This window comes from Coptis chinensis, chromosome 7, assembly GCF_015680905.1.
Source record: "Coptis chinensis isolate HL-2020 chromosome 7, ASM1568090v1, whole genome shotgun sequence".
Lineage (NCBI taxonomy): Eukaryota > Viridiplantae > Streptophyta > Magnoliopsida > Ranunculales > Ranunculaceae > Coptis > Coptis chinensis.
Genome location: NC_141462.1, coordinates 51,776,980 through 51,849,068, shown reverse-complemented (window position 1 = coordinate 51,849,068; position 72,089 = coordinate 51,776,980). Strand labels below are relative to the sequence as shown.

General features: G+C 40.2%; 4 protein-coding genes and 2 non-coding genes across 6 annotated transcripts; 5 read left to right on the top strand and 1 right to left on the bottom strand.

Moving 5' to 3' along the window:
* The first annotated feature begins 6,276 nt into the window (after positions 1-6,276).
* LOC147487870 (uncharacterized) lies at positions 6,277-13,771 on the top strand. Its single transcript, XM_086574166.1, has 10 exons — positions 6,277-6,511; positions 6,608-7,254; positions 7,326-7,745; positions 7,904-8,667; positions 8,807-9,543; positions 10,201-10,313; positions 11,190-11,864; positions 12,479-12,716; positions 13,332-13,456; positions 13,523-13,771. Exons 1-10 carry the CDS (start codon positions 6,277-6,279, stop codon positions 13,769-13,771), a joined length of 4,203 nt encoding a protein of 1,400 aa, XP_086430292.1.
* A 2,514-nt stretch (positions 13,772-16,285) lies between these two features.
* LOC147487869 (uncharacterized) lies at positions 16,286-17,877 on the bottom strand. The gene is made up of 3 exons (XM_086574165.1): positions 16,869-17,877; positions 16,636-16,769; positions 16,286-16,516 (listed from the first exon to the last, which is right to left on the bottom strand). The coding sequence occupies exons 1-3, from the start codon at positions 17,875-17,877 to the stop codon at positions 16,286-16,288; spliced, it is 1,374 nt and encodes a 457-aa protein (XP_086430291.1).
* Positions 17,878-32,137: 14,260 nt separating this feature from the next.
* Positions 32,138-32,241, top strand: LOC147487868 (small nucleolar RNA R71). The gene has a single exon (XR_015203415.1). It is a non-coding gene; the product is annotated as a small nucleolar RNA R71 (small nucleolar RNA).
* Positions 32,242-42,687: 10,446 nt separating this feature from the next.
* Positions 42,688-42,759, top strand: TRNAN-GUU (transfer RNA asparagine (anticodon GUU)). Its single transcript has one exon. It is a non-coding gene; the product is annotated as a tRNA-Asn (tRNA).
* A 14,854-nt stretch (positions 42,760-57,613) lies between these two features.
* On the top strand, positions 57,614-58,477 carry LOC147487866 (uncharacterized). The gene has a single exon (XM_086574164.1). The coding sequence runs from the start codon at positions 57,614-57,616 to the stop codon at positions 58,475-58,477; it is 864 nt and encodes a 287-aa protein (XP_086430290.1).
* A 396-nt stretch (positions 58,478-58,873) lies between these two features.
* Positions 58,874-59,776, top strand: LOC147487865 (uncharacterized). The gene has a single exon (XM_086574163.1). It carries the CDS (start codon positions 58,874-58,876, stop codon positions 59,774-59,776), a length of 903 nt encoding a protein of 300 aa, XP_086430289.1.
* Positions 59,777-72,089: the final 12,313 nt, after the last annotated feature.

The window sequence follows — 72,089 nt, the reverse complement described above, 5'->3', positions numbered from 1 at the left end:
GACCCGGTTATAACACATCTTTCATTTGCAGACGATCTAATTGCATTCATGAATGGGGATGCTAACACGGTTAGAAGCCTAGTAAATTCTCTGGGGAAGTTTAGAGCTTGTTCAGTACTGGAAGTGAATGTGGGTAAGAGTCAGATTTTTATGGCAAGAATGACTGAGGAGGTGAGTGAAGAAGTAAAGGGTGTATTACAGTATCCAGTTGGTACGTTACCAGTTAAGTATCTCGGGCTACCACTTATAACAACGAAGCTTTCATATTCTGATTGTATACCATTGGTGTCTAAAGTGGCAAAGCGAATACAGAGCTGGAAAGGGAAAAGTTTGTCGTATGCGGGAAGAGTACAGCTGATCAAGGTGGTGTTGAGTAACTTAAACATTTACTTGATATCATCGTTTAGGCTTCCTCAAGGAATTATGGACGAGGTTCAAAAACTTTTGCGAAACTTCCTGTGGAAAGGTTCGGATTGTACCACAGCCCATGCTCTTATTGGGTGGAAGGATGTCTGTTTTCCTTATGACGAGGGGGGCATGGGAATAAGGAATTTGGCCGTAATGAATAGAGCAGCTAATATGAAGCATGTCTGGAATATTGTTAGTAGCAAAGACACACTCTGGGTTAAGTGGGTGTGGAAGAACCTAATAAAGGATAAGTTCTTTTGGGACATGAGCATTCCTAATGACTGCTCCTGGAGCTGGAGGAGTATTTTGCAGGGGAGAGATGATGCAAAAGAACTAGTGTACCAAGTTGGGTCTGGCAGTGATATCAACTTATGGATGGACCCCTAGCACCCAGTTGGTATCCTGAAGCCTTATTTTTCCTCTAGGCTCACCTATGTATCAAATGTGAGTCTAAATGCAAAAGTTAAGAGTCTGATACATAATGGGGTTTGGCAAGTGCCGCAGTACTCGCAGAGACACATGCCCGAGGTTATGAAACAAGCGAGAAGATGAAGTCGAGGTGATTGGGGGCTCGAGACAAAGTGGTTTGGACTGCTACATTGCATGGTGAATTCCAGCTCAAAGAAACCTATCACTCGATCGGGGAGAAAGAGGCGGCCCGGTATCTTGGAGAAATCAGGTATGGTTTCAAAACAAAATACCTCGTCATTTTTTATTGGTTGGATCTTGTTCCAGGAAGGAATTAAAACTCTTGTGAAATTGAAGAGGCAGAAAGTGGTTGATTCGGTGTTGTGTAGAATTTGTGGACGAAGGATGAAACGAGGCGTCATCCGTTCTCTGAATGTAGTTTCGCGACGCTATGTGTGGAACGAAATGCTCTGAGGGGAGGATATCGGAGAACGGTGGCTGTCGAATGGGAGGATGAGTTGGAATGGATTATTGGATTGAGTAAAGGAAGGGATGTAAAAAGATCACGATTCGGTTGTGTACAAATGCATTTTTTTGGGTTTGGCGAGGCGAAATGAGCGAATATTCGAGAACAAGTATCGCATTGCCCGCCGAGGTTATGGAACTGATTATTCAAGATGTCAAGATCAAATTGCATAGCCTGGAACTGAAAATGAAGGATGAGCCCGATAGAGTGAGGTTTATCGCGACGATGGAATGTTCATGTCCAAGTCGGCAACAACGATCAATGGAGGGGGAAGCAGCTCACGCCTACGCTACCATCAAGGGCAAGTAAAGGCAGCAACAAAAGGAAACTCAAAGTTCAACACTATTGCCCTTATTGAATAGGAGGGAGTTTACAAGGGTTTAAAGCTAGCTAAGCAGCATCAATGCAGCAAGGTGGAAGCTAGGACAGACTCGACTAATGTCATCTCGTTTATACAAAAACGAAGTAAAGTGCCTTGGCCAGGACGGAAGTTGCCAGCAGATGTGTTTGAAATTATAGACCACTTGGAAATGTTTGATATTAAGCATGTTTATAAGGAATGTAATAAGTTAGCAGATGCTTTGGCTTGTAATATCCCATATGTTAGTTTCATAAAAGTTATCCCCTAGCTCGTTTTCTGAGGATATAAAGAAAATTGTATACGACAACGCTATGCGAAAAACGTATATCCGATTGTAACTCACTATATTTTTTATTATTAATGAGAAGGGGTAGGGAACCCCGTTAACAAAAAAAAAAAAAAAAAAAAAAAAAAAACTTGCAATAAAATGAATGCAAAACACCAGATTGATTGATTGATTGTAGAAAACTCATGTTCTTACCATTTTTTCCTGATACAGCCCTATTCTAGAACTAATACATCAAAAAGAGTGTTATAGAGCCAAAAGGAGACAAAAGGACCCTACAAGGGACATCATGGAATGGGAAAAAGTGCCAAAAAGTAAACCTGTCAAAAGTCAATTGTCAACGATCAAAGCCATAGTCAACGATAAAAGTGAACTCAAGGGCCCAAAAACTCAAAAGCACAGGAAACACTCCATGGCTTCAAGGATCAATAACTAAACCCTTCGTAACCCTACTTTATATACCGACAGAATGCCAAACACTTGACTAAATGCATCTACGTGGGAGTTTGCTTTAGAATGAATGCAAAGCACTTGATTGATTGAATGTATGCGAAACACTTGATGGAATACACTTACGTGTGAGCTTGCATTAGAATGAATGAAAAACACTTGAATTATTGAATGAACGTACCTTCAAGCGAGCATGCGTTAGAAAGAATGCAAAACACAAGATTGAATGCACCTACGTGTGAGCTTGCACTATAATGAATGCAAAACACTGGATAGATTTATTGATTGTAGAAAACTCATGTTCTTATCGCTTTTTTCGGATACAGCCCTATTCTGGAACTAATACATCAAAAGGCGTGTTATAGATCCAAAAGGTCCCTAAAAGGGACATCACGGAATAACAGGGGAAAAGTGCTAAAAAGTCAACAGTCAACGATCAAAGCCATAGTCAACGATAAAAGTGAACTCAAGGGCCTAAAAACTCAAAAGCACTTGAAACACTCAAAGGCTTCAAGGATCAATGAATAACCATTTGTAAGACAAGGACTAAGCCATTCAACCCTAAACATAGCCTAGATCAAATAAGTTATATCTAAGATGAACAACTTCCGAACCCTATCACCCCACTTTATACACTGACAGAATGCAAAACACTTGACTAAATGCATCTACGTGGGAGTTTGCATTAAAATGAATGCAAAACACTTGATTGATTGAACGTATGCGAAACACTTGATGTAATAAACTTACGTGTGAGCTTGCAATAGAATGAATGAAAAACACTTGAATGATTGAATGAACGTACCTACAAGCGAGCTTGCTTTAGAAAGAATGCAAAACACAAGATTAAATCATCCTACATGTGAGCCTGCACTATAATGAATGCAAACCATCGGATTGATTGATTGATTGTAGAAAACTCATGTTCTTATCACTTGTTCCGGATACAGCCCTATTATGAAACTAATACCTCAAAAGGCGTATTATATAGCCAAAAAGAGACAAAAGGTAAAAGGGACATCATGGAATAACTGGGAAAAAATGCCAAAAAGTCAAACTGTCAAAACTCAACGGTCTGTATCCGATAAAAGCCATAGTCAATGCCATAGTCAACGATAAATGTGAACTCCAGGGCAAAAAACTAAAAAGCACTTGAAACACTCCAAGGCTTCAAGGATCATTGACTAAACCATTTGTAAGACAAGGACTAAGCCTCTAAACCATAAACCCTAAACCCTAGCCAAGATCATATAAGTTATATCTAAGATGAACAACTTCCGAACCCTATAACCCCACTTTATACACCGACAAAATCTAGAAACACTTTATTAAATGCATCTACATGGGAGTTTGCATTAGAATTAATGCAAAACACTTGATTGACTGAATGTATATGAAACACTTGATGGAATACACTTACGTGTAAACTGGCATTAGAATGAATGAAAAACACTTGAATGATTGAATGAATGTACCTACAAGCGAGCTTGCGCTAGAAAGAATGCAAAACACAAGATTGAATGCACTTACGTGTGAGCTTGCAATATGGTGAATGCAAAACACCGGATTGATTGATTGACTAATACATCAAAATGCGAGTTATAGAGCCAAAAGGACCTAAATGGGACATCATGGAATAACTGGGAAAAAGTGCCAAAAAGTAAAACAGTAAAAAGTCAATGGTCAACGATGAAAGTGAACTTGAGGGCCTAAAAACTCAAAAGCACTTGAAACACTCCAAGGATTCAACGATCAATGACTAAACCCTTTGTAAGACAAGGACTAAGCCTCTAAACCCTAGCCTAGATCATATAAGTTAGATCTACGATGAACAACTTCCAAACCATATAACCTACTTTATACACCGACAGAATACAAAATACTTGACTAAATGTATCTACATGGGAGTTTGCATTAGGATGAATGCAAAGTACTTGATTGATTGAATCTATGCGAAACACTTGATGGAATACACTTACGTGTTTGCTTGCATTAGAATGAATGAAAAACACTCGATTGATTGAATGAACTTACTTACAAGCGAGCTTGCGTTAGAAAGAATGCAAAACACAAGATTGAATTCACCTACGTGTGAGCTTGCAATATAATGAATGCAAAACACCGGATTGATTGATTGATTGTAGAAAACTTATGTTCTTATCGCTTTTTCCTGATACAGCCCTATTCTGGAACTAACACATCAAAAGGGGTGTTAAAAAGCCAAAAGAAGACAAAAGGACCCTAAAAGGGACATCATGGAACAACTGGGAAAAAGTGCCAAAAAGTAAAACTATCAAAAGTCAATTGTCAACGATCAAAGCCATAGTCAACGATAAAAGTGAACTCAAGGGCACAAAAACTCAAAAGCAAAGGAAACACTCCAACGCTTTAAGGATCAATGACTAAACCTTTTGTAAGCCAAGGTTAAAGCCTCTAAACCCTAAACCCTAGCCTAAATCATATAAGTTAGATCTAAGATGAACAACTTTGAAACCCTATAACCCCACTTTATACACCGCTAGAATACAAAACACTTGACTAAATGCGTCTACGTGGGAGTTTGTATTAAAATGAATGCAAAACACTTGATTGATTGAATGTATACGAAACACATGATGGAATACACTTACGTGTGAGCTTTCATTAGAATGAAAGAAAAACACTCGATTGATTGAATGAACGTACCTACAAGCGAGCTTACGTTAGAAAGAATGCAAAACACAAGATTAAATGCACTTACGTGTGAGCTTGCACATCAAAAGGCGTGTTATAGAGCCAAAATGAGGCAAAAGGACCCTAAAAGGGACTTCACGAAAAGATTTGCTTTCATGTTGCTTTAATGGTGGCAAATATAGGGTGACTGTTACCCTTAGGGGTATTTCAGTCTTTTAGCAATTAAAACAGAAAATATGCGAAATTCAAATGAAATTGGGGATCCAGCAGTCGCAAGCTTTAGCACACCAGGTAGGGCACACGATGAGGGAGACGAGTTTGAGGGCACTACATCCACAAGTGAGGATGAGACAGTGGAGTTTTACAGGTCTTTCCTCATCAAGAAGTATGGGATTGGTTCGCTTGAGAGATTTAGGCAAAGAATCGAGCTTGGAATCAAATCTGAAGAGAATGGGGCATCCAACCATGAAGGCCGAAAGATGAAAGTGGAGGCGTTGAATATTGTGTTAAATCATGATGAAGGTAGTGATGGAGAAGCTTCATCTGAAAAGGAAGAAGAATTTACTGTTGGAAAAGGTTGGTTGAATGCGGGAAAAAGAATGAACCAGGCGAACACAAGTGGGGATGCTGTCTTAGAAGTGAACGAAGAGTTGATGGCAGTTGATCCATCAGAAGTGGATGAAGACTCAACGTTGCAACAAGGTTGTCCGAGTGCTGAGAATCAGATGATCAAAATTGGAGACGACCAGAACTTGAAAGCATCTTTTGAACCTTCCTCTGAAGGACGAAGGATGCAAAGCAGAGGGGATGGAATGCAGGAGAGGCTTTCACAGACCAGCGAAACATCCCTTGATGTTGTGCAAAGTCGAGGTATTGAAACCGACACTATGAACACACCAGCAGGTACGGTACCAAGGAAAGATATAGATTTTGAATATCGCGTGCTGCAGACTCGAGTGGGAAATGAAACTGAGATTGGTGGAAACGTAGCTGTGAATGACATTCAAACAACACACAAAGTCGACGGACTGGAATGCAGATGAGGCAAGCGCAGACCAGTGAAAAAGGAATGGCTCATGCATCCCTTGATGCAGTGCAATGTCGAGGTATTGAAATCGACAAGACGAAACCACAGAACCACCTGCATCCATGAACAGAAAAGGTATGAAAGTTACAGGAGTGGGTGGCAGCGATATTGTTACACAACAAGGAGTAGAGAAACATGTAATGGCAGCCTGTGGAAATAGAGCAGAAGGGACTGCTGAAAAAACTGTAGAGAAACAACCAAGTTTGGGTGAAAAGAATCATGACCAGCATGAAGGAGGTGCAGAACATCAAGTTGGGGATGGGGATGCTAAACTAGGATTGGGTGGAGAAGATACAGGCCCAAATACTACGAGTAACAATGGAATGTGGGCTGAAATGCTAGGGAGGAAGTCTGTAGGGTAGGAAACTTTGTATTATGTTCCTCCTGCTATTATTAATGGCAAACCAGTAATTCATGTTAAGAATTCTCGATTTGCAAGCTTGAACAAGAAGTATGAGAATACGGTGGTTGGGCATTTTGTGGGGAGAAGGTTAGGGTATAGTTATGTCAAAGATGTGGTGAGAAGAACTTGGAATATCAAGAACTTCACCATGAACACATATGGTGATAATATGTTCACTTTTCAATTTGAAAAGGAGGAAGAGAGACAAGCAGTTCTGGATATGGGGTGTTTTCATATTGCTAGTCAACTTTTTGTGATTAGACCATGGAAATTGTTTGTTGAGGCAGAATCACATGATTTGAAAACGATCCCTATATGGGTGATTATCAAAAAACTACCTATGGAAATGTGGAACAAGGAGGGATTTAGTGATATAACTAGTGTGATTGGAAATCCATTGTTTGTTGATAGACTAACTGAGCAAAAATCAAGAACTGCATATGCTAGGGTGTGCGTGGAGATAGACACAAAATGCACGTATCCAGATGGTGTCCCTCTGGTGATTGCTGAGAGGAGAAGATTGGGAGTAGAATTCGAATACAATTGGAAGCCAGCAAGATGTACATGCTGTGATGTGTTTGGGCACAATGATATAAAGTGGCGTTTGAATATAATTGGAAACCCCCGAGATGCATGGGCTGCAAGATATTTGGTCATTCGGATCTGCGCTGCCCTAAGAAGGTGAGCGAGGAAGCATAACACAATTATAAAGTATGGATACAGAAAGCAAGTACTGATAAGAAGGAAGGGGAGAAAAGGGTGCAACAGCAGCAACCTCAACAAAAAGAAAAAGAGACACAACAAGAAGCAAACTCAGAACAACAAGAGGTCTATGAAGTACACAATATTGAGGCAGAGGCAGAATGGGAGTCCCCAAGTAAGCGGCATAGATGCAAAGCTCGAAATTTGATAGAGGAACAGAGAGTGCGAACTGATGAGCAGCAGCCAAAAGGGAGTCCAACAGAAAAAGGGCAAGACATAGAGACACAGAGAGATGCTATGAGGCAACAGACTATAGTCCAAGACAAGGGTATCGAGATAAAGGGGAAGAAGCAAATAGAGCAGGTGAAGGAAAAGGAAGCAGGAGAGCAGAAAGGGAAAGGAGTGACCTCTGATGGAGATACTAACAATATAGGCAATAAGGTGAGTGGAAGCAAAACAACAAAGAAACCAACAGCACTAGGAGGACGACATCAGATAGTGACTGCCAAGTACGGTCACTCTAAGCCTATCAATGTGTCCAAATGAATGCACATCTAGGATGTTGGAATATGAGGGGGTTTAACATGGGTTTCAAACAGGTGGAAGTGAAAGATATGGTTCGAAAGTTTAACTTGAGCATTATGGGATTAGTGGAAACGAGGGTAAAATCAGCAAAGAGAGATAGAATTTTTAACAAAACTTTTACTCAGTGGGCAATGGAGGACAACTATACACAGAGTGAATTGGGGAGAATATGGTTTTGTTGGGATCCAAGGGTATGCTTAGCTGTGCTACTAAGGAAGGATGACCAACATATAACTATGGAGGTGAATACAATAGCAGGAGAAGAGTTCATAGTCACGATTGTATATGCGAGTGTGGATATGATGGAAAGAAGGCAGCTATGGAGGGAGTTAGTGGATTTGTCATGTACTATACTAAAACCTTGGATAATTCTTGGAGATTTCAACACTATTTTGAACTCTCAAGAAAAGGTAGGAGGACTCGAAGTGAGGCCTCAACAGTTCTCAGACCTATTGCATTGTGTCACATCTGCCGGGCTAGTGGATATCAAGTACAAAGTTAATTTCCTAACATGGAGCAACAAGCAAGAGGCGAGAATCAGTTGCGAACTTGATAGAGTGATGGTTAATTCGGAGTGGATAGATGAGTATGCAGACCATGAGGTTGAGTTCTTGAACCCAGGGGCTATCTCAGACTACTCATCGATGGTAGTTACATCGATTGTGCAGAGGAACCAAAAGAAAAAGTCGTTCAAATTCTTTAACTTCTGGCACAAAGAGGAGGGGTTCATGAAAACAGTGGAAGAAGCTTGGCAGAGTTCTGTAGTGGGCAACCCAATGTTCGTTTTCATGAAGAAGTTGAAGGTAACTAAGGGAGCACTCATAGCATGGAATCTTAATTGCCTTTATGTATGGAGATATTGGAACTGCAACATGTCTGAAAAAGAATTTATTAATATTCAAGAAGTGTTATTACAGAAGCCAGTTTTTCTGTACTGGAATGGAAACTAGTGTTATTACAGAAGTACAAGCAAGACTGCAGTTCCAAGAAGGTACACTGCCTGTAAAATATCTAGGACTACCACTCATTACAACAAGACTAACTTCTAGGGACTGTGCTCCGTTGATTAGTAGATTGACAGATAGGGTGGAAAGCTGGAAAGGATGCTTTCTCTCGTATGCCGGAAGAGTTCAACTCATTAAATCAGTCTTGAACAGCTTGAGTGTGTATTGGTTCTCGTCGTTTATCATTCCGCAGAAAACAATTGAGGAGTTAAACAGAATATGCCGGAACTTCCTCTGGAATGGCACTGATTGCTCATTGTCGCATGCCCTTATTGGGTGGGAGGAGATATGTTACCCTTATGATGAAGGAGGGTTGGCGATACGAGACTTGGCCAAAGCAAATCAAGCTGCGAACATGAAGCATATATGGAATATTGTTAGCAGTAAAGACAACTTGTGGGTGAAATGGGTGCAGAGGAATCTTATAAGGGGTAGGAATTTCTTGCAAATCAAGACACCACAGGACTGTTCTTGGAGCTGGAGGAACATTCTGAAGCTTCGAAAAGATGTGGGGGACTTGGCATTGCACCTGATAGGCAATGGAGCAGAAACAAAGTTAAAATTTGGACCCCGGCACCCGGTTGGAATCCTTACTGAATACTTCCCACAAGCACCGAGGTATAGCTCGGATTGCAACATGGAGTCAGCAAGTAGCACCAATCGATCGAAAATGGCGGTGGAGAGTCCAAGAACTACATAGGTATCCATCTCTCGGGCATTGTATCGAGCGAGGTTGGGGAGGTACAGATATCAGGGGAGAGAGACAAATTGGTTTGGGCATCTTCACATACAGGGGAATACACACAGAAAGAGAAATATGAGAGTATTCGAAACATCAAAATCCCAGTTCATTGGCACAATATAATTTGGTTCACTAACCGTGTTCCGAGACATTCGTTCATAGCGTGGATGGCTCTGAAGGAAGGGATGAAGACAACGATGAAAATGAAAGAGAGGAAGGTGGTAAACGAGATGATCCGTAAATTATATCTTTGGAGGGAGTCCAAACCGAGAGCCATCTATTCTATGAGTGCTTGTATGGTCAATATGTTTGGGCTGAGCTGTTGAAGCATGGTGGGTACGCACGACCAATAGCAGCAAGCTAGCAACAGGAAGTGCAATGGGTAGTAGCAGAGAGCAAAGGTAATGGAGGATACCAAGATGCAATCAGACTCATGTTTACAGGACACTGTTACTGGCTCTGGAAGGAGAGGAATAACCGAATTTTTAACAGAAAATATCGGATAGCAGCTACATTGGTTCAGCTGATTGTCAAAGATGTGAAAGTTAAACTGATTTTGCTGCAGCTGAAAATGGACAGAGGGCCAGAGACACACAGGTTCATGGAATTGTGGAATATGAGAGTGGAAGAAAAGAGAAAAAAAAGGGATCATATGCAAATGGGATAGGGCGCCAACAGGTATTCAAAACTTGAATACAGATGGGACGATGCAAAATACGGAGGGGGGATGGGCTGCTGCCATAAGAGATGAAGCTGGGTCAGTGTTAGCTGCTGCGCATGGGAAGTCCGACTACAGCAGCATTGATTTAATTGAGTTGCATGGTTTAGAACAAGGGCCCAGACTTGCAAAGGCCCATAATATCGAAAGAATAAAGGCCCAGACAGACTCACAAAGCGTGGTAGCCTTTATGAAAAAGGCCTACCCATGGGAAGTGCATTTTTTGATGGCAAGCCTCCGAAGATTGGTAGCTGGGTTTGAGTATTTCGATATTGTACATGTGTTTAGAGAGTCCAATAGACTAACAGATGCGCTAGCTAAAAATATACCTGCAGTTAGTTGTATTGAGTTAATTCCTAGTTCCTTTGCAGAGGATGTAAAAAAAATTATATTTGAGGATGCTGCAGGAAAGGAATATGTGAGAGAATGTAACTGGAACTAGATTACAAGTTTATTTTAATTTAATAATATAGGGGTTAGGGACCTCTCAAAAACCCTGCTTCCCAATAAAAAAAAAAAAAAAATAGCATGGAATCGTGAAAGGGTTGGAAATGTTATTAACAGGGTACAAGAAAAAAAAAAGGCAATTAGATAAGGTACAAACAGAGTTACAGCAACAGCCCATGGAGCGAGGCCTCATTAGAAGGGAAAAAGAAGCCATAAAACATTATGTACAAGCAGCAGTTTCTGAAGAAGGGTTTTACAAATAGAAGTCGCACGACCAAGTTATCAGTATGGGAGATAGCAATACAAGTTATTTTTTCAAATCGGTACAAGCTCGCAGAGTTGTAAATAAAATAACATGTCTAGTTGATAGAGACGGGAATATGATGTAGGACTTTAACGAAATTGGTGCTGAATGTGAACGATACTATAAGGATTTATATAGTCCAGAGCAGATGCAAGGGATGAATTTCGATGTGTTCCAGGAGATAGGACCCCGACAAAGTATACAAAATGCAGAATTGGAAGAGCTGGAAAAACCAATCTCAAGAGATGAAATAATAGAGGCGTTAGGAGACATAGGAAGTGATAAAGCGCTGGGCAGTGATGGATTCTCTGCCTACTTCTTCAAGTGCACCTGGAGAATCATCGGGGATGAGTTTATAAAGGCAGTAAGGAACTTCTTCAGTTCAGGTCAGATGCTACAAGTTAACGCCACTTGTATCACACTTGTGCCAAAGATACTAAGCCCTTCAAATCTGGGGGACTACAGACCTATAGCGTGTTGTGGAGTGATGTATAAGAGTATTACCAAGGTGATGACACGGAGAATGAAACAGATTATGCCAAAAGTGATCAACAGGAATCTGTCAGCTTTTATTACAGGGAGGAGTATCCAAGATAATATATTACTAACCCATGAACTGCTGCATAATTATCATAGGAATGAAACTCCTCCAAGATGCGCAGCTAAAGTGGATCTCAGAAAGGCTTATGACACGATAAGATGGGAAGCGATTAATTTTGCTATGAAGAGAGTTGGAATACCCCAGAAATTTATTGAATGGGTGAGAGTATGTGTTGAAACAGCTACTTATTCTATCATGATCAACGGAGCGCCATATGGGTATTTTAAAGGCCGAAGAGGAATTAGACAAGGAGACCCCATGTCTCCTTACCTGTTTGTACTAGTGATGGACTTGTTCTCGGAAATTATGCACCACAGTGTCACACAAAACCAATACAAATTACATCATAAATGTATAAATCCGATTATCACTCACTTATCTTTTGCAGATGACCTGGTGGCTTTCATGCATGGAGATACACTAACAGCCATAAAGCTGAGAGAGAATCTGAACAAGTTTAGGGGATGCACTGGCTTAGAAGTAAATGTTCAAAAAGTCAAGTTTTCTTTGCCGGAGTAGATGAGCTGATTTGTACAGAGATTGAAGGGGTACTACAGTTCCCAAAAGGTGAGCTACTAGTGAAATACTTGGGGCTGCCTTTGATAACTACAAGACTGAGAACCACAGACTGCAGTCCGCTAGTCTCCAAAGTTACCAGAAGAATACAGAACTGGAAGGGGAAGTCTCTATCATATGCAGGGAGATTGCAGTTGATTAAAGCAGTACTAAATAATCTGAGTGTGTACTGGTTTGCTTCGTTTATTATACCTCAGAAGACTATTGATGATATAAACAGATTGTGTAGGAACTTTCTATGGACAGGGCCTGATTTTACTCAGTCACATGCATTGATAGGATGGGAGAGTTTGTGTTATCCGTATGAGGAAGGGGGCCTTGGCATAAGGGATCTTTCGAAGGTGAATCAAGCATCTAACATGAAGCATATTTGGAAGTTAGTGACAAAGGCAGAAAACTTATGGGTGGACTGGGTTCACAAGAACTTAATCAAAGGTAGGAATTTTTGGCAGCTAGAAATACCTAGTGATTGCTCATGGAGTTGGAGAAATCTGCTCAAAGGGAGAAAGGAAGCAGCGCAAGTGGCCACATATCAGATCGGAGATGGCAGAAATACGAGATTTTGGCTTGACCCATGGCACCCAAGAGGAATTCTAAAAGATAAGTTTCCGCAAGCTCTCACTCATAGCTCAAGTGGACATCTCAATGCCCAAGTTTCTGATTTTATATAACAAGGGGAATGGAGGTTTCCAGAATACATAGAAAATCAGATAAGAAAGGTAGCTAAAGAAGCAAAAGACGAAGTAGAAATAATGGGTGGAGATGATAAAATTGTATGGACTGCCACGATTCAGGGAGAGTATAGTTTGAAAGATACTTATGATGGTTTGCGAGGGATGAGACCATCAGTAGCATGGTATCGACTGGTTTGGTATACTAATCGAATACCGAGACACTCCTTTATAAGCTGGATGGTGTTGCATAAAGGGCTCAAAACACTCGACAAGCTGAAGGAATGGAAGAAAGTGGACACCGACAGCTGCATCATGTGATGGACAGAGATCGAAACTGAAGAGCATTTGTTTCATGAGTGCTCTTATTCGATGGCAGTATGGCAAAGTCTGTTAGCTACAATGGGGATCAGCAGAGTTCAAGCTGGAACATGGCGCGAGGAAATTGAGTGGGTTCAGAAAACGACAGCAGGGCAAGGGCTGAAACAGGATTCGCTAAGGCTGGTCTGGAATGGCTACATCTATTAGATTTGGAGGAATCGTAATGAGAGAATATTTGAAAACAAACAGCGACACACACAGCATGTAGTGCAACTCATATTATGCGATGTGAAAACGAAACTTCAAGCAATGGCAATCATGATGGATGAGGGGCCAGAAAAACAATACTTTCAAGACACATGGAATGTGGAAGTACACACAAGGCAGAGGCAGCAGAGGCATTGCAAATGGGAACGAGCAGCTCAAGGAATCCTTAACTTGAGTGCGATGGCGCTTTCAAGGGCTGATAGGTGGATGGGCAGCGGTAATCAGAGATGAGCATGGGCAGGTGAAAGCGGCAAGAAAGGGAAGGTCGAGCAAGCAATCTATAGCACTAATAGAGTTGCAAGGTGTTGAGCAAGGACTGAGAATGGCTATTGATCATGGCTTCAGGTACATTCATGCACAAACTGATTCAACAAATGTGATATCCTTTCTACAGAATGAGGGCCAACATCCTTGGCAAGCAGAAAAGATGATGAGAAGCATCAGTCAAATGAGAGAGCAGCTAGAAGAGTTTGACATCAGACATGTTTATAGAGAAGCCAACAAGTTAGCAGACGCACTTGCTAGGGGACCCACAGAGAACTATATAGAAATAGATTTTAATTCATTCCCTGAGGATGTAATGAAAATCATCCACGATGATTCAGTGGGGAAACAATATGTAAGAATGTAACAATCTGTAATAGATCTTTTATTTATAATAAAAAGGGGTAGGGGACCTCGATAACAACCTCGCTTTCCAATAAAAAAAAAATCAATCAATCCGGTGTTTTGCATTCATTATATTGCAAGCTCACACGTAGGTGCATTCAATCTTATGTTTTGCATTCTTTCTAACGCAAGCTCGCTTCTAGGTACATTCATTCAATCAATCGAGTGTTTTTCATTCATTCTAATGCAAGCTCACACGTATGTGTATTCCATCAAGTATTTCGCATACATTCAATCAATCAAGTGTTTTGTATTCATTCTAATGCAAACTCCAATGTAGATGCATTTAGTCATTGTTTTGGATTCTGTCGGTGTATAAATTGGGGTTATAGGGTTCGAAAGTTGTTCATCTTAGATCTAAACTTATATGATCTAGGCTAGGGTTTACGGTTTAGAGGCTTAGTCCTTGTCTTACAAATGGTTTAGTCATTGATCCTTGAAGCTTTGTAGAGTTTCAAGTGCTTTTGAGTTTTTAGGCCCTTGTGTTCACTTTTATCGTTGACTATGGCTTTGATCGTTGACCGTTGACTTTTGACAGTTTGACTTTTTGGCACTTTTTCAAAGTTGTTCCATGATGTCCCTTTTAGGGTCCCTTTGTCTCCTTTTGGCTCTATAACACACCTTTTGAGGTATTAGTTCCATAATAGGGCTGTATCCGGTAAAAGTGATAAGAACATGAGTTTTCTACAATCAATCAATCAATCCGGTGGTTTGCAATCATTATAGTGTAAGCTCACACGTAAGTATATTCAATCTTGTGTTTTGCATTCTTTCTATCACAGGCTTGCTTGTAGGTACGTTCATTCAATCATTCAAGTGTTTTTCATTCATTCTAATGCAAGTTTCACATGTAAGTTTATTCCATCAAGTGTTCCACATACATTCAATCAACCAAGTGTTTTGCTTTCATTCTAATGCAAACTCCCACGTAGATTCATTTAGTCAAGTGTTTTGCATTCTGTCGGTGTATAAAGTGGGGTTATAGGGTTTGAAAATTGTTCATCTTATATCTAACTTATATGATCTAGGCTAGGGTTTAGGGTTTAGTGGCTTAGTCTTTGTCTTACAAAGGGTTTAGTCATTGATCCTTGAAGCCTTAGAGTGTTTCCTGTACCTTTGAGTTGTTGGGCACTTGAGTTCACTTTTATCTTTGACTTTTGACAGTTTTACTTTTTGGCACTTTTTTTCTAGTTATTCCATGATGTCCCTTTTTGGGTCTTTTTGGCTCTATAACACGCTTTTTGATGTATTAGTTCCTGAATAGGCCTATATCCGGAGAAAACGATAAGAACATGAGTTTTCTACAATCAATCAATCAATCCGGTGTTTTGCATTTATTATAGTGCAAGCTCACACGTAGATGCATTCAATCTTTTGTTTTGCATTCTTTCTAACGCAAGCTCGCTTGTAGGTATGTTCAATCAATCATTCAAGTGTTTTTGATTCATTCTAATGCGAGCTCACATGTAATGAATTGGATGTGTTGGTCTCCCTCCAATTCTATCCTCTGAGCTCAGAACTGAATTGAAATCTCCTAATATCACCCATGGCCCATGATATGCACACGAGAAGTTTACTATTCTGTTCCACAGCTCTCTCCTTATAACCAAGTCAGTACTCGCATATACAATCGTTACCATGAACACCTTTCCACTAGTAATAGTTACCTCCACCGTTATATACTGCAGCTCCCTCTCCATAACTTTCACCTTGTACATGTTTGCATCCTAGCATACCCAGATCTTTCCTGTATCACTATACATGTAGCTATGCTCGACCTTCCACCCCTCACAACACTTTCTAACAGTTTTATCCATATTTTTTTGCTGGACTTTTGTCTCTACCAATCCCATAAGACTGAGTTTATGCTTCTTAATCAGCTCTCTAACTTCTATCTGTTTAAACCCCACATTTAGCCCCCTCATGTTCCAACATCCGATTTGTATCATTTAAATAAATGGGGGTGTATAAATTGGCCAGTCTTAGCCAAATATTTACTAACACTCACTTTTCTGACCTGGGTATCCTGTTCATCCACTTTCTGACTTCTGTTCTTGCTCCCCGAATCACTATCACCTAGATTCGTTCTAGCAGGAATAGTTCTGTATTTATTCGCCTTGCGATCTCTTTTATCATCCTGGTTTCACTACACCTTACAGTATCATAAGCCTTCCTTAGATCAATCTTAGCTGCACATCTAGGTGGCCCATGATTCCGGTGGTAATTGTGTAGCAGCTCGTGTGAAAGCAGTATATTATCAAGAATACTTCTGCCCGAAATGAATGCTGACTGATTCAGAGATATTACCTGAGTCATGAAAACTTTTATCCTGCGTGTCATGATCTTTGTAATGCTATGGGCTTGTAATCCCCCAATGAACTAGGCTTTGGTATCTTCGGAATCAAGGTTATACATGTTGTATTCACCTCCTGTAGCATCATACCCGACCTGAAAAAGTTCTTCACAGCTTTAACAAACTCATTTCCTATAATCCTCCACGTAGCCTTGAAGAATAAGGAAGAGAACCCATCACTCCCTGGTGCTTTGTCATTGTCTATACCTGATAAACATTCAATAATTTCATCTCTAGTGACCTCCTTTATCAGCTCCTCTTGAGTATTTTGATCCAACTACTCTACCTCAATTTCCTCTAACTTACTGAAATCCATTTCCTCCATCTGGTCCGGACTGTATAGGTCAGTATAAAACATCACGCATTCTTCCCCTATACTCTCTATTTCTTCCAGAACCTTTCCATTCCCATCTCTCAGGCAAGTAATTTTGTTTGTCCTTCTCACTTTTACTGAGTTAAAAAAATACTTTGTATTGCTGTCTCCAAGTGTCACTACCTGGTCCCTTGATTTTTGTTTACATTCATTCTCCTCCTCTATTACAGCTTTGACATACTTTCTTGTTATCACTCTTTCATGTGTAATGAGTTCCTGGTTCAATGGCTGACTTTGTAGCTGAGTTTGTATTCCTTCTAGTTCTCTTTCCGCTTCTACTTTCCTTGTGCACGCCTTTCCTTTCTCTCTGTTCCAGCTTATTAGAGCATTCTTTACATTCTTCAGCTTCTTTGTGAACGTGTACATTGGGTTTCCTACCACTGAAAACCCCCATGCCTCTTTAACCACCTCAAAAAACCCCTCCTCATCAATCCAATAATTAAAAAATCGAAATGACTTTTTACACTGACCTTTGGTTCTTATCGTTTCCACTACCATTGATGAATGATCAGATGTTGCTCCTGGATTTTTCAAGGTCGCTTCTGTATCTCCAAACTCATTTATCCACTCCATATTGACCATGACTATGTCTAGTTTCCTCCATAGCCTCACTGTTTGCTTATTACTCCATGTTAAGAAATTGTCGGAATATTTCAAATCGACTAGGCCAGCCATTGTGACATAATGCATCAAATCTTGGAAGTGGTGCGGTCTTGTGTTCGTTCCTCCTACTATTTCTTGCCCATTCATAACTGAGTTAAAATCCCCAATTACAATCCATGGCTTCTGTACATTACCCGATATCTGAATCAAACTCCTCCAGAGCTCTCTCCTTTTGTTCCTATCAATTGATCCATAAACCATTGTTATTACAAATGTTTTCCCATTCATCAGTTCAGCGTCCATGGTTATACTCTGTTCATCTTTCTCTATAGTGGTCATGTTACAATTATGTGGGTTCCAGTAGCACCATATCCTTCCCAGTTCACTATGTTGCGAATCCTCTTGAAAGAGAGGGGTGCCTTCGAGAACGCGGATACAGGTGGTGCATGGTTGTCGTCAGCTCGTGCAGTAAGGTGTTGGGTTAAGTCCTGCAACAAGCGCAACCCTCGTGTTTAGTTGCCACCGTTGAGTTTGGAACCCTGAACAGACTGCCGATGATAAGCCGGAGGAAGGTGAGGATGACGTCAAGTCATCATGCCCCTTATGCCCTGGGCGACACACGTGCTACAATAAATTTGGGACAAAGGGTCGCGATCCCGCAAGGGTGAGCTAACCCCAAAACCGATCCTCGGCCGGATTGCGGGCGCAACTTCGCTTGCATGAAGTTAGAATCGCTAGTAATCACCGGTCGGCTATATGGAAGTGAATTTGTTCCGGGCCTTGTACACACCGCCCGTCACACTATATGGGAGCTGGCCATGCCCGAAGTCATTACCTTAACCACAAGGGGGATGCGAAGGCAGGGCTAGTGGACCGGAGTGAAGTCGTAACAAGGTAGACGTCTTTGGAAGGTGCGGCTGGATCACCTCCTTTTCGGGGAGAGCTAATGCTTGTTGGGTATTTTGGTTTGACATTGCTTCACACCCAAAAAGAAGCGAAGCCACGTCGAGCTAAGCTTGGAGATGGAAGTCTTCTTTTTCGTTTCTCAATGGTGAAGTAAGACCAAGCCCACGAGCTTATTATCCTAGGTCGGAGCAAGTTGATAGGATCCTTTTTACGTCCCCATTTCCCTCCCGTGTGGCGACATGGGGACGAAAAAGGAAAGAGAGGAATGGGGTTTCTCTCGCTTTTGGCATAGCGGGCCCCGATGGGAGTCTCGCCGACGACGGGCTATTAGCTCGATGGTAGAGGCGCCCCGATAATTGCGTCGTTGTGCTCGGGCTATGAGGGCTCTACCACATGGATAGTTCAATGTGTTCATCGGCCGACCGGAGATGTGGATCATCCAAGGCACATTAGCATGGCGCATTCTCCTCTGTTGAACCGGAGTTTGAAACCAAACTTCTCTTTAGGAGGATAGATGGGGCGATTCAGGTGAGATCCAATGTAGATCCAAATTTCTATTCACTCGTGGGATCCGGCGGTCCGGGGGACCACCAAGGCTCCTCTCTACTCGAGAATCCATACATCCCCTTATCGGTGTATGTACAACTATCTCTCGAAAGCACAGGTTTAGGTTCGGCCTCAATGGGAAAATCAAATGGAGCACCTAACAACGATCTTCACGGACCAAGAACTACGAGATCACCCGAGAATGAAAGGGGTGACGGAGGGATCGTACCATTCGAGCCTTTTTTTTCATGCTTTTCCCGGAGGTCTGGAGAAAGCTGCAATCAATAGGATTTCCCTAATCCTCCCTTCCCAAAAGGAAGAACGTGAAATTCTTTTTCCTTTTTGCAGGGACCAGGAGATTGGATCTAGCCACTCAGTCACTATGAACACCCCCGATCAGTGCAATTGGATGTGTCTATTTATCTATCTCTTGACTCGAAATGTGAGCAGGTTTGAAAAAGGATCCTAGAGTGTCTAGGGTTGGGCCAAGAGGGTTTCTTAACGCCTTCTTTTTTCTTCTCATCGGGGTTATTTCACAAAGACTTGCCATGGCAAGAAAGAAGGGGGGAACTAGCACACTTGGAGAGCATAGTACAACGGAGAGTTGTATGCTGCGTTTGGGAAGGATGAATCACTCCTGAAAAAGAATCTATTGATTCTCTCCCAATTGGTTGGATCGTAAGTGCAATGATTTACTTCACGGGCGAGGTCTCTGGTTCAAGTCCAGGATGGCCCCCAAGGCCGGGGAATAAAAGAAGCATCTAACTCCTTCATGCATGCTCCACTTGGCTCGGGGATATAGCTCAGTTGGTAGAGCTCCGCTCTTGCAATTGGGTCGATTCGCGATACGGATTGGATGTCTAATTGTCCGGTGGTAATGATAGTATCTTGTACCGAACCGGTGGCTCACTTTTTCCAAGTAATGGGAAAGAGGACTGAAACATGCCACCGAAAAGACTCTACCGAGGCAAAGATGGGTTGTCAAGAATGTAGAGGAGGTAGGATGGGCAGTTGGTCGATCTAGTATGGATCATACATGGACAGATGGTTGAGTCGGCGGCTCTCCTAGGGTTCCCTCATCGGGATCCCGGGGAAGAGGATCAAGTTGGCCCTGCTTAACAGCTTTGATGCACTATCTCCCTTCAACCCTTTCGGGCGAAATGCGCAAAAGGAAGGAAAATCCATGGGCCGACCCCATCGTCTCCACCCCGTAGGAACTACGAGATCACCCAAGGACGCCTTCGGCATCCAGTCCGCGGACCGACCATAAAACCCTGTTCAATAAGTGGAACGCATTAGTCATCCGCTCTTAGGTTGGGCAGTGGTCGGAGAAGCGGCAATCACTCATTCTTAAAACCAAAGATTCTTAAGACCAAAGCCGCCGGCGGAAAAGGGGTAAAGCTCTCCGTTCTGGTTCTCTGTTGTTGGATTCTCCGAACCGCAAGAATCCTTAGAATGGGATTCCAACTCGGCACCCTTTGAGATTTTAAGAAGAGTTGATCTTTGGAGAGCACAAAGACGATGAAAGTTGTAAAGTCGTGTCGGGGAGTTATTGTCTATCGTTGGCCTCTATGGTAGAATTAGTCGGTCGGGAGGCCCGAGAGGCAGTGGTTTACCCTGTGGCGGATGTCACGGTTCGAGTCCGCTTATCTCCATTTCGTGAACTTAACCGATACAAAGGTATATGATAGCACCCAATTTTTCCGATTCGCGATTCGATCTATGATTTATCATTCATGGACGTTGATAAGATCCTTCCATTTAGCAAAGACCTTAGGATGGCATAGCCTTAAAGTTAATGGCGAGGTTCAAACGAGGAAAGGCTTATGGTGGATACCTAAGCACCCCATAGACGAGGAAGGGTAGCAAGTGACAAAATGCTTCGGGAGTTGAAAATAAGCATAGATCCGGAGATTCCCGAATACAGTCAACCTTCGAACTACTACGCTGAATCCATGGGAAGGCAAGAGACAACCCTGGCGAATCTGAAACATCTTAGTAGCCGAGAGGAAAAGAAAGCAAAAGTGATTCCCATAGTAGCGGCGTTTAAATGGTAGCATTTTTTAAACCGCGGAAAACGTGGTTGTGGGAGAGCAATACAAAAGCGTCGTCGTTTTGCTAGGCAAAGCGGTAGTCTTGCTGCACCCTAAATGGCGAGAGTCCAAGAGCGAAAGCATCACTAGCTTATGCTCGACCCGAAAGTAGCATGGGGTACGTGGAATCCCGTGTGAATCAACAAGGACCACCTTGCAAGGCTAAATACTCCGGGTGACCGATAAGCGAAGTACCGTGAGGGAAGGGTGAAAAGAACCCCATCGGGAGTGAAATAGAACATGAAACTGTAAGCTCCCAAGCGGTGGGAGGAGACCAAGGCTCGACCCGGCGTGCTGTTTGCAGAATGAGCCGGCGACTCATAGGCAGTGGCTTGGTTAAGGGAACCCACCGGAGCCGTGAGAATAAAGCGAAGTCTTCATAGGGCAATTGTCACCGCTACGGACCCGAACCGGGTGATCTATCCATGACCGACGGGATGAAGCTTGGGTGAAACTAAGTGGAGGTCCGAACCGATTGATGTTGAAGAATCAGCGGATGAGTTGTGGTTAGGGGTGAAATGCCACTCGAACCCCGAGCTAGCTGGTTCTCCCCGAAATGTGTTGGCGCAGCATTGACCGACATCTAGGGGTAAAGCACTGTTTGGCGGTGCGGGGCGAGAGCGTACCAAATCGAGGCAAACTCTGAATACAAGATATGGCCTCAAAATAATAGGGGTCAAGGTTCGCCCCTGAGAGGCGATGGGGATAAGCTTCATCGTCGAGAGGGAAACAGCCCGGATCACCAGCTAAGCCCCTAAATGACCGCTTAATGATAAAGGACTAAGCACTTTGTATGACAAGGACTAAGCCTCTAAACCCTAAACCCTAGCCTAGATCATATAAGTTAGATCTAAGATGAACAACTTCGAAACCCTATAACGCACTTTATATACCGACAGAGTACAAACCACTTGACTAAATGCATCTACGTGGGAGTTTTCATGAGAATGATAGCAAAACACTTGATTGATTGAATGTAAGCGAAACACTTGATGGAATACACTTACGTGTGAGCTTGAAATAGAATGAATGAAAAACACTTGAATGATTGAATGAATGTAGCTAAAAGCGAGCTTGCGTTAGAAATAATGCAAAACCCAAGATTGAATGCATCTACGGGCCCAAAAACTCAAAAGCACAGGAAACACACCAAGGCTTTAAGGATCAATGACTAAACACTTTGTAAGACAATGACTAAGCCACTAAACCCTAAACCCTAGCCAAGATCATATAAGTTAGATCTATGATGAACAACTTCAAAACCCTATAACTCCACTTTATACACCGACAGAATACAAAACACTTTACTAAATGCATCTACGTGGGAGTTTGCATTAGAATGAATGCAAAACACTTGATTGACTGAATGTATGCGAAACACTTGATAGAATACACTTACTTGTGAGCTTGCATTAGAATGAATGAAAAACACTCGATTGATTGAATGAACGTGGCTACAAGCGAGCTTGTGTTAGAAAGAATGCAAAACAGAAGATTGAATGCACCTACGTGTGAGCTTGCACTATAATTAATGCAAAACACCGGATTAATTGATTGACTGTAGAAAACTCATATTCTTATCACTTTTTCTGGATACAGCCTATTCTGGAACTAATACATCAAAAGGCGTGTTATAGAGCCAAAAGGTGACAAAAGGACCCTAAAAGGGACATCATGGAAGAATTGGGAAAAAGTGCCAAAAAGTAAAACTGTCAAAAGTCAACGATCAAAGCCATAGTCAACGACAAAAGTGAACTCAAGGGCCCAAAAACTAAAAAGCACAGGAAAAGGCATCAAAGATCAATGACTAAGCCCTTTGGAAGACAAGGACTAAGCCTCTAAACCCTAAACCCTAGCCTATATCATATAAGTTAGATCTACGAAGAACAACTTCAAAACCCTATAAGTCCACTTTATACACCGACAGAATACCAAACACTTGACTAAATGCATCTACGTGGGAGTTTGCATTAGAATGAATGCAAAACACTTGATTGACTGAATGTATGCGAAACACTTGTTGGAATACACTTACGTGTGAGCTTGCATTAGAATGAATGAAAAACACTCGATTGATTGAATGAACGTACCTACAAGCGAGCTTGCGTTGGAAATAATGCAAAACACAAGATTGAATGCACCTACGTTTGAGCTTGCACTATAATGAATGAAAACACACCAGATTAATTGATTGACTGTAGAAAACTGATGTTCTTATCACTTTTTCCGGATACAGCACTATTTTGGAACTAATACATCAAAAGGCGTGTTATAGAGCCAAAAGGAGACAAAAGGACCCTAAAAGGGAGATCATAAAACAACTGTGAAAAAGTGCCAAAAAGTAAAACTGTCAAAAGTCAATTGTCAACGATCAAAGCCATTGTCAACGATATAAGTGAACTAAAGGGCCCAAAAACTCAAAAACACGGGAAACACTCCAAGGCTTTAAGGATCAATGACTAAACCCTTTTTAAGGCAAGGACTAAGCTTCTAAACCCTAAAGCCAAAAAGTAAAACTGTCAAAAGTCAATTGTCAACGATCAAAGCCATTGTCAACGATATAAGTGAACTCAAGGGCCCAAAAACTCAAAAACACAGGAAACACTCCAAGGCTTTAAGGATCAATGACTAAACCCTTTGTAAGACAAGAACTAAGCCTCTAAACCCTAAACCCTAGCCAAGATCATATAAGTTAGATCTAAGATAAACAACTTCGAAACCATTAACCACTCTTTATACACCGACAGAATACAAAATACTTGACTAAATGCAACTACGTGGGAGTTTGCATTAGGATGAATGCAAAGGACTTGATTGACTGAATGTATGCGAAACAATTGATGGAATACACTTACGTGTGAGCTTGCATTAGAATGAATGAAAAACACTAGATTGATTGAATGAACGTACCTACAAGCGAGCTTGCGTTAGTAAGAGCGCAAAACACAATAATAAATGCACCTACGTCTGAGCTTGCAATATAATAAATACAAACACCGGATTGATTGATTGATTGTAGAAAACTCATGTTCTTATCGTTTTTCCTGATACAACCCTATTCTGGAACTAATACATCAAAAGGCGTGTTATAGAGCCAAAATGAGACAAAACGACCCTAAAAGGGACATCTTGGAACAACTGGGAAAAAGTACCAAAAAGTAAAACTGTCAAAAGTCGATCAAAGCCATAGTCAACGACAAAAGTGAACTCAAGGGCCCAACAACTAAAAAGCACAGGAAACACTCCATGGCATCAAGGATCATTGACTAAACTCTTTGTAAGACAAGGACGAAGTCTCTAAACCGTAAACCCTAGCCTATATGATATAAGTTAGATCTATGATGAATAACTTCAAAACCCTATAACTCCACTTTATACAATGACGAATACAAAACACTTGACTAAATGCATCCGTGGGAGTTTGCATTTGAATGAATGCAAAACACTTGATTGATTGAATGTATGCTAAACACTTGATGGAATACACTTATGTGGAAGATTTATATAAGACAATAATGTACTAACTCACTTTTTATTATTAATGAAAAGGGGTAGGGGACCTCTATAACAACCTAAACTGGCGATAAAAAATAATAATAGAATGAATGAAAACACTGATTTGATTGAATGAACGTTCCTACAAGCGAGCTTGCGTTAGAAAGAATGCAAAACAAAAGATTAAATGCACCTACGTGTGAGCTTGCACTATAATGAATGCAAAACACCGGATTGGTTGATTGACTGTAGAAAACTCATGTTCTTATCGCTTTTTCCTGATACATCTCTATTCTGGAACTAATACTTCAAAAGGCGTGTTATAGAGCCAAAAGGAAACATAAGGACCCTAAAAGGGACATCGAGGAATGGTAATAGAAAAATGACTAGTCTACCTACGAAATGAACTACGAATCCAAAACGTAAGTAAACTAGACTTTCTAACTTTTACGTGTTTGATTATCAAATCTTCTACTCTCAATGCGAATTGCACTAAATGGAGTACGAAGTTCGTTCCACTCCTAGTTCCCTAGCATGGATTGTTTTCTAAGTCTAACTAGTCGCTCTTAAGTCAATGAGAGTTTTACTTAAGGGTGTTATACTAACGATGAAACTAAAATGAGTCTACGTTGAATTTAACTACTTAATACTATGGAAATATGCTTGTTTTGAATCTAGATAAAGAGATTAGAGGGGAATTGAATCCACCTCGACTCCAACTTAACAACCTAGTATATGTTGTATCTCGATTCTCACGTTCTTACGGCAAGAAATTCGAAGTTCTAATCCCTAGTGTTCATGGCATTTCTACCGAAAGTACTAACTAGCATGTGAAGTCGCCCACCCATTCTCATGGCTTAAACACGACTTTCTAGAGTGGAATAGATTCTACAACCAATTCTATACTAACCACTAAGTTTTCATCAAGGCTTCATCAACCCCTCTAATGGAGGATTTAGCCTTGATTCATCAAACTAACAATTCCCATTAAATCTAAACTAAACATAATGAAAAGATTCTGACTTTATGCGATTTCACTAAACAATAATCGAAATCTAATTAATAACTATGAAATGATAACAAACAATAATGGAATTTAGATCTATAAATCGAAATTGACAAAATAACTATTTTTATTATCTAATCAATCAAGAACAATAATTTGAGAGTTTAATCTAAAACAAGAATTGAAATGAAATTAAACTTAATTAATCTAATGAAAACTAGATCTAGAATTAAGGTTTAATGGAGGCTAACTAATCTAATTTATTTTCTAACCTAACTATCTACCATTAACAAAGAGCTAAGCTTTTGTTTTTATACATCCAGATCCAAAATTCGTGCATGGGCTTGGAGCCATGGGTTGGGCCAGAGAATCAGGCCCAAAACCCAATTCTTTTAGTCCAAAAAGGCCTCTTCAGCTGCAGTTAGCTTCCACAGACTTTTCGTCCACTTCTGCTCCTCTGATTGGGTCAAGGCTTGGACCATTGCAAAGCTCTTTCCGAGCCGGTCGTTTTGACATAAGGTAGGCCTCAATCCGAGGTCTGAGTCCAAAGATATGGCATTCGGAAGTTCTGCTGACTTTTGCTCCTTTATCTCGCTAAAGTGGCACATTTCCGCACATAATGGACTTTGAAGCCTGAAATGCATAAAAACGCATAATCAGTGTTAACTCTTACTTATTATTCACATAATTGGTCTAACAGTATGATTATTAAGGGGTTAAAACTACAGTTTTGGGCTCTTATCAAACCACCCCCAAACAGCATTTTGCTTGTCCTCAAGCAAAGATGAGAAATTAGAATAAGTGACCAAAAATGGAGTTCTAACTATTCTCGTTTCGCTGAGTGCGATTGCATTGACCATATGCAACAAGGCCTTAAACCACTAGGAATTCCCTAGTGGACGAAGTTATAGCCTCGCGGAGAGTTTTCCAAATGAAGGTACTCACAAACTTTATCTATACTACAACGACTAAGAAAATAAAACTATTGTTTCCTTTATTCATGCTCAACTATCTATACATCTCTCTAGCAATTGAATAAGAATAACCAAGTCAAAACCTAAGTTAATATATGCATAATAATCTATCATCTACAATAAACATATATACAATGAGTAGTACTATAAAATGTTTAGCGGTGTTTGTTTTCGAGAACTCGTAATAGCCGCCCTTAAGTAGGTTCTCACAATAATAGTCAAGAAACAACACTGATTTTTCCACTCAAGTTTTCAGCATACTCCAGGTGTACATGGGCACACTTTACCTTACAATCTCAATGACAACAAGGAAGTCGGGTCGATCAAAACACATCCGCCACTTACTATCACACTAACCTATTCCTAATTGAGCTAGAGGTCTTTATTAGGTGTTACGGGATTAGGAGATGGTTTAAGAAGGAAGGAAATGGATATTCAAAAGGACAAGTCTGAGATAATAGAGTCTTCAGATTATGTAACTTAGAGAAAACCTTGTTATTCTTTTGTTTCTACACTTTGTTTCCATCCTTAGCCATATTTTTTTTTTTTCTTTTCCTTGGCTTTTGACCCTTTTTTTATTCTATTTTTTGGAGTTTTTATTTTATTTCTATTTTTCTTTTCTTTGGATGGAAACTTCTTTTCTTTATTTTCTCAAGCAACTAACAATTTTTGTTTACACGTGTTTTCTCTTCTTCTTCTTCACTCATTCTATTCTCGGACTTATTCTAAATTGGGTAGGTTGATTTATTTTTTTTTTTTTATTTTGTTTTTGTTTTGTAACAGTGGTAAAGGAATTGTGGTGTATGGAAGGCTAAAAGAAGAGGCTCAGAGTGGCTTAACTAGCGGAAAATAATTCATAGGTTTGAATTTCTGGCTATATCGATCCAAAGAGCGCCTAAATTCTCACTTAGGATATGGTTTAGTGATCAAGCAAGTGGACGCGGTGGATTTCTCTATCCGATTTTACTTCTCCCTTGTGTCATTTCTCAAATGTTTGGTTTCATATAAGGCTTTTAGGCTATATTCTCACAGGATTTGTAGAATAAGTACTCTAGCCTAGATTTTAAACTTATCGCTAACAATCATAGATACTCATGTAATATATTTATAGATAGATGCAAAGATTATTACCTACGATTAACCCCACGTTTCTAACAATTATTCCGATGCAACAAACTATGTGAGACTTCTAGATTGTTAAAAGCATGGAGAAATAAACAATACCAATATTCCTAAGTGTATAGCATAACTTATTTATTTATATTTTTAAATTTTTGAAAATTTTCACTAGAAAACAAATGCATATTATATATTTATATCCTAGCAGATGTCTTAATTACACGGTTTCTATGCCCCCAAACAAAAAGCATGCTTTGTCCTCAAAGCATTTAAATAAAGAGGGTAGGAAAATACCATGGAAACGCGCGAAATTGTGGAACATCTGCAAAACAAGGTTAGAACATACTAATATAGGAAATAAAAAACCGACGAACTCTATAAGAGTTCCACCCATTATGGGGTTAATGAATGAAATTGCTTGGGACATAAGCGCACACTCAACGTAAACTAAAACTTACCTCCACTCCCGGACATGCATATTATCTACCCAATAGCATCATGGGTCTTGTATTTTCAGTGGGCATGGCAAGTCCAAGAACAATTGCTAGCAAGACCCATAAGCGGTTCCTAGCCTAACGGTGTGATCACCTCACAAACCAAGCACCATAAGTAGTGCTTTGGAACAAATCTTTGAAAGACTGTTCTCGTATTATTATAGGAGATGTCATCTCAAAATTACGCCCGAATAGCTATGAATGATCCGGAAACTACCCGTGAAAAACTGGAATTTTTCTGGTCCACGGAGTCGCATGCGCGAAAGGCGCTCTATGAAAGCGAGTCAGCTCCCAAATTTTAGATTTCAGGTGTTTGAGCTGGTCGCGCCAACTTTGGGCGAATTCTAGGTCCAGTAGATGAGGGATGGTCGCTTCAGCTTGCGCTGGCGCCTCGAGCAAAAATTCAGAAAAATATACAGAGCCGAAAGGCGCTCTAGAGGCGAAAGCGCCGGAGTTGCTGAAAATTGAAAAATGAGACGTAAACGTGGGAGTGAAAGGTGAGTGATGGAAGTTAGGGTGTAGTGTGGGTTGGAGTGTAGAATGAATGAAGTTTATATAAAATCATGCCGAATAGATAACACCACCCCCAAACAGTTTGGGAAGGTGGGATCAACATTAACTAATCACGACAATGAAAAATAACGACATTATATTTAATATTGTCATTCAAACAACATTTCACTACAAAAGTCAAAATTAACTACGGAATGTTAACAACGTAACATCCTATCTACTAAATATATAAAAACAACATCAAAACAACAAAGAAGGAGAAATCTAGCTACTCTTCAAGGGAGCGAGGTGGGGTAAGAATAGGAATTTAAGTGATCAAGAATGGAAAAACTAAAACACTTATTCCCCAAACAAATTTTTGAAAACAGGTTTGTAAAAATTTGTTTTAAAACGGGGTCTTTTTAAAGTCGATTCGAGACTTGCTAGATTACTATTTTTATAGCTTTAAACTTTTTTACTTTTTATGAATTAGGTTTAATATAAAGGAAAACAATAAGCAAGAAAGACATAATTCACACCATAGAGAAACATGACTCAAAACCGAGAAAACATGCAAGAGTGGAAAACGGAATTATGTGAAACGTGGACTTAGGATCCGTAATTTACAGCCACACACTCCATAGGGAGGGCCCGGTTACCTGAATGGTGCACTCACCAATATATGGAAATGAAAGGAAATGCACCAAACACAAAAATTGAGTCGATTTATAGTCGATACTTTCGAGACTTTATCTAAATATATGTATGAATATGCAGTTTATCATATATCAACAACCAAAATAGTTGTGGATCGCTCCATAAATAAATATCACAGAAAACATATCCAAACACAATCAAGCACCAAGATTTCCTACGACGCAAGCCTAGTGGAATGAAAGCTAAGTCGAATAGACCTATAACATAACCGAGCATGCACCTTATGTTTCATCTTTGAACGAGAGGGTGTCCTAGTGAATAAGTGTGGAAAAGTGAATGGTGTGGAAGATATGGTGGATTGGGATAAGTTTTAGAGGGAAAGCACGGAAAAAAATGAGGATGTGGGTTTAGCACAAAACTCATTCATGGTGTAGTTGGTGGACCGCCTCAAGTCTGAAAATGAAGGTGTCAAGTGGTTTATCCTTGGGAAGTATTTGTTTACTAGGTGGATTTAAAAATCATGAAGAAGCATGTGAGAAACTAAAGGATCGAAAGTGCAAACTCGAGGTTCCTTTGAAAAGGTGGAGGGTGGGGAATATTGGTGATGGAAGGTGAATGATTCTCAGCTAGAGCGCCTCAAGTCCATATCATCAAATTCTTGATATATGCAAGACATTCCTCAATAGGTGGGTCAAAAGGATCACCGGGATAAAGATTGAAAAATTCATCTTCCGCCATAGGATCAAAGGGATGAATGGTTGTTGGCAAGGGGGACTCATGAAGTGGTAAAGAAGTGGTGCAAAAGAGTTGCGGTGAATTCTTCTTCTATTTCGCCTACTACCGTGGAGTCATTGTTAAAGTCGGAATTTCGAAGGAAAGGAATTTGTTAATCTGTTTTCTCTCGAAACATGTTTTTGAAGTAATCTTGAGCTAAGCTCTCGATCATGCTAACCTCTCCATTTGTAGATGAATCGATATCGCGGTCCTAGTTTTGAAAACATTTACCTCAACGTAAAGATGGCCAAAGGACAAGGACATCGAACCATCGCGGCAGCTTTATGAGCCGCCGCTGGCGAGAGCCAAGAAGGGACGCCTAAAATGATAGGTACAGAGTCGTTAGTGACTTCGCGGTTCAGGACAACGGTCGGCCGGGTAGTAAAAATTTTGGACTTTAACTAGCACGTTTTCAACTACACCCCTTAGGATACTTAATAGACCGATCGCCTAATTGCAATGTCATTTTAGTAGGTTGCATCTCCTCTAGACCTATTTGTTTATACAAATAAAACGGGAGTAAGTTAACACTAGCCCCCGTGTCTAGTAGCCGGTCGTCGTGGTGAGAATCTCCTAAGGTGCATTGACAAGAGGGATCTAATTGTGGTCCTTGTACTTAACAATTCCATTATTTTCGATAGCGTTGGGAATTGTTCCGTTTAAAAGGCGCCTTTTGGTATATTGGTCTTACGCCTAGTAGTACACAACTCCTTAAGAAACTTAGCATGGTGTGGTAGCTTTTAATAGCTTCGAGAAAGGGAAGGTTTATAGTTAGATTTTGAAAACGTTCCTAATCTCCTCATAATTTGTATCCCTAGTTAACATGGCTGATTTTTGGGGAAACGGTGTTTTCTCTCTATAATTAGCATATGGATCAACAGGATGTTTAACCTTGGCTTTTGTTTCTTAGGTTGTGGTTTAACCGGTACCTCTACAAAGCTGGTAGGCTCTTCAGTTTCTATTTCGTATCTAGTTCGATATCCGTTGTAGGAGGATCTTGGTGGGGTAACTATAGGCATAGTACTTTTTGTTATCAACCACTCTTCCGAACGGAGAGTGGTGATGGCATTTAGTTCACCTACGGTTGTAGTTTCCGCACTAGTATTACCGTTTACCTCAAAGGTCGTGTTTGCCTGTTTTAGGATTAGGTATCGCTGGACCGAAACACACCTTTGGGTTGGGCTTTCTCTTGGGCTAACCGTTGGTTTAAATTATTAACGGATTGTAGAATGTGTTGGTTAGATTGAGCCATGGTTTGGAAAAGTTGTTGGCTCACTTGTATGAAGGTGTCAAGACGATCCGTTTGTGGGTGTAATAGTCACGGTGGTGTGGATCGAACTATGTCGCGTTGATTATTTATAGGCGGATTGTGATAGTTATTATTTACCGAACGATACCTCTATTAACATTATAATTATTATAACTATATTGACCTTGTGCTTGACCTTGTCGAGGTCAGGCTTGGTTGTTATAATTATTATAATTACCCCCGACTCGCCCTTGTCTGGAGGAGCTTGGTTATAACCGCGTGTTGGCCTAACATATTGATTATTGTACCTGGAGGTGTGACTTGTTGGTTATTTCTCCAACCGAAGTTGGGATTTTGTCTCCAAGGGGCTTTAGGTTCACTATTAATTGAACAAGAATGTTCATAGGCTATAGAGACGATGGGAGTCGGGATGCTCGTGGACTCCAAATGTAAAACTACATGGATTTGAATTTACATTCATAACGGGGATTGGCTTTTGTTGTACAGAAATGGCATCTACCTTTTTTGTGAGGGATTCGATTAAATTTTTAAGTTCTAGATCGGGTTTTATCTCAAACATACCGGCGGCCTTAACTGTTGAAGAAGAACTAACAGAGCAGGGGATATCATGACTACCCCCCCAATTGTTATTACGTTTAGTTTGATCTTCTAAAAATTTGTAAGCCTCTGAGGCTCCTTTACTTAGGAAACTACCCCTATTCATTATGTCAAGGACTTCTTTATGGTGATGTTGAAGTCCTTTGAAAAAGGCACGAACTAACGTGTCTTTCGCTAAGTTATGATGTGGACACTCTATAAGCAGATCGGTGAAACGATTCCAAGCCTCTGAAAATGTTTCATGAGGATTTTGTCGAAAGAAATGAATCTTAGAAAGCATCTCATCCGCCTTTAGGGGTGGGTAAAAAAATGTTCCATAAAAACAGTCGAACAAGTTTGGCCCACGAAGTCCACGTAATTAGGCTTTGGGCAGTTAACCAAGACGCCTTTATCGCCTAAGGTGAAGGGAAATACCTCGGTTTAATCTGTCCGCACTAACGGTAGGATGATGGAATGTTGTAAGGACTTGTTCAATCCCACGCGATGTTGGTAAGGTTTTTCATGGTCTAGACCATGGAAAACGGGTAACAGATTAAATATGTTTGGGGAATTCGAATCCTTCGTTGGTCCGCTAGAACGATGCAAGATTTAGGGCTATCGCCAAAGCTTTATAGAAGTCGGAGAGAGGAGTCTCTTCTTCACCATAATATCAGGTGTAGTGTGTGAAATTCTAGATAGGCGTGTTGTATTTATTTCTACGAAAAACAAGCCCGATTATACTAGAATTAAAACTCCTCCCATTTAAGATGCGAGGAGTGGAAGAAGGAGTACCGAATGCCTCCTTGCTACGCGCGCTTGAATAGCGCCTTGTTTACGCTGTTCGTAAATAAGAGATTAGAACACTGAAAAACTTGACAACTCGAAGTTCGAATCAAACCCGGGGAAACCGAAAATTTCAGCTTTACGCTGGCGCCTATCTTGTAGCTGGCTGGGGCCTTCGGTGTAAATTCGAAGTTCCAAGAACTTAGCTGGTGGTCTCCTTCATGATGCTGGCCGATTAAAGAAGAAAATTCCAAGAACTTAGCTGGTCGCGCCTCTTTGCTGGGCTGGCCATTGTATTGTTGAAATTCCAAGAATATAGCTGGTCGCCTTCCTTGTATGGGGCCCGCGGTATTTTTTCCGGAATTTTTCGACGCTGAAACGAATAACCACAGTATGAATCAAACAAGGGTGGGTGGGTTTAATGGGACTTAAAAATGACTACTTCTACAAAGAAAACAATGCTAAAGTACAACTAAGATGGCAGCGGCGCCATTTGATAATATGTAAATGTATAGTTTAGCTACGAAATGAACTACGAATCCAAAACGTAAGTAAACTAGACTTTCTAACTTTTACGTGTTTGATTATCAAATCTTCTACTCTCAATGCGAATTGCACTAAATGGAGTACGAAGTTCGTTCCACTCCTAGTTCCCTAGCATGGATTGTTTTCTAAGTCTAACTAGTCGCTCTTAAGTCAATGAGAGCTTTACGAAGGGTGTTATACTACGATGAAACTAAAATGAGTCTACGTTGAATTTAACTACTTAATACTATGGAAATATGCTTGTTTTGAATCTAGATAAAGAGATTGAGGGAATTGAATCCACCTCGACTCCAACTTAACAACCTAGTATAGAATGTTGTATCTCGATTCTCACGTTCTTACGGCAAGAAATTCGAAGTTCTAATCCCTAGTGTTCATGGCATTTCTACCGAAAGTAACTAACTAGCATGTGAAGTCGCCCACCCATTCTCATGGCTTAAACACGACTTTCTAGAGTGGAATAGATTCTACAACCAATTCTATACTAACCACTAAGTTTTCATCAAGGCTTCATCAACCCTCTAATGGAGGATTTAGCCTTGATTCATCAAACTAACAATTCCCATTAAATCTAAACTAAACATAATGAAAAGATTCTCGACTTTATGCGATTTCACTAAACAATAATCGAAATCTAATTAATAACTATGAAATGATAACAAACAATAATGGAATTTAGATCTATAAATCGAAATTGACAAAATAACTATTTTTATTATCTAATCAATCAAGAACAATAATTTGAGAGTTTAATCTAAAACAAGAATTGAAATGAAATTAAACTTAATTAATCTAATGAAAACTAGATCTAGAATTAAGGTTTAATGGAGGCTAACTAATCTAATTTATTTTCTAACCTAACTATCTACCATTAACAAAGAGCTAAGCTTTTGTTTTTATACATCCAGATCCAAAATTCGTGCATGGGCTTGGAGCCATGGGTTGGGCCAGAGAATCAGGCCCAAAACCCAATTCTTTTAGTCCAAAAAGGCCTCTTCAGCTGCAGTTAGCTTCCACAGACTTTTCGTCCACTTTTGCTCCTCTGATTGGGTCAAGGCTTGGACCATTGCAAAGCTCTTTCCGAGACGGTCGTTTTGACATAAGGTAGGCCTCAATCCGAGGTCTGAGTCCAAAGATATGGCATTCGGAAGTTCTGCTGACTTTTGCTCCTTTATCTCGCTAAAGTGGCACATTTCCGCACATAATGGACTTTGAAGCCTGAAATGCATAAAAACGCATAATCAGTGTTAACTCTTACTTATTATTCACATAATTGGTCTAACAGTATGATTATTAAGGGGTTAAAACTACAGTTTTGGGCTCTTATCAAGGAACAACTAGGAAAAAGTGCCAAAAAGTAAAGCTGTCAACGATCAAAGCCATAGTCAACGATAAAAGTGAACTCGAGGGCCCAAAAACTCAAAAGGACAGGAAACACTCCAAGGCTTCAAGGATCAATGACTAAACCCTTTGTAAGACATGGACTAAGTCTCTAAACCATAAACCCTAGCCTAGATCATATAAGTTAGATCTAAGATGAACAACTTCGAAACCCTATACCCTACTTTAAACACCGAAAGAATACAAAACTCTTGACTAAATGCATCTATGTGGGAGTTTGCATTTGAATGAATGCAAAACACTTGATTGGTTGAATGTATGCGAAACACTTAATGGAATTCACTTACGTGTGAGATTGCATTATAATGAATGAAAAGCACTCGATTGATTTAATGAACGTACCTACAAGCGAGCTTGCATTAGAAAGAATGCAAAACACAAGATTGAATGCAGCTACGTGTGAGCTTTCACTATAATGAATGCAAAACACCGGATTAAATGATTGATTGTAGAAAACTCATGTTCTTATCGCTTTTTCTGGATACAGCCCTATTCTTTAACTAATACATCAAAAGGCGTGTTATAGAGCCAAAAGGAGACAAAAGGACCCTAAAAGGGACATCACAAAATAATTGTGGAAAAATGCGAAAAAGTCAAATTGTCAAAAGTCAGCGGTCAACGATCAAAGCCATAGTCAACGATAAAAGTGAACTCAAGGGATCAAAAATTCAAAAGCAAAGGAAACACTCCAAGACGTCAAGGATCAATGACTAAACCCTTTGTAAGACAAGGACTAAGCCTCTAAACCCTAAACCATAGCCTAGATCATATAAGTTAGATCTAAGATGAACAACTTCCAAACCATATAACCCCCCTTTATACACCGACAGAATACAAAACACTTGACTAAATGCATCTGCGTGGGAGTTTGCACTAGGATGAATTCAAAACACTAGATTGATTGAATGTATGTGAAACACTTGATGGATTACACTGACGTGTTAGCTTGCATTAGAATGAATGAAAAACACTCGATTGATTGAATGAATGTACTTACAAGCGAGCTTGCGTTAGAAAGAATGCAAAACACAAGATTGAATGCTACGTATGAGCTTGCAATATAATGAATGCAAAACACTGGATTGATTGATTGATTGTAGAAAACTCATGTTCTTATCGCTTTGTCCTGATACAGCCCTATTCTGGAACTATTATATCAAAAGGCGTGTTATAGAACCAAAAGGAGACAAAAGGACCTTAAAAGGGACATTATGGAACAACTGGGAAAAAGTGCCAAAAAGTAAAACTGTCAAAATTCGGGCAACAATCAAAGCCATAGTCAAAGATAAAAGTGAACTGGAGGGCCCAAAAACTAAAAAGCACAGGAAACACAGCAAGGCTTCAAGGATCAATGACTAAACCCTTTGTAAGAAAAGGACTAAGTCTCTAAACCCTAAACCCAAGCCTAGATCATATAAGTAAGATCTTAGATGAACAACTTTGAAACCCTGTAACCTTACTTTATGCCCCGACAGAATACAAAACACTTGACTAAATACATCTACGTGGGAGTTTGCATTAGAATGAATGCAAAACACTTGATTGATTGAATGTATGCGAAATACTTGATGGAATACACTTACGTGTGAGCTTACATTTGAATGAATGAAAAACACTCGATTGATTGAATGAACGTACCTACAAGTGTGTTTGCATTAGAAAGAATGCAAAACACTAGATTGAATGCACCTACGTGTGAGCCTGCACTATAATGTATGCAGAAGACCGGATTGATTGATTGATTGTAGAAAACTCATGTTCTTATCGTTTTTTCCGGATGCCGCCCTATTCTGGAACTAATACATCAAAAGACGTGTTATAGAGCCAAAAGGACACAAAAGGACCCTAAAAGGGTCATCACGGAATAACTGGGGAAAAATGCGGAGAAGTCAAATTGTAAAAAGTCAACGGTCAACGATCAAAGCCATAGTCAACGATAAAAGTAAACTAAAGGGATCAAAAACTCAAAAGCACAGGAAACACTCCAAGGCGTCAAGGATCAATGACTAAACCCAATGTAAGACAAGGACTAAGCTTCTAAATCGTAAACCCTAGCCTCTCATATAAGTTAGATATAAGATGAACAACTTCGAAACCATATAACCCAACTTTATACACCGACAGAATACAAAATACTTGACTAAATGCATCTACATGGGAATTTCCATTAGGATGAATGCAAAGCACTTGATTGATTGAATGTATGCGAAACACTTGATGGAATACACTTACATGTTTGCTTGCATTAGAATGAATGAAAAACACTAGATTGATTGAATGAACGTACCTACAAGCGAGCTTCTGTTAGAAAGAATGCAAAACACAGGATTGAATACACCTACGTGTGAGCTTGCAATATAATAAATGCAAAACCCCGGATTGATTGATTGATTGTAGAAAACTCATGTTCTTATCGCTTTTTCTTGATACATCCGTATTCTGGAACTAATACATCAAAAGGCGTGTTATAGAGCCAAAAGGAGACAAAAGGACCCTAAAAGTGACATTATGGAACAACTGGGAAAAAGTGCCTAAAAGTAAAACTGTCCTTTGTTTTTTCAGTGTACATATTCAGTGCAAATATGGCAAAGGCTGCTAGTTAGTGCAGGGTATAACAAGCAAACAAGTCAGACATGGAGAGAAGAGGTTGAATGGGTGATCGAGAAAGCATCAGGAAAGGGATGCGATAAAGATGCCCTGAGGCTGATATTTAATGGTTTCATATATGAGGTATGGCAGGAAAGAAACCGAAGGGTATTTCACAACAAGCAAGCACCAGCAGAACACATAGTACAAGCTGTATTGAACGATACAAAGAAAAAGCTTCGATCATGTCAATACAGAATGAAGGAAGGACCGAACAGAGCACGACTTGAAGAGATATGGAACTTAGAGATAGAACTTGAGAGGAATCAGACAAAGTGGTGCAGATGGGAGAGGGATAGAGAAGATGTTTGTATCTTGAATACTGATGGGACATTGCAAGGCGCAAACGGAGGATGGGCAGCTGCGATAAGGAATTCCAGAGGAGAGGTATGGGAGAACAGAGAATAAAAACATTGCGATAATTGAGCTACAGGGATTAATGAACGGACTGAAGCTGGCAGAAGCCCATGACATAAGGAAGATAAAAGCCCAAACGGACTCAAGCAATGTTGTTTCATTTATGAAGGACTGCAAACAGTACCCATGGCAGGCAAAACACACAATGGATGAGATACACAGCTATGTAGGGAAGCTTGAAGAATTTTCAATTATTCATGTATACAGAGAGGCTAATAAGTTGGCAGATGCACTAGCTGCCAACATTCCTGCTATTAGATGTATAGAAATAGTACCTAGTTCATTCTCTGAAGATGTTAAGAAAATTGTATTTGAGGATGCCATAGGAAAGGAATATGCAAGAATGTAATAAGCTCATTTATTTATTAATTTTATGAAAAGGGGTAAGGGACCTCTTTAAAAACCCTGCTTATCTATCAAAAAAAAATAATGCTAGGTCACACGTAAGTGTATTCCATCAACTGTTTCGCATACATTCAATCAATCAAGTGTTTTGCATTCATTCTAATGCAAACTACCACGTAGATGCATTTAGCCAACTGTTATGTATTTTGTCTGTTTATAAAGTGAGGTTATAGGGTTTGGAAGTTGTTCATCTTAGATCTAACTTAGATGATCTAGGCTAGGGTTTATTGTTTAGAGGCTTAGTCCTTGTCTTACAAAAGGTTTAGTCATTGATCATTGAAGGCTTGGAGTGTTTCAAGTGATTTTGAGTTTTTGGGCCCTTGAGTTCACTTTTATCGTTGACTACGGCTTTGATCGTTGACCATTGACTTTTGACAGTATGACTTTTTGGCACTTTTTCCCAGTTATTCCGTGTTGTCACTTTTAGTTCCTTTTGTCTCTATAACACGCCTTTTGATGTATTAGTTCCATAATAGGATTGTATCCGGAAAAAGCGATAACATGAGTTTTCTACAATCAATCAATCAATCACGTGTTTTGCATTCATTATAGTGCAAGTTCACACGTAGGTGCATTCAATCATGTGTTTTGCATTCGTTCTAATGCAAGCTCACTTGTAGGTACGTTCGTTCAATCAATCAAGTGCTTTTCATTCATTATAATGGAAGCTCACACGTAAGTGTATTCCATCAAGTGTTTCGCATACATTTAATCAATCAAGTATTTTGCATTCATTCTAATGCAAACTCCCACGTAGATGCATTTAGCCAAGTGTTTTGCATTCAGTCGGTATATAAAGTGGGGTTATAGGGTTTGGAAGTTGTTCATCTTAGATCTAACTTATATGATCTAGGCTAGGGTTTATTGTTTAGAGGCTTAGTTCTTGTCTTACAAAGAGTTTAGTCATTGATCCTTGAAGTCTTGGAGTGTTTTCTATGCTTTTGAGTTTTTGGGACCTTGAGTTCTCTTTTATTGTTGACTATGGCTTTGATCGTTGACCGTTGACTTTTGACAGTATGACTTTTTGGCACTTTTTTTTTCTGTTATTTCGCGGATGTCCCTTTTAGGCCCCTTCTCTCCTTTTGGCTCTATAACACTTTTGGTGGTGTTTATGTACGGAGATAATAGGACAACCACCACACTCAAAGATAACCTCTATATTTTCAGCAGAGTCTCGGGGTTGGAAGTGAATGTTCAAAAGAGCAGTGTTTTCTTTGCTGGAGTGGATGATAGAGTAAGTACAGATATAGAGCAAACACTTCTTTTTTGCTAGGGATGAGTTGCCTGTGAAGTATTTAGGGCTTCCTTTAATAACTACAACGCTAAAGTCAGTACTGATTGTTATCCTCTAATCTCTAAGATCACAGGGAGGATTCAAAGTTGGAAGGAAAGTTACTGTCATATGCCGGAAGATTGCAGTTGTTAAAGGCAGTTTTGAATAATCTTAGTGTGTATTGGATGGCTGCATTCACACTACCACAAAAAACTATTGATGATATCAATAAGATTTTCAGGAATTTCTTATGGGACAGTGTCCAGATCGCAAAACAATCTCATACCTTGATAGGATGGGATGATCTCATTACCCATATGAGGATGGTGGGCTAGGGATAACGTAATATAGAAAAGGTTAACCAAGCAAGAACCATGAAGCCTCTATGGAAACTCATTACAAGGATCTGATAATTTGTGGGTACAGTGGGTACAAAAGCATCTAGTTAGGGGAGAGAATTTTGGCAAACTCAAAGTACCAAGTGATTGTTCCTCAAGTTGGAGGAACATACTTAAGTAAGGAAAGAAGCATCATCAATAGTTCTCAAGATCGATAGGCAATGGCAGAGAAACAAGTTTCAGGATGAACCATGGCATCCCTTTGGTATTTTAAGAGAAATGTTCCCACAAGGTCTGTTATATAACTCAAGTTTGTAACAAAAAGTGCAAAAGTAGCTTAATTGTATTTTCGATGGCAAATGGGTGTTCACAAACAATGTCAGACGTCACATAAGTGAGATTATTGATGCAGCAGAAAATGAGGTGGAGATAATGGGTGATGAGGATAACATTGTTTGGTCTGCAGCAACGCATGGAGAGTACAATATGAAGGATACTTATGATAGTCTAAGACGTATGAGGCAAGAAGTTCAATGGCACAAACTGGTATGGTTTACAAACAAAATACCCACACATTCTTTTATCAGCTGGATGACACTTAGTGGGGGACTTAAAACACTGCAAAAAATGAAAGCACAGAAGGTTGTGGACTCAGACACTTGCATATTCTGCTAGAGAGAAACTAAAACGGTGGAACACCTATTCCACTCGTGTCTCATACCACAATCCCTATGGGGAATTCTACTTCAGAAAATGGGATACCACAGGACAATAGAAACCACATGGCAAGGGGAAATTTTATGGATTGCATCCGTGAATGCAGGGAAAGGAATAGAGCATGATGTAATGAGGTTAATGTGGAATGGTTTCAATTATTGGATATGGAAATCGAGGAATGATAGGATATTTGATAATAAGGCGTTGAATGTTCAAACAGATAGCTCGAAGTTCGACGGTGATGTCGATCAAACCGGAAGGTGATACAAATCAAGATGAATAACGGACCAGAAGTGGAAAGGTTCACTGATATCTGGAATGTTGATGTGCATATTGAGCAAAGGAAGAAGAAATTAGTTCAGTGGCAGAAATCAGAAGATGGATCTCATATTCTTAACAAACTTCAAGCTTCACTAGGAGGTTGGGCAGCGGTGATTCGTGATAATGAAGGGAATGTTATAGTGGCGAGCCATGGCAGATCATCAAAGAACACGATCGATCTAATCGAGCTGGAAGTAGTCGAGCAGGGGTTGAAAATGGCGATGACTAAAGGAATAAGAAGAATTCTCGTGCAAACAGACTCCATGAGTGTCTTAGCATTCTTAAACGACATGTGTCAGTATCCCTGGCAGGCCGAGAACATGATTCGGGCCATTAAGCGATTGAAGGCCCATTTTGAAGAGTTTAACATTTTTCATGTGTTTAGGGAGTCTAATAAACTTGTAGACGCTATTGCAACGAATATAACGCCATGTAATTACATAGAATTAGTGCCAAGCCTATTTACAGAGGATGTAAAGAGTATTATAGATGATGATGCTAGGGGCAGGCAATATGTGAGAGAGTGAGAATGTAACAAGTTATTTTACAACTTTATTTTCAATAAAAGGGGTAGGGGGCCTCTCTGAAAACCATGCTTATCAACCAAAAAAAAAAAAGTGTATTCCACCAAGTGTTTCGCATACACTAAATCAATCAAGGGTTTTACATTCATTCTAATGCAAACTCCCACGTAGATGCATTTAGTTAAGTATTTTGTATTTTGTCCGTGTATAACGTGGTGTTATATGGTTTGGAAGTTGTTCAGCTTAGATCTAACTTATATGATCTAGGTTAGGGTTTAGGGTTTAGAGGCTTAGTCCTTGTCTTACGAAGGGTTTAGTCAGTGATCCTTGAAGCCTTGGAGTGTTTCCTGTGCTTTTGAGTTTATGGGCCTTTGAGTTCACTTTTATCGTTGACTATGGCTTTGATCGTTGACCGTTGAATTTTGACAGTTTTACTTATTGGCACTTTTTCCCAGTTATTCCATGATGTCCCATTTAGGTCCTTTTGGCTCTAAAACACGCCATTTGATGTATTAGTTCTAGAATAGGGCTGTATCCAAAAAAAGCGATAAGAACATGAGTTTTCTACAATCAATCAATCAATCCGGTGTTTTGCATTCATTATATTGCAAGCTCACACGTAGGTGCATTCAATCCTGTGTTTTGCATTCTTTATAACGCAAGCTCGCTTGTAGGTACGTTCATTCAATCATTCAAGTGTTTTTCATTCATTCTAATGCAAGCTCACATAAGTTTATTCCATCAAGTGTTTCGCATACATTCAATCAATCAGGTGCTTTGCATTCATTCTAATGCAAACTCCCACGTAGATGCATTTAGTCAAGTGTTTTGCATTCTGTCGGTGTATAAAGTGGGGTTATAGGGTTTGGAAGTTGTTCAACTTAGATCTAACTTATATGATCTAGGCTAGGGTTTAGGGTTTAGAGGCTTAGTCCTTCTCTTACAAAGGGTTTAGTTATTGATCCTTGAAGGCTTGTGGTGTTTCTAGTGATTTTGAGTTTTTGGGCCCTTGAGTTCACTTTTATCATTTACTATGGCTTTGATTGTTGACCGTTGACTTTTGACAGTTTGACTTTTTGGCACTTTTCCCCAGTTATTCCATGATGTCCCTTTTAGGGTCCTTTTGTCTCCTTTTAGCGAAACAGATAGGCTAGAAACGACATTTCTTATGTCAATGACACCAAAGGGATATTAAATGAATGGAATTGGGATATGGAATATAATGAAATAGAGCCACTTTGGGGTTCCCTATGAAATGAGGCATGGAATGGAGCCATTATGAAGAAGTTCCTGGAGTTACGAAGGAAGCTTCGGGCTCATAGTGGTCATGGGTTGAGAACGGGAATTGAACTCTACGAGATCTAATTTCCCGTTGTTCCTCAGTAGCTCAGTGGTAGAGCGATCGGCTGTTAACTGATTGGTCGTAGGTTCGAATCCTACTTGGGGAGATTTGATTCATTCTTAATTCTTTAATTCAGAATAAGAATTCAGAATGGAAGGGCTCGCTTTGACCATTAGGAGTAGGTAATCCGTTCCCTGTCTTTGTTTCTATTGCATTCTATCTCATGGTATCACATTCTGTTCTGCAATATTTGAGAATCGCCGTCAATACCTCGGTGTAGATCTGGGATAATACTTTGTTCCATAGCCCCAGGGCTATTTACAACTAGCCAATTAAGAATTCTCAGATGTACTAGCAGTGCATCAAAGATTTTTTTTTTTGATAGGCAAGCGGGGTTATTTAGAGGTCCCCTACCCCTTTTCATTAATAAAAAGAGCTTAGTACATTCGTTGATAGACTGTTCCTATAGAGTCCTCATATACAATCTTTTTAACATCCTCTGCAAAGGAGCTAGGAACAATATCTACAAACCTATGACTAGGTACATTTTTTGCAAGTGCATCTGCAAGTCTGTTTGTTTCTCTATATACATGAATAATAGAGAAGAACTCTAGTCTATCAATCACTCTTCTAATGTCTTCAATGATCTTGTTAGCCTTCCATGGATGATGCCCTCCATTCCTTAAGAAGGAAATTACATTGGTCGAATCTGTTTGTGCTTGTATCCTCTTCACATTGTACCTTTCTGCTAGCTTGAGTCCTTGTTGCACTCCTTGCAATTCAATCATTGCAATTGATGTGAAGCTTGACTTTCCTTTAGCTGCTGCTACCACTACTCCTTCACTATCTCTTATGGCTGCTGCCCAACCTCCCACTAAACCTTGTAATGTGCCATCTGTGTTAAGTGTGCTATTCCCTTGATCTGATTTAACATATTTGCATTGAATACTTCTACTTGTACTCACCTCAACTTGAACTAACCATCTCTCCATGAAGCTTTGCCTTGCTGGTCCTTTCTCCATCTTGATGTCAAGTGAGTTCATCTTGACCTTCACATCATGAATGATCTGATTTGCAACCTGTCTTCCTGTTTTGTATTGGTTCTTAAAGATTCTTGCATTTCTTTGCTGCCACACATGATAAAAGAATGCATTAGTCACCAACCGGATTGCATCTTGCCTTCCACCTTTGCCTTTGGACTTGTTAATAATCCAATGCAATTCATCTTCCCATGTAGCTGCTCTCCTCTTGTTAAAGCCTGCAAATAGTAAAATAGTATTCCAAATGTATTGGGAATACACACAAGAAAAGAACAAATGTTTCTCTGTTTCTACATCCCTCCAACATAACACACATAAATCAGATTGTATCACCTTCCATTCTTTGACTTTCTTAAGAGTTTTCAATCCTTCATTAAGAACCATCCACCCTACAAAAGTGTCTAGGGATTCTATTAGTGAACCAACAGATCCCATGCCAATCCCTAACTTGCCTTTTCTTCCTCAAGCTTTGATATGTATCTTTAAGTTGAAACTCCCCATGTAAAGAATCAGCCCATACAATCAAGTCTTCTCCTCCACCAATCTGAACTTCCTCTTCAATCTCCATGGCAATGTCAGGGAAGTGATTCCTAGTGTGTTGAGGAATACTCCACACTCCATCTGAGATAAGCTGCCCCACCTTTACATTAATATTAGTTGTAGAGTCATAAAGCAAGGCTTGAGGAAAATAAGGTTTCAATATACCTCTTGGGTGCCAAGGGTCCAAACCAAAACTTAGTGGATTTTCCATCACCAATCGATGATGGCGATAAGTTTTGCATCTACTCTGCCCTTCAAAATGTTCCTCCAACTCCATGATACATCTTGAGGAATACTAATTTGCAAAAAAGTTCCTTCCTCTGATCAGATTCTTGTGTATCCACTCCACCCATAATGTGTCTTTTTTACTAATAATATGCCATATATGCTTTAGGTTGGCAGCTGAATTAGTAATAGCCACATCTCTCACTCCTAATCCTCCCTCATCATAAGGAAAACACACATCCTTCCATCCAATAAGAGCATGAGAGCTTGTACTATCCGGCCCCTTCCACAAGAAATTTCTACATAATCTTTCTATAGAATCAATAATGGCTTGTGGTAGAATATAAGATAGAGACCAATATATGCTCATGTTGTTAAGAACAGCCTTAACTAATTAAAGCCTACCTGCATATGACAAGAACCTCCCTCTAAACCCTTGGATCTTCTTTGAAACCTTCTCAATCAATGGTAAACAATCAGCATAGGTAAGCCTTGTTGTAATAAGAGGCAAACCTAAATACTTGACAGGTAACACTCCTCTTGGAAATTGTATCTCATTCTGAATTGCTTGCACCACGGTCTCCTCAATGCCACATGTAAACAAGTTGCTCTTTCCAATATTAGCTTCTAGGCCCGTAGCCAATCTAAAGCTCCTTAGATTGCTTGCTAGAGTTCTTGCTGTAATTACATCTCCATTCATGAAGGCAATGAGAGATCATCGCAAAGGAAAGGTGAGTAATAACGGGGTTTTACATTTGTAATGAAGCTTATATGTTCCTCGCTTCTACACTTTTAAACATCAGATCTGAGAAGAGCTCCATAACTATTACAAATAAGTATGGAGACATTGGGTCCCCCTGTCTAATTCCTCTTGTGCTATTAAAGTATCCAAAAGGAGTGCCATTCACCATCACAGAAAAGGTTGCGGTCTCTATGCACACTCTGACCCAAACAATGAACTTCTCTGGCATACCAATTCTTTGCAATGAATAAACAACAGCTTCCCATCTCACTGAATCATAAGCTTTCTTGAGATCAATCTTTGCTGCACATCTTGGAACCCCGGAATCTCTATGATAATTATGGAGCAACTCATGGCACAACAATATATTGTCTTGAATACTCCTCCCTGAAATGAATGCAGATTGGTTCTTAGACACAATAAAATGCATTATGCCCTTCATTCTCATTGTAAGGATCTTTGTTATACACTTATAGACCACACTACAACAAGAGATTGGCCTGTAATCTCCCAAATTCTCTGGCCTTGGTACCTTTGGGATCAAAGATATGCATGTAGAATTTACTTCCTTCAACATATGACCAGACCTAAAGAAGTTCTGAATAGCTTTGACAAAATCATTGCCAATTATTCTCCAAGTAGCTTTGAAGAAATAAGAGGAGAAGCCATCTCCTCCAGGTGCCTTATCACTATCAATGCAAGATAGTGCCTCTGTAATCTCATCTCTAGTAACATCCATCTCCAACATATTCTTAACATCTCCACTAATCACATGAGCAGATTGTATATCATTAAATATAGAGAAATCCACCTCTTGTAACCCATCGGCTTGTACAAATTCTCGATAGAACTTAACACATTCCTCCCCAATGGCACTCATGTCATCTATAATGTTCCCATTCTCATCCCTCAAACAAGTAATTCTATTCTTCACTCTTCTCATCTTAACTCCTGATTCAAAGAAATACTTGGAGTTATTGTCACCCAGAACAATATCCTTGTCTCTAGATTTCTGCTTGTAGAACCCTTCTTCTGCTCTTGCTTCTCTCACATACTTCCCAATGATCTCTTTCTCTTTCTGTATCAGTTCATTGCTAAGAGGGAATTCTTGTAATCTTGATTGGACTCCATCAAGTTGCTGTTTTGTCTCTATTACTCTTGTCATTACATTCCCCACCTTGCTTTTGTTCCATTCAATCAATGCATACTTGACCTGCCTCAGTCTCTTCATAAAAATGAACATTGGATTACCTACAACTTCTGTATTCCATGCTTGATGTACAACATCCATAAACCCTTGTTCTTGAACCCATAAGTTAAAGAACCTAAAGGTTTTCTTTTGTCTATCCTTTTGTGCCAAGGAATAAACAACCATAGAAGAGTGATCTGAAATTGCTCCCGGATTCAAAAACTCAGCCTCATAATCTGAATACTCATCTCCCCATTCCGAGTTCACCATAACTCTATCTAATTTCCTCCATTTCCTTTGAACTTGCTTGTTATTCCAAGTGAAGAAACATCCTGTATATCTCAAATCAACTAATCCAGAAGTGTTAGTACAGTTCAAGAAATCTTCAAAATGATGACTCCTAGTTTCTCTCCCTCCAACTCTTTCATTAGGACTTAAAACAGAATTAAAGTCCCCAAGAACAATCCATGCATCTTGGAATGTCCTTGAATGTGCAACTAACTTAGCCCACAAATTCCTTCTCAGATTCCTATCATTACTTGCATACACAATGGTAATAAAGAACTTCTTACCACTTATAAGCACCACTTCAGTTGTAATACTCTGTGATTCACAATCAATTACTCTTACGCTACAAGCACTGCCATCCCACAAAAGCCATATTCTACCAAGGTCACTATACAAATAATTATGTTCACAATTCCATCCCATGCATATTTTGTTCACAACCTCACTCTGATTTGCTTGTTTAACCTTTGTTTCTACCAATCCCACAATACCAAGCTGATATTTTCTAATCAAGTTCTTAACTTCAGCATGCTTAAACCCTTGATTCACTCCCCTCATATTCCAACATCCTAGGTTTATCATCATTTAGAACTTGATTGAGGATTATAGTGACCGTACTTGGCAGCCACTCTATTAGACGTCATAGTAGTAGGTATCCTAGTAAATACATTAGACTTAGTACTTACCTCTCTCCTTATCACTCCTAGCTGCCTTGGGCTTGTGTCTCTGGTTATTTCCTTTTCATTTGCTTGTCCTTCCCCCGTTTGTTCTACTGGAATATGTTTTTGTATATCTTTACCTTCTTCCTTATCATCATGAACTTGTTCCACCACAACACATTGTGATGAATCTTCTTGTGCTGCCTTTGGTGATCTACAAGTGTGTTTCTTCTTCGGTACTTGCCATTCCCCTTCCTCTATTTGTTCTGTACTCTTCCCTTCTAGTGCCTTATCATGTTCCTTTTGTTCTTTGTCCTCTTGAACAATCTGCCCTTCATGAGTGCTACTCTCTTGCTGGACTTCTTCCTTCTTTTCTACCTTCTCTTTTATAATCCACACACTAGTAATGGCTTCAGTCTTTTTTGGCTTCTTAGGACAGGAGCTATCCGTATGGCCAAAAACTTCACAATGCATACACTTTTGTGGCTTCCAGTTATACTCTACCTTGACTTTATATGCTCTTCTTTGATCAAGCACACATGTTACATCCCTCGGGTACTCACACTTTGTATCAATCTCCACACATATCCTAGCAAAGCTTGTCTTTGTCCTCTCTTCTGTAGCTGTATCAGTAAAAAGAGGAACCCCAATTGCACTTCCAACCTTACTAAACCCTTTCTTGTCCCACAACTCCATGGGAAACTTTTTGAGTACTACCCAAATAGGTATAGTCTTCATCTCATCAGATTCCACAAATAATTTCCATGGTCTTACCACAAATAATTGACTAGCAATATGGAAAGATCCGATATCCAGAACTGAGTTCCTATCTTCCTCACTCTAAAAAATCAAAGGTATACATACTCTCTCCATATGGTTTCATCTCAAAACCATTCTTTAGTTTCCGTGTCCTTGTAACAACATCTTTAACATATGAATAATTCAACTTGCGCCAATAAAACTACCCACAATCAGGTTTGCATATTTCTTGTTTGAATCAACAAACTCCTTTGATTCAAAGTGTACAACCTTCTTACCTTCAACAATATCAGGTTGAATGAACTCAAGGCTTTGTTTCCCAACTGTCTTCCTTCCCAATACATCAGCCCACGTACTTTTTTTTCCCATGCACATCCAAGTACTAGCCTCCTTATTTTGATCTTGCAAGATTGCACTTTGAAGCCCTACACTTCTCGGATCGGATTCTTTGTTGAGTGAAGATGAAGAAGTGGATTTGTTATTTTGAGTCTCTAGATCATCTCTTGGTATTACCTCCTTGCTGATTTGACTCCCTACTTCATTAGGGATCTTGGTAGAATTCAGATCCGAAATTTTAGGATTATCGAGAATCCTTGATGATGTTGTCTCCATCCTTGCGAGTAGAAGAACCCATCAGATCCGATTTTTAGGATTCTCTCCATCCTTTGCGGTTCGGATCCACTTTTTGTGCTTTGATCATCCAAACCCAGAAGAACCCATCATATTAGGCTCTTGGATGCACGTACCTTCTCCACCTTTGATCAATATCCTAGAGGCTTCACGTGGTTGCCTTGCTAAGACCGAAACCAAAGTTGTTTTTCAAACCAGATAGGACTCTCTTTTTCAGATCGAAAATTTTGGATCGATTTTCAGATTTTCTAAACTCATGTTTTCATGGTGTAAAGATCCTTCTTCTCCTCTCTTAGCTTTAACAAGTTGTATCTCATTGCTCTCACCGATAAAACTACATGATCGGGTTTCTTCTTTAGAGGTTGTCACATCCGCCTCCTCTTGTTGTTCTAACAAATCAAGCATGAATCTTGCTCATTCTTCTTTGTAATGACTTCTCAAGAGACCCTTTCCCACAAAACCTCTCAATCTGACTCTCTAATCTCTCGGACTCATCACCAGTTTCATCCCTAGTAGGAGTTCTATGGATTACGCTCTCTAACTTATCTAATTCGTGGGTTTTTTTCATGTTTTTTTCTGTTTTTTTGTGTAAAATACCTAATTGCCCCTAAGAAATTAAATCACCCTATATTTGCCACCATTAAAGCAAAACTAAGCTGGGATATAGAGTCATGGCTAATTCTGCATCAAAGATGTAGTCATCGATTCTCCCGAGAGGCCACAATTACCGCGAGCAAACATATTAATGACGAGTAACGCATTTTTGCTATGCTACTAATACTTGTACTTGCTCGCTATTCAGCCCAAGCCCGGGTGAGGAAGATTCTTGCGGGGGAGTAAAACACAAAAATATGTCGATTCTTTATCACGGAATACCATATTTAATGGTAATATACTTCGCGATAAATAAAACAGCAAAAGCATTCCATTTCGACAAAAGACCCACACCCAAGTTCCATAGTTTTTGGTCCGCTATTCCGATCATGATTTTCCTACCCCGAGAGGTAAAGGTCCTTACCTTTTGGGCGGTTGTGGGCGAGGAGGGATTGAACCCCGACACCGTGGTTTCGTGAGCCACGTGCTCTAATCCTCGAGCTCTGAGGCCCCACCCCGTCTCCACCGGATCTGTGTTCGAGAGTACCCTCAAAAGGGAACCTTTCCTCTCCTCAGCCATTTCGGGTTAAGAAGATGTGAAAGCGCGTTTCTCTCTTCTCTATAAGAAATAAGAATGATGCCTTCCGAGGTGTAAAGTGGGAGAGAAGGGATGTCATAATGTGCCTTGGATGATCCACATCTCCGTGTCAGGCGCTGATGGGCACATTGAACTATCCATGTGGCTGAGAGCCCTCACCCAGGCACAACGACGCAATTATCAGGGGTGCGCTCTACCACTAAGCTAATAGTCCGTCGTGCGGGACTCCCATCGGGGCCCGCTATGCCAAAAGCAAGAGAAACCTCATTCCTCTCTTTCCTTTTTACGTCCCCATGTCGCCACACGGGAGGGACATGGGGACGTAAAAAAGGGGATCCTATCAACTTGCTCCGACCTAGGATAATAAGCTCGTGGGCTTGGTCTTACTTCACCATTGAGAAACGAAAAGAAGACTTCCATCTCCAAGCTTAGCTCAGACGTAGCTCGCTTCTTTTTGGGTGTGAAGCAATGTCAAACCAAAATACCCAACAAGCATTAGCTCTCCCTGAAAAGGAGGTGATCCAGCGGTCCAGTACGTCTACCTTGTTATGACTTCACTCCAGTCACTAGCCCTGCCTTCGACATCCCCCCCCTTGCGGTTAAGGTAACGACTTCAGGCATGGCCAGCTCCCATAGTGTGACGGGTGGTAAGGGAGCTAATAAGTTAGCTGATGCTATTGCAGCTAATATTCCATCATGTAATTATTTATAATTATTACCGAATTTGCTTGCAGAAGATGTAAAAAGAATTATATATGATGATGAGAGGGGTAAGCAATACTTGAGAGAGTGACAATGTAACAAGCTGTTTACAATTTTTTATTTCTAATAAAAGGGGTAGGGGACCTCTCTAAAAACCTCGCTTACCAACCAAAAAAAAAACTTGCTATATAATGAATTCAAAACACCGGATTGATTGATTGATTGAAGAAAACTCATGTTCTTATCACTTCTTCCGGATACAACCCTATTCTGGAACTAATACATCAATAGGCGTGTTATAGAGCCAAAAGGAGACAAAAGGACCCTACATGGGACATCATGGAATAACTGGGAAAAAGTGCCAAAAAGTAAAACTGTCAAAAGTCAACGGTCAATGATCAAAGCCATAGTCAACGATAAAAGTGAACTCAAGGGCCTAAAAACTCAAAAGCACTAGAAACACTCCAAGGCTTCAAGGATCAATGACTAAACCCTTTGTAAGACAAGGACTAAGCCTCTAAACCCTAAACCTTAACCTAGATCATCTAAGATAGATCTAAGATGAACAACTTCCAAACCCTATAACCCCACTTTATACACCGACAGAATACAAAACACTTGACTAAATGCATCTATATGGGAGTTTGCATTAGGATAAATGAAAAGCACTTGATTGATTGAATGTATGCGAAACACTTGATGGAATATACTTACGTGTGAGCTTGCATTAGAATGAATGAAAAACACTCGATTGATTGAATCAAACGTACCTATAAGCGAGCTTGTGTTAGAAAGAATGCAAAACACAAGATTGAATGCACCTATGTGTGAGCTTGCAATACACAAGAAAGAATGCGTGTTCCCAGACTACATCCCAGTGATACTTTACCAAAGGAGAGCATACAAAGTGACTTTTGAGTATAATTGGAAACCACCAAAGTTCGAGAATTGTAAAGTTTTCGGACACTCTAACCAAAGATGCCCGAAGAAGGAGAAAACAGAAACAGTAGATACAAGTAAAGTATGGCTACAAAAGGAAAAAAATGATAGGAAGGAAGAAGATAAAGGAGTGAAAGGGAAGCAAATAGAAAGTGATGAACAAAAGGTAGAACTTGCAGAAATCTCAGGAAGTAAGGAAGTCCATCAAGTACATATCGTAGAGGATGATAAGGGCTGGGAGTCACCTTACAAGAAGCACAGATGTAAGGCCAGAAATTTGGAGGGAAAAGACAACCCACAAACTGGGAAACGAGTGGAGACAGAAGGGAATGAAATAAAGAAGATGAGGGCAGAAGGAACAGAGGTTGAGAAAGAGCAGGAAGCTAGTGGTATCCAGCAAAGGGAAATACGAAACAAGGGGATTGGTATAGGATGCTGGAATGTAAGGGGCCTAAACAAAGCTTTTAAGCAGATTGAGGTGAAAGACATGATAAGACGGAAAGAATTAAGTGTGTTTGGATTGATTGAAACGAAAGTGAAGCAAGCAAATATGCAAGATGTCATTAATGGCTGCTGTAATGGATGGATGGCGGAACATAACTACGAGTATAGTGAACTGGGAAGGATATGGTGCTACTGGAACCCACATAATTGTAACATGACCACTATAGAGAAAGATGAACAGAGTATAACCATGGACGCTGAACTGATGAATGGGAAAACATTTGTAATAACAATGGTTTATGGATCAATTGATAGGAACAAAAGGAGAGAGCTCTAGAGGAGTTTGATTCAGATATCGGGTAATGTACAGAAGCCATGGATTGTAATTGGGGATTTTAACTCAGTTATGAATGGGCAAGAAAGAGTAGGAGGAACGGAGACAAGACCGCACCACTTCCAAGATTTGATGCATTATGTCACAATGGCTGGCCTAGTCGATTTGAAATATTCCGACAATTTCTTAACATGGAGTAATAAGCAAACAGTGAGGCTATGGAGGAAACTAGACAGAGTCATGGTCAATATGGAGTGGATAAATGAGTTTGGAGATACAGAAGCGACCTTGAAAAATCCAGGAGCAACATCTGATCATTCATCAATGCATGGTAGTGGAAACGATAAGAACCAAAGGTCAGTGTAAAAAGTCATTTCGATTTTTTAATTATTGGATTGATGAGGAGGGGTTTTTTGAGGTGGTTAAAGAGGCATGGGGGTTTTCAGTGGTAGGAAACCCAATGTACACGTTCACAAAGAAGCTGAAGAATGTAAAGAATGCTCTAATCAGCTGGAACAGAGAGAAAGGAAAGGCGTGCACAAGGAAAGTAGAAGCGGAAAGAGAACTAGAAGGAATACAAACTCAGCTACAAAGTCAGCCATTGAACCAGGAACTCATTACACAGGAAAGAGTGATAACAAGAAAGTATGTCAAAGCTGTAATAGAGGAGGAGAATGAATGTAAACAAAAATCAAGGGACCAGGTAGTGACACTAGGAGACAACAATACAAAGTATTTTTTTAACTCAGTAAAAGTGAGAAGAGTGGGTATACCAGATCGATTCATTACATGGGTGAAAGTTTGTGTGGAAACTGCATCATATTCTATAATTATTAATGGCTCGTCTTATAGGTACTTCAGAGGGAAACGAGGGATTAGACAGGGTGACCCTATATCACCATATCTGTTCGTTCTGGTGATGGATCTTTTCTCAAATATTATGCTCCAGAGTGTGAGGAGAGGGATGTATAGGTTACATTACAAGTGCATAGATCCAATTATTACTCATTTGTCATTTGCAGATGACCTTATGGTTTTTTTGAATGGGGATATACAAAGTGCTAGTACACTCAAGCAGAACTTGGATTCTTTCAAGATGGTGTCGGGGTTAGAGGTTAATATTGAGTAAAAAGCGGTTTATTTCTGGCGAGAGTGGATGATAACGCGCAAAGCGAGATTGAGCAAGTTCTGATTTCAAAGAGGAGTCTGCACTGTAAAATATCCTGGGGTTGCCACCGATTACTACAAGGTTAAGATCGGTGATTGTTGCCCATTGATCTTGAAAGTGACGAAGAGAATTCAAAGTTTGGAAAGGGAAGTTACTATCTTATCGCGGGGAAGGCTACTGGTGATCAAAGGCGGTGTTGAATAACTTGAGTGTCTCCTGGCTTGCATCTTTTACTATTCCTCAGAAAACAATAGATGACATCAACAGATTATGCCGAAACTTTTTATGGACGGGGGCGGTTGTGATCGATCCACATGCATTGATAGGGTAGGATAATGTTTGCTACCCTTATGAGGAGGAGGGAGGGGCCGGAATCAGAAATCTGGAGAAAGTGAATCAAGCGGCTACAATGAAACATATCTGGAAGATTGTAACAAAGGCAGAAAACTTATGGGTGACTTGGATATACAAGAATGTGATCAAAGAGAGAAGTTTTTGGGTACTAAAGATCCTCAAGATTGCTCATGGAGCTGGCGTAACATCCCTCAAAACAAGAAAGGAGGGCAGCTGATATAGTAAGACACCATATTGGAGATGGATATGATACGAGCTTCTGAAATGAGCCATGGCACGCAAATGGAATTCTGAGGAATAAATTTCCACAAGCCTTATTATATGATAGTACATGCCATGTACAAAATAAAGTAGCTGATTTTATTGATGCAGGAAAGTGGAGCATTCCTCAGCGCATAAAGGTTCACTTAAATGATATGCTAGGTGACATCGAGGAGGTGGAAATTATGGGAAAAGAAGACAAGATAGTCTGGACAGCGGCAATACATGGAGAATACAACCTAAAAGAAACATATGACAGCTTGAGAGGTATAAGGCCATAGGTGCCATGGGGGTAAACTGGTGTGGTTTTCGAACAAAATTCCACGACACTCTTTCATCACTTGGATGGTAGTAAGTGGAGGGCTTAAGACTCTACAGAAACTGAAAGAGTGGAAGAAGGTACAATCAGATACTTGTGTACTATGTTGGCGAGTACGTAAAGCGTAACATCATCTTTTTCACATTTTTGCACCTTCATAAGCCACGGTTTGGAGTCAAATTCTGCAGAAAATTGGAATTATAAGAATAGCAGCGCTGACATGGGAAGAAGAAGTGCAATGGTTTGAAACAAAAGCACAAGGCAAAGGGAGCATACAAGATGGATATAGGCTTTTCTGGAATGGTTTTATATATTGGGTATTGAGAGTAAGAAATGATCGCATTTTCAATAATAAACATGTTGATGCTCAAAGGGTGGCTGATGTGGTGTTCAATGACGCAAGAACTAAACTGATGGGAATGAGAATAACAATGGTACAGGGGCCAAAAACTCAGAGATTCAGGGACTTGTGGAGTATAGACGTGAAGGAAAAAACTGAGAAACGCGAGTATTGTAAGTGGGTAAGAGCAGAAAATGGGATTTACAATCTGAACACAGACGGAACATTACAAAATACAGAGGGGGGATGGGCTGCGGTGATACGCAATGAGAAGGGTGAGGTAGCAGCAGCGAGCCACGGAAAGTCTACACTTCAAACTATTGCAATGATCGAGCTCTAGGCAGTTGACCAAGGATTGCAGATGGCAACGAGAATGGGTATCAAAAGGATTGAAGTACAAACTGACTCGACCAATGTTATATCTTTCTTGAAAGCAAAGAACAAAGAAGCACCCATGGATGGCGAGAGAAGATGATCGAGGGAATATACAAGCTATGAAAGAGGATTTAGAACATTTTAATATATTTCATGTATCTGAGAGAAACAAACGGGGGGAATGATGCACCGCCCAAAACATCCCGAACCTTAGATATATAGAACTTGTACCCGGCTCATTTCTTTGAGGATGTAAAGAAAATTATTAGGGATGATGCTAGCGGAAAGCAGTATGTAAGGTTGTAACAAGCTATTATTACTATTTTATTTTATGGAAAGGGGTAGGGGACCTCTATAAAAACCTCGCATTCTAATAAAAAAAAAAAAGTGAGAAGGATGACAAACAAAATTACTTGCCTGAGAGATGGGAATGGAAAGGTTCTGGAAGAAATAGAGAGTATAGGGGAAGAATGCGTGATGTTTTATACTGACCTATACAGTCCGGACCAGATGGAGGAAATAGATTTCAGTATGTTAGAGGAAATTGAGGTAGAGTAGTTGGATCAAAATACTCAAGAGGAGCTGATAAAGGAGGTCACTAGAGATGAAATTATTGAATGTTTATCAGGTATAGACAGTGACAAAGCACCAGGGAGTGATGGGTTCTCTTCCTTATTCTTCAAGGCTACGTGGAGGATTATAGGAAATGAGTTTGTTAAAGCTGTGAAGAACTTTTTCAGGTCGGGTATGATGCTACAGGAGGTGAATACAACATGTATAACCTTGATTCCGAAGATACCAAAGCCTAGTTCATTGGGGGATTACAGGCCCATAGCATTACAAAGATCATGACACGCAGGAAGAAAGTTTTCATGACTCAAGTAATATCTCTCAATCAGTCAGCATTCATTTCGGGCAGAAGTATTCTTGATAATATACTGCTTTCACACGAGCTGCTACACAATTACCACCGGAATCATGGGCCACCTAGATGTGCAGCTAAGATTGATCTAAGGAAGGCTTATGATACTGTGAGATGGGAGGCTGTCAAGTTTGCTTTAACGAGGATTGGAGTCCCCTTACAGTTTGTACAGTGGATTCAGAAATGCATAGAAACTCCGAGATACAGCATTATGTTAAATGGAGCTCATTTCGGGTATTTCAATGGAAAGAGAGGAATCAGGCAAGGGGACCCAATGTCACCATATTTATTTGTTCTAGTCATGGAGTTTTTCACTCAAATGCTTAGACGGAAAGTGGAGGAAGGAGAATATAGGCTCCACTATAAATGCAGGAATCCACTCATCACACATCTATCTTTCGCAGATGATTTAATTGCATTCATGAATGGAGACTTGGAAACAGTACGAGCGCTGAAGGAAACTCTGAGCAAGCTGAAAAAGTGCTCGGGATTGCAAGTTAACCTACAGAAGAGCAATATGTTCTACTCGGGTATGGATGCGACAAGATGTACACAAGTCGAGAGCATTATTCAGTTCCAAAGAGGAGAGTTGCCGGTAAGATATCTGGGACTACCTTTAATAAAGACGAGGTTAAAGAATACTGATTGTGTAACCTTGATAGAAAAGGTAAGGACCAAGATACAAGCATGGAAAGGACGCGCACTATCGTATGCGGGGAGACTTCAGTTGTTAAAGGCAGTACTGAATAACATGAGCATCTACTGGACGTCCTCTTTTGTGTTGCCACAACAAACAATAGATACAATAAATCAAATGTGCATAAACTTCTTGTGGTCGGGGCCAGAATGTGCTACATCCCATGCACTTATTAGTTGGGAAAGTTTGTGTTTCCCTTATGAAGAAGGTGGTCTTGGGATTCGAAACCTCAGCACCTCCAATATGGCAGCAAATCTAAAGCATATTTGGAACCTAGTGAGTGGGAAGGAGACGCTATGGGTAAAATGGGTTAAGCTGAATTTGATAAAGAGCATAAACTTTTGGCAGTTAGCGATACCCAATGATTGTTCATGGGTATGGCGTCATATCTTGAAGAACAGGAAGGATGTGAAACACATTGCTCAACATCAGATTGGAGATGGAAGGGACACCAAGTTTTGGTTGGATCCATGGCATCCGATGGGCATACTGAAAGAGTTTTTTCCATTATCTCTTCTTTATGATTCAACTTGTAATCTAAATGCATCAGTCACAAACTTGATAGAAAATGGGCGTTGGAATATACCATGGAACATACGAGTCCATATGCCAGACATTATTAGCGAAATGGAAGAAGGGGTTAAGGTGGGCAGAGGTGAGGACAGAGTAATCTGGAATGCGTCAGATAAGGGGGAGTACACACTCAGAGACACATATGAGAGTGTAAGAGACACAAAGAGACTGAATACATGGCATAGCATCATCTGGTTTCCTAACAGAATTCCGAGGCATTCGTTTACAGCTTGGCTAACTCTGAGCGAATGATTAAAGACTAGACAAGATGAAGGAGTGGAATATAGTACAAGACGATACTTGTGTTATCTGTGGGAGGGAAAGAGAGACAGTGAGACACCTTTTCTTTGATTGTAGTTACTCAAAGTTTATATGGCAATATGTACTCAAATTTGCAGGTTATCAAAGGGCGAGAGCTGCTTCATGGCAGCTAGAAATTGCATGGGTACAAAAGGGGGCAAAGGGAAAAGGCTATAAGCAAGATGCAGTTCGGTTAGTGTTTACTGGCTTCATATACAAAGTGTGGCAGGAGCGAAATCAGAGAATTTTTCAGCAAAAAGAAAATGTGGCAGAGCATGTGGGGAAGGAGATCATAAGGGACGTTAAGATCAAACTACAGTCACTCAAAGCTGAAATGGAGGAGGGGCCCGAACGGAACAGCTTCATGGAGAGATGGGACATTCAAGTAAGAGCGAAGCAAAGGAAGGTGAAGCGCTGCTATTGGGAGAGAGCTGGAGAAGGCATATACAACCTGAATACGGATAGCACACCACTACAAGGAAGTCAAGGAGGATGGGCAGCAGTGTTTCGGGATGTGAATGGGGTTGTGGTTGCAGCAGCACATGGCAAAGCAGACTATGATTCAATAGACTTGATTGAATTGCAAGGGCTGAGACTTGGATTGCAAAAAGGATATCAAAGAATGAGGGCGCAAACAGACTCGACTTGTGTAACAGCGTACATGAAGGATAAAGCGCAGTACCCATGGAGGGCACATCACATGATGAAAGAGATACATGACATGATAGAACAGCTAGAAGAATTTTCAATTATGCATGTATTTAGAGAAACAAATAAACTAGCAGATATACTAGCATCTACCTTACCTACTGTTAGTTTATATATAATATAATCTTAGTTCTTTTGAGGAGGATGTAAAAAAAGATTATATATGATGATGCCACGGGCAAAAGAATATGTAAGAATGTAAGCGAGCTATGATTTTATTATGAATAAAATAGGGGTAAAGGGACCCTCTCAAAACCCCGCTTGCCAAAAAAAAAAAAAAAAGGGAATAGCATGGAGAAGAAACAAACTGAAAAAGCAGAAGGTAGGGAGGCAGACTTACCAAGCGAACAAGGGAAGAATAACAAAGGAGAAACAAGTAGTGCAAAAGGAAACAAGATGAGTGGAATTACAGCCACTAAAAATACCACTCGAGGGAAACTTAGCATAGTGACAGCCAAAAGTACGGTCACTCTAAGAAACCAAATGTTATCAAATGAGTACACATCTCGGCTGCTGAAACATGAGGGAATTCAACATGAATTTCAAACAAGTAGAAGTGAAGGACATGGTCTGGAAATACAATCTGAGTATCATGGGGTTAGTGGAAACAAGAGTGAAAGAAGAAAAAAGAGAGCGAGTGTTTAACAAAACGTTTAACAAGTGGGCAATGGAGGATAACTATGCACATAATGCTTTGGGGAAAGTATGGTTTTGTTGGGATCCTAGAGTATGTACAGAAACTTTACTGAGGAAGGATGATCAACAGATAACCATGGAAGTGGCCACGATATCAGGGGAGGAGTTTGTGGCCACAATAGTCTATGCAAGTGTGGATATGAACGAAAGAAGAGAACTATGGAGAGCTGTAATAGATTTATCTTGCATTATACAAAAGCCATGGTTAGTAATGGGGGATTTTAACTCCATATTGAGTCCACAAGAGAAGAAAGGAGGGTTAGAAGTCATCCCGAACCAGTTTACAGATTTTTTGAATTGTGTAAATTCTGCGGGACTAGTGGATATCAAGTACAAAGGTAATTACCTTACATGGAGTAACAAGCAAATGGAGAGAGTAAGTTGCAAACTCGACAGAGTGATGGCAAATTCAGAGTGGATTGGTGAGTTTGAAGACCATGAAGCTGAGTTCTTAAACCCAGGTGCTATATCCGACCACTCCTCTATGGTAGTTACATCTATGAAACAGAGAAATCAAAAGAGAAAGGCTTTTAAACTTTTCAACTTCTGGCACAATGAGAGAGTAAGTTGCAAACTCGACAGAGTGATGGCAAATTCAGAGTGGATTGGTGAGTTTGAAGACCATGAAGCTGAGTTCTTAAACCCAGGTGCTATATCCGACCACTCCTCTATGGTAGTTACATCTATGAAACAGAGAAATCAAAAGATTAAAATTTTCAACTTCTGACACAATGAAGAGGGTTTTATGCAAACAGTGGAAGAGGTGTGGAAAAGCAAAGTAGAGGGTAATCCAATGTATGTGTTTATGAAAAAACTGAAGGTAACAAAGGGGGCTCTGATTGAGTGGAATCGAGAGAGAGTAGGGAACATAATTGATAGAGTTAAAGACAAGAAGAAAGAGCGCTTCATGTTTTTGCTCTAATAGTGGCAAAAATAGGGTGAAATAACTATAATACTCACAGTAGATTCATTTATAGCCATTGCATCTATTATGTTATTTGTTTCCTTACACGAATGTAATAAGGTGAAATAACAAAGTTCTGCTTGCAATTCTTGTATTCTCCTCATCAATTTCTTTGTTTGCCATAGGTATCTCAAGCCCAATCCTCTAAAGTTCCAACATGCCGTAGTCATTTGAAATTATGAGAGGAGTGGTGCCTGTATTAGTCACCTCCTTGCTTGTCTTTGACCCAGTAGTTGTAGACATAGAAACCTTTTCACCCTGACCAACCTGTGCTGATTTTTGTGATTGAGCCTTGTTTCTAGTCACATTTCTCTCATTAGAAGAAGCTTCCTCTGTAGTAAACCTCCCTTCCTTTGTACCTCTATTGCCCTCCTTGAGTACTGGTTTAAAAATTTCTCCTGCCTTAGTAGTCTCATTGCCCTTAATGCTCCCATCTATGACATTCAATGTATCATCCTCTTTCTCGTTTTCTGAACTTAGAAATGCACCCCTTGAGGATTGCCCTACCCGAGGCCTGAATCGATGCTTCTTAGTAGGTGATTCCCATTCTTGCTCGCTTTCAACAGCATGCACTGTTTGTACTTCAACCTCTATCTTGGCAGTTGTAGCATCTTCTTTGGTATTGAAATCATGCATCCCTTGATGCAGTGCAATGTCGAGGTATTGAAATCGACAAGACGAAACCAACAGAACCACCTGCATCCATGAACAGAAAAGGTATGAAAGTTACAGGAGTGGGTGGCAGCGATATTGTTACACAACAAGGAGTAGAGAAACATGTAATGGCAGCATGTGGAAATGGAGCAGAAGGGACTACTGAAAAAACTGTAGAGCAACAACCAAGTTTGGGTGAAAAGAATCATGACCAGCATGAAGGAGGTGCAGAACATCAAGCTGGGGATGGGGATGCTAAACTAGGATTGGGTGGAGAAGATACAGGCCCAAATACTACGAGTAACAAAGGAACGTGGGCTGAAATGCTAGGGAGGAAGTCTGTAGGGAAGGAAACTTTGTATTATGTTCCTCCTGCTATTATTAATGGCAAACCAGTAATTCATGTTAAGAGTTCTCGATTTGCAAGCTTGAACAAGAAGTATGAGAATACGGTGGTTAGGCATTTTGTGGGGAGAAGGTTAGGGTATAGTTATGTCAAAGATGTGGTGAGAAGAACTTGGAATATCAAGAACTTCACCATGAACACATATGGTGATAATATGTTCACTTTTCAATTTGAAAAGGAGGAAGAGAGAGAAGCAGTTCGGGATATGGGGTGTTTTCATATTGCTAGTCAACTTTTTGTGATTAGACCATGGAAATTGTTTGTTGAGGCAGAATCACATGATTTGAAAACGATCCCTATATGGGTGATTATAAAAAAACTACCTATGGAAATGTGGAACAAGGAGGGATTTAGTGATGTAACTAGTGTGATTGGAAATCCATTGTTTGTTGATAGACTAACTGAGCAAAAATCAAGAACTGCATATGCTAGGGTGTGCGTGGAGATAGACACAAAATGCACGTATCCAGATGGTGTCCCTCTGGTGATTGATGAGAGGAGAAGATTGGGAGTAGAATTCAAATACATGCTGTGATGTGGTTGGGCACAATGATACTATGTGTCCTAAGAACATGAAGGTGCCAAAAGATTTGAAAAGCGCAGTATGGGTGAAGGACACCAAAGAAGATGCTACAACTGCCAAGATAGAGGTTGAAGTACAAACAGTGCATTTCACCTTATTACATTCGTATAAGGAAACAAATAACATAATAGATGCAATGGCTGTAAATGAATCTACTGTGAGTATTATAGTTATTATACCTAGTTCATTTGCTGAGGACGTAAGGAAAAATTGCATATGAAGATGCAAAGGATGTTTACGAATGTAACAACCAAATAATTTCTTTTTTAATGAAAAGGGGTAGGGGACCTCTATAAAAACCTCGCTTACCGATAAAAAAAAAAAAAAGGACTTCACGGAATAACTGGGGAAAAGTGCCAAAAAGTCAATTTGTCAAAAGTCAACGGTCAACGATCAAAGCCATAGTCAACGATAAAAATGAACTCAAGGGCCCAAAAACTCAAAAGCACAGGAAACACTCCAAGGCTGCAAGGATCAATTACTAAACCCTTTGTAAGACAAGGACTAAGCCTCTAAACCCTAAACCCTAGCCTAGATCATATAAGTTAGATCTAAGATGAACAACTTCCAAACCCTATAACCCCACTTTATACACCGACAGAATACATAACACTTGACTAAATGCATCAACGTAGGAGTTTGCAATAGAATGAAAGCAAAACACTTGATTGATTGAATGTATGCGAAACACTTGATGATCTAGGATAGGGTTTAGGGTTTAGAGGCTTAGTCCTTGTCTTAAAAATGGTTTAGTCATTGATCCTTGAAGCTTTGTAGAGTTTCAAGTGCTTTTGAGTTTGTAGGCCCTTGAGTTCACTTTTATTGTTGACTATGACTTTGATCGTTGACCGTTGACTTTTGACAATTTGACTTTTTGGCACTTTTTTCCAGTTGTTCCAAGATGTCCCTTTTAGGGTCATTTTGGCTCTATAACACGACTTTTGATGTATTAGTTCCAGAATAGGGCTGTATCCGGAAAAAGTGATAAGATCATGAATTTTCTACAATCAATCAATCAATCCGGCACTAGATTGATTGATAGTTTGTTAATGGGGACCTTTTAGAGGGCGATATAAACTTGAGGGGTATTTTGGTCTTTTTGGCCAAAAATAGAGAAAAATCATGCAAAAAACACGAGAACACGAGGAGACAGCAGCCGCAAACCTTGAAACACCTACTAGGACTTGCATAGAGAGAGAGAGAGAGGAAACAGAGCATGGAACACCTCATTCTGATGAGGAGGATTTGGATTTCATCAGGGCCGCCATAAGAAAGAAGTATGGGGACGGATCATTGGAAAGGTTCAGGCAAAAGTTGAATGCAGAGAAAAATAATGACAGTCGAGGAAAGATACAGAGTGAAAAAGAAAAGATTGAGGATATTGCACTCGATATGCTACGAGGATCCATGAAGAAGAGGCGGTATGGCAACCATCTTTAAGTGGACAAACTTAAAGGGAAAAAGCGAAGCGGATGGAACTGATGGTAGTGGTGTAAAAGGGCGAAAGATAAAAGAAGAACTACTAGAAAAATTTATGCACAAAGAAAGAGAGGAGAACACATCAGAGAGGGATGCAAGGTTGACCACAGATACACAACCAAAAGACCACAGTGAAAGCAGAGATTTGGCAATAAAAACGCGAGAAACTGGCATAGAGAATGAAAACACAGAGCATGAAACAAGAAAGAATCACAGCGAGAAGACACCGCAAATGAAAAGTTCATGGGCAGACGTGATTGGAAAAAAGGCAGTTGGAAGCACTGAATTGTCATATGTACCACCAACATTGGTTGATGAAAAGCCCGTTATTCATGTGAAGAGCTCCCCATTCACAGACTTCAACAAAAAATTTGAGAATTTGTTAGTTGGATCGTTTGTAGGGAAAAGGATGCATTATAATTTTGTTAAGGATGTGGTTAGTAGAACTTGGAGAATAAAAAGCTTTGTCATGAAGCCATATGGGGAAAATATGTTCACCTTCAAATTTGAGAATGAAGAAGACAAGCAATCAGTACTAGATATGGGCTCGTTTCACATTGCGAGTCAGCTGTTTGTAATAAGGCCATGGAGAACCTTTGTAGAGGCAGAAACAAGGGAACTAAAGACCATACCAATATGGGTGGTAGTCAAAGGGTTGCCAATGGAGATGTGGAACAAGGATGGCTTTAGTCAAGTGGGAAGCGCAATAGGGATTCCTATGTTTAGTGATAGATTAACGGAGAATATGTCAAGAACAGCATATGCGAGAATGTGCGTGGAGATTGACACAGACTGCCAATATCCAGAAGGAGTTCCAGTGATTCTAGATCAAAAGAGAGGGTATAAAGTGGCGTTTGAATATAATTGGAAACCCCCGAGATGCATGGGCTGCAAGATATTTGGTCATTCGGATCTGCGCTGCCCTAAGAAGGTGAGCGAGGAAGCAGAACACAATTATAAAGTATGGATACAGAAAGCAAGTACTGATAAGAAGGAAGGGGAGAAAAGGGTGCAACAGCAACAACCTCAACAAAAAGAAAAAGAGACACAACAAGAAGCAAACTCAGAACAACAAGAGGTCTATGAAGTACACAATATCGAGGCAGAGGCAGAATGGGAGTCCCCAAGTAAGCGGCATAGATGCAAAGCTCGAAATTTGATAGAGGAACAGAGAGTGCGAACTGATGAGCAGCAGCCAAAAGGGAGTCCAACAGAAAAAGGGCAAGACATAGAGACGACACAGAGAGATGCTATGAGGCAACAGACTATAGTCCAAGAGACAAGGGTATCGAGATAAGGGAAAGGAGTGACCTCTGATGGAGATACTAACAATATAGGCAATAAGGTGAGTGGAAGCAAAACAACAAAGAAACCAACAGCACCAGGAGGACGACATCAGATAGTGACTGCCAAGTACGGTCACTCTAAGCCTATCAATGTGTCCAAATGAATGCACATCTAGGATGTTGGAATATGAGGGGGTTTAACATGGGTTTCAAATAGGTGGAAGTGAAAGATATGGTTCGAAAGTTTAACTTGAGCATTATGGGATTAGTGGAAACGAGGGTAAAATCAGCAAAGAGAGATAGAATTTTTAACAAAACTTTTACTCAGTGGGCAATGGAGGACAACTATACACAGAGTGAATTGGGGAGAATATGGTTTTGTTGGGATCCAAGGGTATGCTCAGCTGTGCTACTAAGGAAGGATGACCAACATATAACTATGGAGGTGAATACAATAGCAGGAGAAGAGTTCATAGTCACGATTGTATATGCGAGTGTGGATATGATGGAAAGAAGGCAGCTATGGAGGGAGTTAGTGGATTTGTCATGTACTATACTAAAACCTTGGATAATTCTTGGAGATTTCAACACTATTTTGAACTCTCAAGAAAAGGTAGGAGGACTCAAAGTGAGGCCTCAACAGTTCTCAGACCTATTGCATTGTGTCACATCTGCAGGGCTAGTGGATATCAAGTACAAAGGTAATTTCCTAACATGGAGCAACAAGCAAGAGGCGAGAATCAGTTGCAAACTTGATAGAGTGATGGTTAATTCGGAGTGGATAGATGAGTATGCAGACCATGAGGTTGAGTTCTTGAACCCAGGGGCTATCTCAGACCACTCATCGATGGTAGTTACATCGATTGTGCAGAGGAACCAAAAGAAAAGGTCGTTCAAATTCTTTAACTTCTGGCACAAAGAGGAGGGGTTCATGAAAACAGTGGAAGAAGCTTGGCAGAGTTCTGTAGTGGGCAACCCAATGTTCATTTTCACGAAGAAGTTGAAGGTAACTAAGGGAGCACTCATAGCATGGAATCTTAATTGCCTTTATGTATGGAGATATTGGAACTGCAACATGTCTGAAAAAGAATTTATTAATATTCAAGAAGTTGTTATTCGGAAGCGGTTTTAAATCTTTGGAATGGAAACTAGTGTTATTACGTATACCGGCAAGGCTGCTAGGTTCAAGAAGGTACACTTTGCTGTAAAATATCTAGGACTACCACTCATTACAACAAGACTAACTTCTAGGGACTGTGCTCCGTTGATTAGTAGATTGACAGATAGGGTGGAAAGCTGGAAAGGATGCTTTCTCTCGTATGCCAGAAGAGTTCAACTCATTAAATCAGTCTTGAACAGCTTGAGTGTGTATTGGTTCTCGTCGTTTATCATTCCGCAGAAAACAATTGAGGAGTTAAACAGAATATGCCGGAACTTCCTCTGGAATGGCACTGATTGCTCATTGTCGCATGCCCTTATTAGGTGGGAGGAGATATGTTACCCTTATGATGAAGGAGGGTTAGCGATACGAGACTTGGCCAAAGCAAATCAAGCTGCGAACATGAAGCATATATGGAATATTGTCAGCAGTAAAGACAACTTGTCGGTGAAATGGGTGCAGAGGAATCTTATAAGGGGTAGGAATTTCTTGCAAATCAAGACACCACAGGACTGTTCTTGGAGCTGGAGGAACATTCTGAAGCTTCGAAAAGATGTGGGGGACTTGGCATTGCACCTGATAGGCAATGGAGCAGAAACAAAGTTCTAGCTGGACCCCTGGCACCCAGTTGGAATCCTTACTGAATACTTCCCACAAGCACTGAGGTATCCATCTGATCGGGCATTGTATCGAAAATGGAGTCAACATGGAGCACCAGTAGCACCACAATCCTTACTGAATACTTCCCACAAACATGGAGTCAACAGTAGCACCACTATAAAAAATGGCCAGTGGAGAGTACCGAACTACATAGGTATCCATCTCTCGGGCATTGTATCGAACAGGTTGGGGGAGGTACAGATATCAGGGGAGAGAGACAAATTGGTTTGGGGATCTTCACATATAAGGGAATACACACAGAAAGAGACATATGAGAGTATTCGAAACATCAAAATCCCAGTTCATTGGCACAATATAATTTGGTTCACTAACCGTGTTCGAGACATTCGTTCATAGCGTGGATGGCTCTGAAGGAAGGATGAAGATTAACCGATGAAAATGAAAGAGAGGAAGGTGGTGCGAGATGATCCGTGCGTATTATCTTTGGGAGTCCAAACCGAGAGCCATCTGTTCTTTGAGTGCTTGTATGGTCAATATGTTTGTTTGGGCCGAGCTTTGAAGCATGGTGGGTATGCACGACCAAAAGCGACAAAGTCGGCAAACAGGAAGTGCAATGGGTAGTAGCGAGAGAGCAAAGGTAATGGAGGATACCAAGATGCAATCGGACTCATGTTTACGGGGACAACATTATTGGGTCGGAAGGAGGAATAACCGAATTTTTAACAGAAAATATCGGATAGCAGCTACATTGGTTCAGCTGATTGTCAAAGATGTGAGAGTTAAACTGATTTTGCTGCAGCTGAAAATGGACAGAGGGCCAGAGATGCACAGGTTCATGGAATTGTGGAATATGAGAGTGGAAGAAAAGAGAAAAAAAGGGATCATATGCAAATGGGATAGGGCACTAACAGGTATTCAAAACTTGAATACAGATGGGACGATGCAAAATATTGAGGGGGGATGGGCTACTGCCATAAGAGATGAAGCTGGGTCAGTGTTAGCTGCTGTGCATGGGAAGTCCGACTACAGCAGCATTGATTTAATTGAGTTGCACGGTTTAGAACAAGGGCTCAGACTTGCAAAGGCCCATAATATCGAAAGAATAAAGGCCCGAACGGACTCACAAAAGCGTGGTAGCCTTTATGAAAAAGGCCTACCCATGGGAAGCGCATTTTTTGATGGCAAGCATCTGAAGATTGGTAGCTGAGTTTGAATATTTCGATATTATACATGTGTTTAGAGAGTCCAATAGACTAGCAGATGCGCTAGCTAAAAATATACCTGCAATTAGTTGTATTGAGTTAATTCCTAGTTCCTTTGCAGAGGATGTAAAAAAAATTATATTTGAGGATGCTGCAGGAAAGGAATATGTGAGAGAATGTAACTGGAACTAGATTACAAGTTTATTTTAATTTAATAATATAGGGGTAAGGGACCTCTCAAAAACCCTGCTTCCCAATAATAATAATAATAATAATAAAATAGCATGGAATCGTGAAAGGGTTGGAAATGTTATTAACAGGGTACAAGAAAAAAAGAGGCAATTAGATAAGGTACAAATAGAGTTACAGCAACAGCCCATGGAGCGAGGCCTCATTAGAAGGGAAAAAGAAGCCATAAAACATTATGTACAAGCAGCAGTTTCTGAAGAGGGGTTTTACAAACAGAAGTCGCACGACCAAGTTATCAGTGTGGGAGATAGCAATACAAGTTATTTTTTCAAATCGGTACAAGCTCGCAAAGTTGTAAATAAAATAACATGTCTAGTTGATAGAGACGGGAATATGATGCAGGACTTTAACGAAATTGGTGCTGAATGTGAACGATACTATAAGGATTTATATAGTCCAGAGCAGAATACAAAACGCAGAATTGGAAGAGCTGGAAAAACCAATCTCAAGAGATGAAATAATAGAGGCGTTAGGAGACATAGGAAGTGATAAAGCGCCGGGCAGTGTAAATGGGGAAAGCTTGGGGTGATTTTTGCTTTAATGGTGGCAAAAATAGGGTGATTTTTTAAGTATAGGGGTATTTAGGTCTTTTTACTAAAAATTATGAAAAACATGCAAAAAACAAAAGATTTTAGGGTTGTTGCTGCCGTAAACCCTAGCACACCAGCTAGGGTTGGAGATAAAAGTGATGATTCTGACCGAGAGATGGACTCGAGTGATGAAGATGAAGAAATAGAAGTTGTCAGGAGTGCGCTACTGAGGAAATATGGCCAAGGGTCGTTAGAAAAACTGAGGAAAAGGCTGGATGAAGGAGAGGAGGTATCTGGAAAGCATGAACAGAGGCTTACTGCTGTAACAAAAGATGAACTACTGAAAGAAGCTCATAGATTATTGGAGGCAGTGAAAGAAGTTGAAGAGGAAGGAGAAATAAGAGAGTTGGTACAAACCAAAACTCTCAAGAAAGGAGAGTATCGAGGATCAGCACGTATGGCTGGAGTTGGAGATGATGGAGACTTTATATTCAAACAAAACTCTAGAGATATGAGTGCAAAGAAGGCGGAAAAAGTGGATCTGAAAGGACTAAATTCGCGAGTGTTTGGAGAAGACGATGAACTACTGATGGGAACGAACCAGGCAACAATGAAAAAGAAACACGAGTGGTAACAAGAAGTGAGGGAGTCGGGGAAGATGAAGATTTCCTTTTCAAGCGACTTGGTACTGAGGTGACTGAACAGAAAACAAGAGAAGTTGAACTGATGGTATCGAGAATTACTGGAACAACCTCAAAAGCTGGGGAAGAAGGAACATCAGATCCTAAAATATCGGGATCGCAAGCTGAGAGGGGAAAGGATGCAACAGAGACTCAAAATACTAACTGGGTTCAGAACAAGTACTCTTCAGATAGTCAACAGCAAGATGGGTCGGGGAAAAACTTCAGGGGAGAGGAGCATACGCCAAAAGGTCAGAATTCAAAAAGAAACCAAAGTTTGGAGGAACAGCAAGGGAAAGAGGAAGTGAACTTAGGAAGCAATGGTGATGCAAAGAAGCACACAGACTTAACAAAAGAGGACAGAAACACATCAGAGAAGGGAACGGCAGCAGCAAAGGCTTCATGGGCTGATGTTTTAGGTCGATCGAATGTGGGTAAGAAGGATCTGAAGTATGTTCCACCACCTGTGGTGAATGGAAAGCCAGTTCTTCATGTTGAATCAAAGAACTTTGCACACTTGCACATAAAGTTTGAAATGTTAGTGGTGGGAAGCTTTGTAGGAAAGAGACCGAACTATACCTATGTGAGGGAGATAGTGAGTAGAACATGGAGGCTGAAGAGTGGTTTCACCATGCTGCCGTATGGGGAAACGATGTATACCTTCAAATTCGAGAACGAAGAGGATCGAAATAAGGTGATATTGGCTAGTTTCACATTGCGAGTCAGCTGGTGATCATCAGGCTGTGGAAGCTATTTATGGAGGATGATGATGCAGCACTCCAAACAATACCCATTTGGGTGGTGATGAAAAGGTACCCAATGGAACTTTGGGATGAAGAGGGCTTCAGTCAGGTGGGGAGTGTAATTGGGAATCCTTTGTTTACTGACAAACTGAAAGAAGATAGGAAAAGGACAACCTATGCAAGGGTCTGTATAGAAATCAAGGCAGATTGCACCTATCCGAAAGAATTGCCTGTAGTGATTGACAGAAGAAGAGCAATAAAGATCGACTTTGAGTATAACTGGAAGCCCCCGTGCTGTACTCATTGCAAGATCTTTGGCCACACACTGAGCAATTGTGTAAAGGCAGGCCAGAGGAAGGGAAAAACTCAAGTTAAAACTGAGGTGTGGATAAAAAAAGAAAAGATTGAGACAGTAGAGAAAGAACAAGAAGGAAAACAAGAGAGGCAGAATGAGGGGAGAGAAGTGGAGGTGCAAGAGGTGCATAATGTGGAAGAAGAGGATAAATGGCTAGTACCAAAAAAGAAACATAGATGCAAAAACCGGGATACTGCTGGAAGCTCTAACACAGGAAATAGAAGTGAGAGTGAAGATGAGGCAGATGAAGAGGGTGGAATAAGAGAGGATCTGAAAATAGGGGAAATCAGAGGGAAAAAACCAAGAAATGAGAGGAAGGATGGCCAATCAAGCATTGTGAATGAATTGAATGGAAAGGAATAGCAGCGAAAGGAAGAAATGGCTACAACAGATGCACAGAGAGAAAGAAACATGGGATCAAAAGAGGGAAATAGATTTATTTCTCTGGTCACTCAACCATCATCTTTATGATTAGTCTCGGCTGCTGGAATATGAGGGGCTTCAACATGGGGTTCAAGCACTATGAAGTGAAGGAACTGATCCGTAAGTTTGATTTGGGAATTATGGGACTGCTAGAAACTAGAGTCAAAGAAGAAAACATGGAGGCAATTCTTGCAAAGGTATGTAGTGGATGGGAATGGGAACACAATTACAGGGATGATGACTTGGGCAGAATATGGGTGGTCTGGAATCCTCAGCTATCTACAATGCAAGTAATCATCAAGGATAGACAAAGTATTACAATGGAAGGAACTCTGAATAACGGTAAGAAGATTCTAATTACTGTTGTATATGCATCGAATGATAGAAATGAGAGAAGAATGTTGTGGAATAATCTAGTTAATCTTTCTACAACTACTTTACCATGGATAGCACTAGGAGATTTCAATTCAGTTCTAAATGCACAAGAAAGAATTGGGGGATCAGTGACAAGGGTTGTACACTTTCAAGATCTGCTAGAATGTGTAACAATGGCTGGACTGGTGGATTTGAGGTTTAGAGGCCATCAATTCATGTGGAATAATAAACAGAGAGTGAGAATTTGGAGGAAACTGGACAGGGTGTTAGTAAATGCAGAATGGATTAGTGAGGTTGAGGACACAGAGGAAGAATTTTTAAACCCAAGAGCAACATCAGATCATACACCGATGGTGGTATTCCCATGTAATCAGAGAAATCAGAAAAAGAAAACATTTCGCTTTTTCAATTTCTGGGTGGAGGATGAGGGGTTTAAGGAAACAGTGGCAAAGGCTTGGGCTATGGAGGCAGTAGGGAACCCAATGTACACTTTGATGAGGAGACTGAAACAAGTAAAGGCAGAGCTGATATCATGGAATAAAGAGCGAGTGGGCAAAGTACAAACACGAGCTGATGAGACAAAGAAGGTCATGGATAGGGTTCAAACTGAGTTACAAGTGGATCCTACAAACCAAGAACTAGGTATGGAAGAAAGGAAAGCCATTGGAGAGTATGTGAGAGCTGCAATCTCTGAAGAATCTATGCACAAGCAAAAGTCACGAGATCAAGATATTATTCTGGGGGATAATAATACTGAATACTTCTTTAAGTCGATCAAGGCTAGAAGAAACACAAACAGGATTACTTGTTTGAAAGATGGAAATGATAGAGTAATTGAAGACTTGAATGAAATAGGGGAGGAGTGTGTTCAGTATTACAAGCTTTTGTTTAGCCCCCAAGACCTGCAAGAGGTAAACTTTGCTGATTTTGCAAATGCTAGACCAAGAGAGAGGCTTACACAGGAGGAGCAAGACCATATGCAAGGCAGTGTAACAAGAGATGAGATAGTTGAAGCGTTGGCAGACGTAGATAATGACAAAGCCCCAGCCATAGATGGGTTTAGCTCATTCTTCTTCAAGGCATGTTGGAGAATTGTGGGTGATGACTTCACTAAGGCAATTCAGAATTTCTTCAGGTCTGGCAGAATGCTCTCAGAGATGACCTTCTAGCCTTTATGTATGGAGGGAAGGAGACAGCTGTTTGTTTAAACCATAATCTGACAAAGTTTAAGAAGTGCTCAGGGCTGGAAGTTAATGTCAATAAAAGCCAAATTTTCTTTGCTGGGCTGGATCAGGGTCAATGTAACGAAATTCAAGATGCATTACAATTCC

What these genes read in the sequence shown, in the direction of transcription:
- LOC147487870 (XM_086574166.1), top strand. Translation starts at nt 6,277, where the DNA reads ATGAAAGTTACAGGAGTGGGTGGCAGCGATATTGTTACACAACAAGGA. An exon ending in CATGGGCTGCAAGATATTTG is followed by an intron (nt 7,255 to 7,325) that starts GTCATTCGGATC and finishes GTATGGATACAG; the next exon opens with AAAGCAAGTACTGATAAGAA. An exon ending in CCCAGAAATTTATTGAATGG is followed by an intron (nt 11,865 to 12,478) that starts GTGAGAGTATGT and finishes ATTATACCTCAG; the next exon opens with AAGACTATTGATGATATAAA.
- LOC147487869 (XM_086574165.1), bottom strand. Translation starts at nt 17,877, where the DNA reads ATGACCACTATAGAGAAAGATGAACAGAGTATAACCATGGACGCTGAA. An exon ending in GATGGAGGAAATGGATTTCA is followed by an intron (nt 16,770 to 16,868) that starts GTAAGTTAGAGG and finishes AATGTTTATCAG; the next exon opens with GTATAGACAATGACAAAGCA. An exon ending in CGGGTATGATGCTACAGGAG is followed by an intron (nt 16,517 to 16,635) that starts GTGAATACAACA and finishes TTCATGACTCAG; the next exon opens with GTAATATCTCTGAATCAGTC.
- LOC147487866 (XM_086574164.1), top strand. Translation starts at nt 57,614, where the DNA reads ATGAAGGAGTGGAATATAGTACAAGACGATACTTGTGTTATCTGTGGG.
- LOC147487865 (XM_086574163.1), top strand. Translation starts at nt 58,874, where the DNA reads ATGAGGGAATTCAACATGAATTTCAAACAAGTAGAAGTGAAGGACATG.